This window comes from Sminthopsis crassicaudata, chromosome 2 (genome assembly GCF_048593235.1).
Source record: "Sminthopsis crassicaudata isolate SCR6 chromosome 2, ASM4859323v1, whole genome shotgun sequence".
NCBI classification, from domain to species: Eukaryota; Metazoa; Chordata; class Mammalia; order Dasyuromorphia; family Dasyuridae; genus Sminthopsis; species Sminthopsis crassicaudata.
In genome coordinates, this window is record NC_133618.1 from 30,055,073 (window position 1) to 30,127,161 (window position 72,089).

Here is a 72,089-nt window from a genome sequence, read left to right on the forward strand (position 1 = left end):
GGAAGACTCAATCCCCAGATCAAGTTTAGCTCCATATAATTACTAGTCATATAAACTTGGATGAGTCACAACTCCATTTGCTTCAGTTTCCTTATTTGTAAAATGAGCTAGATAGAGAAATGGGAAACCAGTCTCATATCTTTGTCAAGAAAACTCCAAATGGCATTACAAAGAGGTATAACTTATTAAAACAATTGAACAATAACCATAAAGTTATATTAATGATAATAATATAGAGTTTTCTAAGTGAATTTGTGGTCTCATACATTTTTGTATATTGTTTGGTGTTGAACTTTTTGTCAAAGGCCACAGTTCAAATCCTATCCTTGAAAGTTACTAGCTATGTGGTTATGGGCAAGCAATTTAACCCATATGGGCATTTATTTCCTATTTTGGAAAAAAGAGGAGAGAGTTGTGACTGCCTTGCAGAGTTGTTATTATTATTTTTTTTTTTAGCTCAAATGAGATGATGAAAATAAACCACTAGAAAAAATGATAACCAATTTTTGGGGGAGGTATCAGAATTGAAAGCAACCTACGCTGTTTTTGAGAATATGGGAAGCTTTGTAATACATTATAATTCATTATGTCTCAAGGATTTAATTTAATTTATATAAATTGTATAGTGTGGAAGTCACCTTGATGAACATTGATCTGTGAGGAGACAAAAACAAAACAACTGTTTTCCTCAAAGTGTTTATATTCTAGTGGGTGGGTTCTAGATCACAGTTTTGGGTACCTTTAAAAGCAGACTCTGGCATTATGGTACATAAAAATAGAAAATAACAGAAACATAAATAAAACAAAATAAATGACTAAAATAAGAATCACATGAACAGAATACAAATAAGTCATGTGGCGTATACTTCAAGAAGTCATCAACTTAGTCTTATTCCTTCATTTTTACAGATGGGGAAATGAGGTCAAGGAAAACATGCCTGTCATTAAAATAAATGCATGTATATACATATATATTTGTACTTAATAGTATTTCATTTTTTGCTTGCATATACAGGTAATTTTAGAAATCATTTTTGTAAAATTTTGAGTTCTAAATTTTTCTCCCTCTCCTATTTCTCCCTAATCCCCAAAACAATAAGCAGTCTAATGTAGGCTATACATGTACAACCATGTTAAATATATTTACACATTAGTCAGGTTGTGATAAAGGAATTAGAACTGAAGGGAAAAAAAACATGAGAAAAAATATTTAATGTTAATATAGTATGCTTCAATATACACTCAGACTCAATAGTTCTTTTCCTGGATGTGTATAATATTTTCCAAGGTGCATCTTTTAGAATTGTGTTAGCTCATTTTATTATTGAAAAAAGCTATATCTATTACTATCATTGAAAAATATTGTTGTTACTGAGTGCAATGTAACACTGTTCTGTACACATCCATCAGTATTAGTTTATGGAAATTTGTTCAGGTTTTTTGTGAAGTCTGCATGCTCATCATTTCTTATGCTATTATAATATTTTATTATATTCATATATCATAATTTATTGCATCTTTACTCATTTAGTGATCATCCTCTCAATTTCTAATTCTCTGCCATTACAAAAAAGAATTGCTATAAATGTTTTTGTACATGTGGGTCCTTTCTCTTTAAATGATCTCTTTGGGTTTTAAAGATCGATTTAGCAATGATGTTTATTTTTATATATTTGGTTCAGTTCTTTATATATTTTCGAAGTGATGGTTTTATCAGAAATATTGGCTATAAAAACTGTTAGTTTACTGGTTTCCTTTTAGTCTTAGTTGAATTAGTTTTGTTTATTCAAAATATTTTAATTTAATGTAATCAAAATTATCTATTTTTTTCATAATGTTACTATCTCTTGTTTAATAATTAATTCTAACCTTCTCAATAAATCTAACAGATAAACTGTTCCTTGTTCTCCTAATCTGCTTATGTTATCATCCTATAATTCTAAATCATGCACACATTTTGATCTTATCTTAGTATAAAATGTGAGATTTTGATCGATACCTAGTTTCTGTCATGCTATTTTCCCATACTCCCAGAAGTTTTTGTCAAATACAAAGTCCTTTTCACAATCCTTTTCATAGAAGGTAGAATCTTGGGTTTATTCAAACAGTAGATTACTCTAATTATTTACCACAGTGGCTTAGGTACTTAACCTTTTCTACTGATATACCACTCTATTTCGCAGCAAGTACCAAATAGTTTGAGTGATTTCCACTTTATGTTGCAGTTTTAAATCTGATATGGTTAGACCATCATCCTTTTCATTTATTTTTCATTAAATCCCTTTATATTCTTGACCTTTTGTTCTTTCAGATGAATTTTATTATTTTTTTCTTGCTCTATAAAACAATAATTTGGCAGTTTGATTGGAATGGCACTGAATAAGTAAGTTTGTGGAGGTAGAACTATCATTTTTATTTTATTAACTCTGTCTTCCCATAAGTAATTAATACTTCTCCAGTTGTTTAGATCTTTCTTTGTGGGGAAAAGTTTTCTAATTGTGTTTGTATAATTCCTGGATTTGTCTTGGTGGGTAAATTCCCAAATATTTTATATTGCATACGGTTATTTCAAATGAAATTTCTTTTTTTTCTTTTTCTTGTTGTTGGCCTTTATTGATGAGATATAGAAAGGCTGATGAATTATGTAGGTTTGTTTTCTATTCTGAAAATTTGCTCAAATTATTATCTCAAGTAGATTTTATTTTTTTTCTTGTTGAGTCTCTAAGATTCTTTAACTATACAAAAATATCTGCAAAAATAATAGTTTGTTTCCTTATTACCTATTTTAACTTCTTCCATTTCCTTATCTTATTGTAAGGCCAATTTCTAATATGGTCAATAATAACATCAGAGATAATAGATATCTTTGTTTCTTTACTGATCTTTTTGGGTTGTTGTGGCTTTTGTTCTTGTTGTTTTTAGGCCTTTGTTGTCAGAAAGGACCATGATGTCAGGGAAGTGATGTCCTGACATGCAAGTGTCTTGAACTTAAGTGAGGTAGGCTTGTGCAAGGTCATCTGCCTCACTTTTCCTTCCAGAGCCATCTGGGGTTCAGTGACAAGATATGGATTGTGATGACTGGTGATGGTCCTAGGTGAAATGGGATACCTTAGTCTTTTCAAGTTAAGGCCTTTAGCACTGCTCTACTTGACTAAGGCTGCACCCATTCAGTGATTAAGGGTAGGTAGCAATTGAGGCAATTTCTTTCACTTAAAAAAATCTAAATAAAGAAATGAATCTGGGAAGAAAAGACCCTCAGGGTTTCTGACCAAAACAGAAATGACAACTATTTACATTTAATTTCATATGGGATACAAAAAATGACCAAATGGGGTTTGGTCTATGATTTATTGGTGACCAATTAGATCTTATTTGGGATTGCTTCTAGTTTATCCCCATTATATTACTCATAATTATAGATAGATACCAGTTATCATTTTAAGGAAAACTCAAATTATCCCTGTGCTCTATCAAATTGTAAATAGAAAATGAGACTTCATTTTGTCAAAAACCTTTTTCTATATCTATTGAAATAATCATATGATTTATGTCGGGTTTTTTTATATGAACAATTATGTAACAGTTTTCCTAATATTGAACTAGCACTGCATTCCTGATACAAACCCTATTTATTATATTGTATTATTGTCATGATAAATTTCTGTAATCCCTTCTACTATTTTATATAAAGATTTTTTGTCAATGTATAAGAATGCAAGTCAAATTCCAATTGATAAAAGTTCAAATGATATAAACAGACATTTTTCATATTGAGTATTTAAAGCCTTCTAAAGTTATATTTAAAAAGTTCTTTAATTAAGTCACTAATGATTAGAGAAATTCAAATTAAAATAATTCTGAGGTCCCACTCCACACCTCTGAGATTAGCTAAAATAACACGAAAAGATAATGACAAATGTTGGACAGAATGTGGGAAAACTGGATCACTAATGTTTTGTTAGTGGAGTTCTGAATTGATTCAGCTGTTCTGGAGAACTATATCCAATGGTGTGCACACCATTTAATACAGCAGTACCAATACTGGGTCTGTATCCCAAAGAGATCATAAAAGAGTGAAAAGGGCCCACATGTGCAAAAATGTTTGTGGCAACTCTTTAAAAATCAAGGAATTGAAAATTGAGTGAATGTTCATCAACTGGTGAATAACTGAATATGTTTTGGTATATGAATATAATGGGATATTAGGCTAATTTCAGAAAAGTCTGAAAGACCTACATGAACTGATGCTGAGAAAACTGAGCAGGAGGAGAACAATGTAATCAACTATGATAGACTTAGTTCTTAGTAATACAATGATCCAAGGCTGTCTCAATAAACTTGAAATGGAAAATATCATCCACATCCAGAGAAATAACTATGGAGACTGAAAAAGGATTGAAGCTACTATTTTCACCTTTGTTGTTGTTTACTTTTTCTTTCTTACAGTTCTTCCTTTTTGTTCTGATTTTTTTTTCATATCATGACAAATATAGAAATATATTTAAAATGACTACATATGGAAAACCTATATATTTGCTTCCTGTCTTGGAAAGAGGAGAAGTAAAGGAGAGAGGGGAAATTTTTTGAATTCAAAAATCTTTTAAAAAAAGATTTTTGAAACCTATCTTTACCAGTAATTTGGAAAAAAATAAAATATTATTGAGAAAAAATTAAATATTTTTTTCTTCAATATTCATTAGAGCAAATGGTATATCATTTCATTCCTCTTTTTCAACTCTTTTTGAATTAGGTACCAGCACAATATTTGTGTTTTAAAATAGGAGGACTCTTTCTTTGCCTATATATACTATACTATAAACTATACATAGTATGATATATTATTGATACAATATTGTAATTAATTATTATTTAAATGTTTGGTAGAATCCACTTATAAATCCTTATGGTCCTGGATAATTTTTCTTAGGGTATTCATTGATAGTTTGTTCAATTTATTTTTTTTCTGAAACAGGGTTAAGTCTTTTATTTTCCCTGCTGTTATTTTAGAAGAATAGTTTTGTAAACATTAATCTATTTCACTTACATTGTCAGATTTATAGATATATAGTTGAGCAAAATAGATAGTAATTAATTCTTTAATTTCTTCTTCATTGCTTATGAATTCAACCTTTTTATTTTTAAGACTAATTTGTTTTCTTCTTTTTTCAAATTAAATCAAGCAAAATTTTGTCTATTTTATTATTTTTCTTCCTATGAAACCAAATCCTAGTTTTATTTATTAGTTCAATAGTTTAATTAAAATTAATTAACTTCCATTTTCATTTTTATAATTTCTAATTTGGTATGTAACTGGAGATTTTAAATTTATTTTATTTCTAGCTTTTTTAGCTGCATGACCAAATTACTGATCTGCTCTTTCTTTAATTTATTCATGTCAGAATTTAGAGATATAAAAATTTTACTAATAGCTGCTTTGCCTATATCCCCTGAATTTTGGTATGTTGTCTCATTATTGTCATTTTCTTGGCTGATATTGTTTCTGTGATATATTCTTTGAGTCAATCATTCTTTAGGTTTGTATCATTTAGTTTCCAGTTAATTTTGGTACATCTTCCCATGAAGCTTTATTAAATATAATTTTATTGCACCATGATCTGAAAAGATACATTTCCTATTTCTGCATTTCTGTATTTAATTGTGAAGTTTTTATGGTTGAAAACATAATCGATTTGTGTATGTGTCATGTACTGTTGAGATAAAGGTATATTCCTTTCTTTCCCTACTCAGTTTTCTGCAGAGGTCTATCATATCTAACTTTTCTAAAATTTTATTCACCTCCTTAAATTCTTTCTTCTTTATTTTGTGGTTAGATTTATTTACTTCTGAGGCTAGTTGGCAGGGGTGGGGGGAAGAGATTGAGGTTCTTTCTCCACTACTAGTTTTGCTTTCTATTCAACATCTCTAAATTTTTATATGTTATACCACTTGGTTCATGTTGTTTAATATTGATATAATGTCATTGTCTAGGTTACCTTTCAGCAATATGTAGTTTTTTTCGCTGTTTCTTTTAATTAAATCAGTTTTTTCTTTTGCTTTATCTAAAACCAAGATTGTTACTTTTTTCTACCTTTCAGTTTAAGCATAGTTTAATCTACTTCAGTCTTTTATCTTTGCATTGAGTATATATCTGCTTTAAATGTGTTTCTTGTAAATAACATATTGTAGGATTATGGTTTTTAATCCACATTTTTATCCACTGCTATCTTATGGGAGAGTTTATTCCAGCGCCATTTACAATTATGATTAGTATGTATTTTCCTCCATATTATTTTCCCATTTATACTTTTCTCTCCCTTTTCATTGTCTCTCCTCACCAGTGTTTTGCTTCTGATCACCTTTTTCCTCAATGTGTTCTCCCTTTGATTAGGCCTCTCCATCCTCTTTTGTCTCTCTTTTCCTCTCCTACTTCCCTATAAGGGAAGATAAATTTCTTTATCCAAGTGAATGTATATATTATTCCTTCTTTGAGCCAATCTGATGAGAGCAATCTTCAAACAAAACTCACCTCATCCCTTTTTTTTCCCCTCTAATAGGAATTTTGAGCCTCTTTACTTTGTGGTATTCTGTCTCCCATTTTCTTCTCCAAGGAAAATCGTTTTTTCATCCCTTATTTTTTTATCATCATATCAAAGTCAATTTGGACCCATACCCTCTGTCAATGTATAATTCTTCCAATTGTCCCAGTAGAAATTCAGTTCTTAAGGGTTACAAATTATCATCTTCCTATGAGGAATATAAGCTGTTTAATCTTATTGAACAATTTTTTTTCACTCCTTTAGTGTTTAAATTTTTATGCCTCTCTTTTTCTTTTTTAGTTATTTACTTTTAATAATAGCTTTTTATTTCCAAAATACATGTAAAGAGTTTTCAACATTCACTCTTGCAAAGCCTGGTTTTACAATTTTTTCTTTCCCTTCCTCTTCCTAGACAGCAAGTAATTTAATGTATGTTAAACGTATGCAATTCTTCTATACATGTTTTTGCATTTATTTTGCTTTGCAAGAAAAATCAAATCAAAAAAGAAAAAATAAGTTCTCCTGTGGCCATAAATTCCATCCTTCCTTCATGTAATTGAGAGGTAGACTATTTCTTGTTATCCTAATTTGCTTATGATCACCCTTTATGGTTCTTTTGAGTTTTATATTTGAAGATTAACTTTTCTGATCTATAGTTATATGAAAAAAAATTCTAAATCACTGGTGATTAATAAAATGCATATTAAAACAACTCTATGATACCACTTCATACCTCTGAAATCATCTAAGAATATAGGAAAAGATAATGGCAAATATTGGACAGAATGTGGAAAAAACAGGACACTAATTCATTGTTGATAGAATTGTGAACTGATCCAACCATTCTGTAGAGCAATTTGGAACTATGCCCAAAGGGTTATAAAACTGTGCATACCCTTTGACCCAACAATACCACTACTAGGACTGTATCCCAAGGAAATAATAAAGAAGGGGAAAAAGACCTACATGTGCAAACGTTTGTAGCAACTCATTTTGTGGAAGCAAAGAATTAAAAAATGAGTAGATGCTCATTAATTGGGTAATGCATGAACAATATGTAGTATATGAAGATAATGAAATATAATTGTTGCATAACAAATAATGAACGAGCTGATTTTAGAAAGGCCTGAACTAATGTTGAAAGAGACAAGTAGAACCAGGAACATATTGCACAAAATAACACATGAATGTGTAACGATCAATTATGAAAGACTTGGTTCTTCTCTGTCAGTAATTCAAAGCAATCCCAATAGACATTGGACAGAGAAAGCCATCTGCATCCAGAAAAAGAACTAAGAAGACTGAATATAAATCAAACACATCCTATGTTCACTTCTTTTTTCTGTTGTTTATCTCTCCCATATTTTTTTCTTTTTGTTCTGATTTGTCTCTCCCAACATGATTCATAAAGAAATGTGTATTAAAAATAAATTTACTAGGAAAAAAGTAAATAAATATTAACTTTTCTGTTCAGTTCTGCTCTTTTAATCAGGAAAGCTTGAAAGTCTTCTATTTCATTGAATATCCATCTTTCTTCATCAAAGAATAAGTTCAGTTTTGCTGAATTAATTCTACCCATGAATTTTTATACTCCATGTTCCTTTGCTTTCCAGAATATGATACTCCAGGCTCTTTGATTCTATAATGTGGAACCAACCTTTTAAGTCCTAGGTAACCTTGACTGTGGCTATTTTGATATTTCAATTATTTCCTTTGGTCTGCTTGTATTATTTACTTCTTGACTTGACTGTTCTAGAATTTGGGTACAATATTCCTTCAAATTTTCATTTTGAGATCTCTTTCAGGTGGTGATAGTGGATTCTTTCAAAGATTATTTAAACCTCTTGTTCTAGGATATATGAAAAGTTTCCTTGATTGTTTCTTTAAAAATGTTCTCCAGAGCCTTTTTTTTTTGATCATAGCTTTCATGTGGCCAATATTTTTTTCAATTCTCTCTTCTGTACCAGTTTTGCAGTTGTTTTGCTAAAGATATATGGTCCATTTTCTTCTATTTTTAATTATTTTTATTTTGGCAATGGATTCTTGATTTCTCTTGGAATCCTTAGCTTTGACTCATCCAATTCTAATTTTTAAGGAAATATTTTCTTCAGTTAGCTACTATGCTTCCTTTTCCAGATGACAAACTCTACTTTTTTTTTATTATATATATATATATATATTTTATAATATTATCCCTTGTATTCATTTTTCCAAATTACCCCCCCTCCCTCTATTCCCTCCCCCCGACGACAGGCAATACCATACATTTTACATGTGTTACAATATAGTCTAGGTACAATACATGTGTGCGAATATCATTTTCTTGTTGCACAATAAACATTAGAATCCGAAGGTACATGCAACCTGGGCAGACAGATATTAGTGCTATCAATTTTCATTCCCCTCCCAGTGTTTCTTCTCTGGGTGCAGCTACCCCTGTCCATCATTGATCAACTGGAAGTGAGTTGGATCTTCTTTATGTTGAAGATTTCCACTTCCATCAGAATACATCCCCATACAGTATTGTTGTTGAAGTGTACAGTGATCTTCTGGTTCTGCTCATGACAAACTCTACTTTTAAAAGAGTTATTTTTCAGTGAATTTTTTAATCCCTTTGATCAATTCTATTTTAAGAAGTTGTTTTCTTCAGTTATTTTTTTTTCTTTTCTAAACTGTTGATTTTTTTTTCTCCATAATTCTCCTGTACACCTCATTTCTTCCCAAATTTTATTTCTGTCTCTCTTAATTCTATCTTTTTCCTCTCTCACTTTTAAAATCTTTTTGCACCCTTCTAAGAAGACTTTTTGGATTTGAGACCAATTCATCATGCTACCACTAATCTACTGCTTCACATTTCCCTCACAGATTTGTTGTGAACTGCCTCCTACCCCAAAATTGAAATTTGTTATATACATATAGTGATATCATTTTGCCAATGCTCTCAATGGTATAGTAGATGATGTATCTGACATCAAAAACTTTTGGTTCCAATAATGGGTTTGCCCTTAATAGGATGTAGACTCATCAATCATAAAGTGGGCAATAAAAATACTTGAGAAATCACATAGTACAACTCTTTCCTTTTCTAGATGAAGAAAAGGGTAGCAGCAGGGAAAAAGTAAAGGGGAAGGGCAGTAATTATGAAGTATTTTATGTGCCTGGTACATTGATGATTCTTTACAAATATCTCATTTAGGTCTCATAACAACCCCAGAAAGTAGACTTTATTCTTATCCCATTTTACAGTTGAGAAAAATGAGGGGAAGTGACTTACTTAGGGTTATGAAACTAGGGAGTGTATGAGATTGGATCTGAACTCTTATCTTCCTCAATATCCACTTTTTGCTTATTGTTTCACTAGCCCTAAGTTACATAGGTAATATCAGAGACATAATTTTAATGTAAGTACTCTGATGCTGAACCTGTTACTTTAGACAAAGTATATGATTTATTGGTACCATATCACAGGACTATTATAAAGAAAGACCTTCATCAAGTTCAAGGCCAAAACTATTAAAATATGGGAATTATTATTGTTTCTATTGTCAAGCAATGAAATAGAATGCTGAATACTAATGGTAAAATATTTATTTAAGGTTGAAAAAGGATTTTATATGCATCTTATAATTTGATAAAATGTTGACTTAAAATAGTGAGAACTAAGTTGGAATTGCATTTAATATTCTCAATATGACCTCAATATGATGCAATATGACCAATGAAGATATCAAGTAAGATAAAAAAGAACATATTATGATGAAGAGGAGACAAATCAAGAAATGATTCTCTTTCTCTTTCTTGATTTCTTTGCGCTATAATTCTAATGGATTAGGAATCCATTGTTCCAAAGAGGAATAACTTTGGGGCATAATTTTACATTGTTCTTTGAAATGCCTGGACCAATTCACAGTAGTTCTCATTTACAGAATGATCTGTTTGAGGAAAATCCATTAATATATTTTAATTGAGTTACTTATATATGTACATTATATCCCTCTAATTTAAGAACCCAAAGTATAGCCATCATATAATAAATGCTTGTTGACTTGAATGAGGGCCCATTGGAAAATCAAAGTTGCAAATACACTTCTGCTTTCCAGAAGTATGCAATCCATTTTGGATGACAAGCATAAATACAGGAAATTGTATTGTTTTTTTTTGTAGGTTTTTAAATACCAGATGAACAGCACTGAAAATTAGTGCCTTTAGAATTCAGAAGACGAAGGCATTCTGTAACACCTATTAATGAATAACTACATAATCAGTTAGGCCACAACAATCTTTCTGAAATGTGAAAATGTCCAAAATATCAGATATGTCATCTCATCATATGATTTCTCTGCTAATTCAAAAAAAAAAAGAAATCAAGAATTCAATGTCATTGTTTCCAGCTTTCAGCTGTTATCTATAAAACACCCAGCTAAATCATTGAAATGAGAAAAGTGATATTAAGTAAATTTTTTGATAGCATGACACTAAATAGTATAGTTTTACTGATTTCCTCTAATATTGTATTAAATCCAAACTATAATAGTTGTTTCTCTAGATTCAACTTGTGCTTTTGCTGGAGTATTTTGCAATGTCTTTGTATCATTCCCCTTCAAAGAAATCTGAATTGAAATTGGTATTCTGATGATATTGACCAAAGGTGATAGAAGATTTACTTTAGAATGTCTTTGCTCCCCTATACCTTTATTGCCTTTTCCATCAAAAAAAATCTGATTACTGATATGTTTCTTTTTTCAATATTAGAGAGACAAAAGCAATGATCTTTAAATACAACATCCAATTCAATCACTTTATATCTCACACACGCACATTTACACACATACATACATACATACCCACAACTTGAAACAGAGGATTGAAGGAGAAAAAACAATGGGAAGAGAGTTCAGGAAACTATAAAGCCGACCATTTCTAAATCCAGTCATGTAAAATGCAAATAATTCAGTATTACTACCTGTCTACTCACATATTAATTAACTTTCTTTTATGAAAGAAACTTCATAGAAGCTAGTTGAGTAAAAAGTTATCCCGTTTAAACACCATTTTGAAAGTTGTGAGTGTCTCTAATCAACAGTTTAGGAAGGCCATTTATATGGTGGACCGATGGCAAGATCAGGACAACCCCCCCCCCAAAAAAAAAAAAAAAAGGCCTCAAATCCACACCATTTAAGAGTTCATTAAACAATCTGGGGATGTTTAGTGAGAAAAAAATAATAAGAAAAAATTTAAAGGGCTATTAAGTGAAAGACATATTAATTTGTTCTTTTGGGCCACAGAGGGTAGAAATAGTAATAATTATTGGAAGTTGCAGAGTGACATATTTATTTATTCTTAATACCATATCTTTCTAACAGAGCTAGTAGAAAAATTAGATGTCCTAAAGAAAAGTTTAAAATCATTTAATAGGGATAGAATAGGCATCATTTTATAGGGATAGCATATATATTTATATATATTCATATATATATATGTATATATATATATATATATATATATTCATTTATTGGGATAGAATAGAGTTTCCACCTATTGTTTTGATTTGATGTCCATTGAGGTCCTTAATTACTCCAAAGTTTTATGATATTATTATGAAAATTATTTCCTGATATTCAGCATGAATTTTCCATATATAGAAGACTTCACATAGAAAAAAAAAATTCTGGTGTAACAATATGCAAAATAATTATTAACAAAATAATAAGAAGAAATTAGTTGTCTAGCAGAGGGAGGACATTGTGTCTGATGCATATATCTTATAAATGTTGTCGTGTGTTTTAGTTGTTCAAGGCCTTCACAACCTTCTCCAAGAATTGTGACTTTTCACATCCTAGGATGAGCATGGCATTAAAACAACATGTGATTAAAAATTATTATTTGTTCTTGTGTGTGTGTGTGTGTGTGTGTGTGTGCACGAGCATCTGGGTGTGTGTCTGGGTGTGTATCTGAGTATTTTTGTGTGAGGTGAAAAGTATGCAGTAAAGAGGAGAATGTAATGAAAAAAATTTGTTCATTTTTGATAATTCATCTAAAGAAAAAAGTTAAAAGAATAATAAAGCCTTCTACCTGAAACTTTTGCGCTTTTTTTGAGCATATTTGTCAAACATGGGGATAAGAATATTTTAATTAAGCTCACTTTCTTAGATATAGGTGAAAACTGAATTTTCTTGAGGTGTCTATCCATATTCACTTATTACCTTTGTCCTTTGAATATATGTTTTTGAAGCTCATTTGATTTTGTCTTCAATGTTTTGCAGACAGAAAGTAAATAACGAACTTGCTTTCTAGGTTTCTGTCTTGTGAGCATGATTTTTCTTTGAGGAGAGTGTTAACAGCATTAGCTGAACTGAGAACAGTAACTAATTTACAAGAAGTAATGTCTTCTCTATTTTAAAAAAGAAAGAAAATATACCCAAGATCGATAAAACTTTTAGCCTATGATGGGAACTCAAAATATATTCTTCCTTCCTGTAACCCTCATTTTATTTATCTGGGTGTTATTTTGACATGACTGAACATTTTTAGATGGGCTCTGCAGAATCGAAGAAGCTTCCTGTCTACAAGTATCTGAGGAGTGTTTATATCAGTAAATCAATGAAGAGCTGCTATGAATTTTTTGGAGAAAAATATGAAATTAAGATTAGGATTTTTCCAACCAATTATGTTTTTAAAAGCCTTGGATAATAAAGGACACCTCTATACTTCCACAAATTATCTATTAACAAGAGTATTTACTTTTCATGGAAAATTATTTTCTTGTCCCAAACTGTTACTGACTACACTTACACATTTGTTAAGTGTATGTGTATGTATGTGTGTGTGTGTGTGTGTTTTCTGTCATTCAGTAATGTCCAATTCCTCATAACTTCATGGACCACAGCACACTAATATTGTCCATGAGATTTTCTTGGAAAATGTATTTTAGTGCTTTGCCATTTCCTTCTTCAGTGGATTAAGGCCAAAAAAAGTGTTGCTTTTTTTTTTTTTTTTAATTTGCTGAGGACCCCACAGTTAATTTTCTGAGTACAGATTTGAAATTGGGTCTTCCTAATTCGACACCCAAAATTCTAGCCACTGAGTCAGTTAGCTGTCTTAAAATTGTTGAATTAAGGTTATTAAGGTAATGGCTGTCTCAATTAAATTCACACAATTTGAAGATAGATACAGAGATGGAGGAAGGAAGAGACGATGAGAGTCACAGAGAGACATGCAGAGAGATACAGACAGATGTAAATTCTCTAAAATATAATGTGATCTTGGAATAAGTTTCTTAGGAGGCTTCTGGGAGCAGCCTTAGTTTCAGTTCAAAGTAATAATCACCTCAAATGCAGCCAGGAGATAAAGTTCAAATCCTTTATTGTTTCCTTCAAAGTCTTTTCTTCTTTACTGGCCTCCAGCCAGCACAAAGATGGAAATGGAATGAATCTGTCTCTGCCTCTGAAAGTGGGCTTGTCTTTTAGTGGGCTGGCTCCTCCTTATATATGCTCTCTTTAAGGTTTGAATCTTGTGGAACTCTAATAAGTACTAAGTACATTAGTGAACTAGAGAACTGATAAGTACAATGTTAAATTAGATAACTGACAGCACCTTGTAAGAATTCTAACAGACAGAAACATACATGCATACAGGAAAAAAGATAGAGAGAAAGACAGATAGAAACAAAGACAGAAATAGAAACTGAGAAAGAGAGAGGGAAAAAAGCATAAGGAGGAGCAGGAAGGGAAAGAGGAAATGGGAAAGGGGGAGAAGGGGAAAGAAGAGGAGGAGGGGAGGAGGAGGAAGAAGAGGAAGAAGAGAGGAAGGAGGAGGAAGATTTGAAGGAGGAGGAGGAGAAATGATAAAGAGAGGGAAAGGAAGAGTGTGAGAGAGGGACATCTAGAGAAAGAAAGATAGATTAGACCAAGCCAGAGAAGGTTGCTCTACTGCCAGCAAAGGAGAAGCTATCTTCTATCTAATACTTCACTTTTAGAGAGAGGCAATACAGAAAGAGTAGAAAGGTTCTATTCCTCATGTTCACTGGATAGAAAAATAAGACAAACAGACATCCAGAGCTCCCTCCCAGCAAAACTCAAAAGCTGTTTATGTTTCATGAATGAGAACCGGGAATTAAGAGAAGGTGAAATCAAAAGACCTAAACTCATATGTACTACACCTAACCTATTTAGATGATAGGTTAGAAATTCAGCCTCCTCACTTCATTCTTCTTTAGAACAGTTAGAAAGATCATCTCTACTGCCTTGTAAATTCTACCAGATTTAATGGTAAGTGGATATATTATGTATATTTCACGGAGTTATAATTATGAGAAAAGAATGCTCTTCAATTTTACACATATAATTCATTGGAAACCACCATTTTTTTCTTCAATTAAGTTATTATTGCTATGTGAAGATAAAAAGATACTTCCTCAACCCCAACAGTTAGAAAAAATGAATGGGAATCAGTTATTAATTATGTTAGTGAAAATAATAGCTAAATGATAACAAACAAAAACTCTTATTGAGGAATGTATGTAGTCATCTGAGATGCTGAACAAAACAGAAGTTCAAAGAACATTAAAATAACTATTTAAAGTGTTTCCTTTATAAGTTATCTGCATTAACTCACTAGGAAATTAACCAAAACATATTCATTTTGAACAATTGTTTCATTTCTTCATGCCCCTTCATAACATTTTGTTCTATAGAGTTTCCCAACAACAAAGTAGCCATGTCAAGTTATTAAAAATGATCAAACCAATGAATTCATAATATTAATTTTTTTAAATGAGTTCTCAAAATATTTCCCTTTTCATTATTTTACTAAATAGGAACTTTCTCTAATGTGATAAATTGAAATTAATAAAACATTGAATATACCACAGAAAATTTTATTTTTCATCAGTACTTCTCTTTGGATTATTTCATCTGATGATTTTTCTCAGGATCTGTGTATTTTGGTCAAAACAAGTGCAAATAATGTTCAGTTGTATATGTTTAAGATGCCTGTATTGTATAAATAACTGCATTATAAAGCAAAAGTGTCAGTTGCTTATTCAGATAAATTATCTCTATATGGAAACTATCCTGCTATTTTGACGTACTAGGATGATTGTTGTCATGAAGTAATTTCCTTAGAAATCCACTTAGCATCTTTTTAAATTTTCTACAACATACTACTCTATCATTTTCATCACAATTTTGTATGTGTTTTCTTAATTAATCAATCAGTGAGTCGATAAACATACGCCAAACACACAATATTGACTGGGCACCATAAGACTTCGATAAGAACTTTGTTTTTCTTTTCTTTTTTATTATATCTTTTTATTTACGAGATATATGCATGGGTAATTTTTCAGCATTGACCCTTGCAAAACCTTCTGTTCCAACTTTTCTCCTCCTTTCCCCCATCCCCTCCCCCAGAAGGCAGGTAGACCAATACATGTTAAATATGTTAAAGTATTGTTAAATACAATATATGTATACATGTCCATATAGTTCTTTTGCTGCACAAGAAGAATCAGACTTTGAAATAATGTAAAATTAACCTGTGAAGGAAATAAAAAATGCAAGCAGACCAAAACAGAGGAATTGGAAATGGCATGGAGTGGTTCACACTCATTTCCCAGAGTTCTTTCGCTGGGTGTAGCTGGTCTATTCATTATTGAACAAATGGAATTGATTTGGTTCATTCCATTGTTGAAGAGAGCCACGTCCATCAGAATTAATCATCATATAGCATTGTTGTTAAAGTATATAATGATCTCCTAGTCCTGCTCATTTCACTCAGCATCAGTTCTTGTATGTCCCTCCATACTTTTTTGAAATCCTCCTGCTGGACATTTCTTACAGAAGACTAATATTCCATAACATTCATTTACCACATTTTATTCAGCCATTATCCAATTGATGGGCATCCACTCAATTTCCAGTTTCTAGCCACTTCAAAAAGGGCTACCACTAACATTTTTGCACAAACAGGTCCCTTTCCTTTCTTTTAGATCTCTTTGGGATATAAGCCAAGTAATAACACTGCTGGATCAAAGGGTATGCACAGTTTGAAACTTTTTGAACATAGTTACAAATTGCTCTCCAGAATGGCTGTATGTATTCACAATTCCACCAACAATGTGTCCCGATTTTCCCATATCCCCTCCAACATTCAGCATTATCTTTTCCTGTCATCCTAGCCAATCTGAGAGGTGTATAATGATATCTCAGAGTTGTCTTAATTTTCATTTCTGTGATTAATAATGACTTGGAGCATCGTATCATATGGCTAGAAATTATTTAAATTTCATAATCTGAAAATTGTCTGTTCATATCCTATGACCATTTATCAATTAGAGAATGGCTTCTTGTCTTATAAAATAGAGTCAATCCTCTGTATATTTTGGAATGAGCCCTTTATCAGAACCTTTGACTGTAAAAATGTTTTCTCAGTTTATTGTTTCCCTTCTAATCTTGTCTGCATTAGTTTTATTTATACAAAAGCTTTTCAATTTGATATAATCAAAATTTTCTATTTTATGATCAATAATGATCTCTAGTTCTTCTTTTGTGACATTTTTTTCCTCCTCCACAGTTCTGAGAGGTATGTTCTTATAAATTATTTTTAATCTCATTCTTTATGCCTAGATCATGAACCCATTTTGACCTTATCTTGGTGTATGGTGTTAAGTGTGGGTCAATGCCTAGTTTCTTGCCATACTAATTTCCAATTTTCCCAGTAGTTTTGGTCAAAGCTGGGGTCTTTGGATTTGCAAACACTAGATTATTAAAGTTATTGACTAATTTTTTCCTTTGAACCTAACCTATTCCACTGATCAACTAGTCTATTTCTTATCCTATATCAAATGGTTTTGGCAACTGCTGCTTTATAATTTAGTTTTAGATCTGTTACAGCTAGGCCACCTTCATTTGATTTTTTTTTTCATTAGCTCCCTTGAAAGTCTAGACCTTTTGTTCTTCCATATGAATTTTGTTGTTATTTTTTATAAGTCATTAGAATAGTTTTTTGAGCGTCTGATTGGTATAGCACTAAATACATAGATTAGCTTAAGTAGTATTGTCATCTTTATTATATTTATTCACCCTATCCAAGGGCACTTAATATTTTTCCAATTGGTTAGATCTGACTTTATTTATATGGAAAGTGTTATGTAGTTTTGCTCACATAGTTCCTGACTTTACCTTGGCAGATAGATTCCCAAATATTTGATGCTATTGGCAGTTGCTTTAAATGGAATTTCTCTTTGTAACTCTGACTGTTGGATTTTATTAGTGATTTATAAGCATGCTGATGATTTTTGAGGGTTTATTTTGTGTCCTGCAACTTTGCTAAAGGTTTGGATTATTTCTAATAGCTTTTTAGTAGTATTTCTGGCATTCTCTATGTATACATAATATCATCTGCAAAGAATGAATATTTGGTTTCCTCATTGCCTACTCTAATTCCTTTAATCTCTTTCTCAACTCTTCTTGCTGAACCTAGCATTTCTAATACAATATTGAATAGTAATGCTGATGGTGGGCAACCTTGTTTCACTCCTGATCTTATTTGGAATGTTTTCAATTTATTATCATTACACATAAAGCTTATTGAGGGTTTTAATAGATGCTACTGATTATTTTAAGGAAAAGTTCATTTATTCCTATGCTCTCAAGTGTTTTTAATAGGAAGGGATGTAGGATTTTTTGAAATACCTTTTTTGCATCTATTGAGGTGATCATTTTTTTTTGTTAATTTGGTTATTAATATGGCCAATTATACTGATAGTTTTCCTAATATTAAACTACCCTGCATTCCTGATATAAATTCTACTTGATCATAGTGTATTATCCTGGTGATGATTTTCTGTAATCTTTTTGCTAATATTTTATTTAAGATTTTTTAGCATCCATATTCATCAGGGAAATTGGTCTATAATTTTCTTTCTCAGTTTTCGATCTACCTGGTTTAGGTATCAGTACCATTTCTGTGTCATAAAAGGAATTTGGTAGGACTCCTTCAATCCCTATTTTTTCAAATAGTTTATACAACATTGGGGTTAATTGTTTTTTTAAATATTTGGTAGAATTCACATGTAAATCCATCTGGTCCTGGGGATTTTTTCTTAGGGAGTTGATTAATAGCTTGTTCTATTTCTTTTTTCTAAAATGGGACTATTTAAGCAATTCTTATAACGTGCTACGTCACTGGAATGGGTATAATTATCTAATGGTTCAGTATGATTGATCTGATCCTACAAGGAGAGGTTATGGTCCAGAACTTGAAACAAGGTACTTATGCACTTACTTCACACCTTTAAAGGAGTTTGCTCATTGGTTCACACATTAGACTTCATAACTTTAGAGAGCATATATAAGGACAAGCACACTCTCTAAGAGAAGATTCAGAGTCAGGATTCAGTCAAGGAGGGACTTTGGGAGATTCACAAGGCAGAAACCCACAATCCCACACTCTTGGAGATTCAGAATAAAGATTCATTTCCACTTTTGTGCTGGCTGGAGACATTCAAACAGAGCTCTTGGGGAATCAGGGAGAGAGATAGGCTTCTAAGAAAGCTAACTGGGCCCAAGGAAGGAGACAAGACTTGAAGGAGAAAATAAAAGATCTGGACTTTAACTCCTGGTTGCATTTTGGGATTATTGAACTGAACTGAAACTAGGGCTGCCTCCAGACGTTCCCCAAGGGATCTGCTCACAAAGAACAATTATAATTTAGAGAAAAGAATATTACCTTTTGGTTCCTGAATGTGGGACAGACAGGATCCTTATTTCAGTGGAAAAGCCTCTGATCCTGGTCCAGTATAAAAGTCTCTCTGACCCAGAAATTAGGGTGAGTACAACAAGGAAACTTTGTCAAAGAGCTAAAGTAGAATTTCAGCAAAAGAGGGCAATTTTTTAGAAAACAGCCTTCTGTTTCTCTTCAAGGAAAATGTTTAGAAGCATTATCAAGGTTATGAAAAGCCAAGGATTGATGATAATTTTGGAGGAGATCAGTGAACTTTTAAAAACTGTGCAGTGTATGTTTATTTCCTTGGTTCTCTATGGGAAAATAATTGATACTAGAAGAGTGGAAATTAATAGGAGAACAATTGTGTCAATAGTATGACAAAAAGGGATCTGACTCAGTTTCCAAAGATACACTTAATACATACAATATAATACAACTGGCTTTAGGAAATGATATAAGTTATAGAATAAGGAAAAAGAAGAAGAAGCAAGAGGGGGAGGTGTCAACTAAATTAGGTGAAAAGGATGAAGAATCAGATAAGAATGGAGTTAAGTATAATTCTGAGAGTAGCACTTAACAGGAGCATTTCCCATCTCCTACTCCCTCACTTAACCCTTCATGGGTGAAGGAAGAAGGAGGAGGGGAAGAGGCAGAAACACAAACAGAATCACCTATGATGCAGCCATTTAAGTGTTACACTGGATAAAGTACTGGAACTAATGACAAGAAAACCTGAGTTCAAATCTTACCTCAATTTCAAAGTAGCTTTCTGAACCTGAATAAGTTATTTGATTGCTTTGTGCCTCATTTTTCTCATTTGATTATCTTTTCCAATTCACATTTCAGGAAGTTGTTTTCTTTTTTCACTTTTTAAAATTTTCTTTTAGGGAGTTATATGCCTTTTTCTGTACTCTCTTGCAGAGCTTCTCTTTCTTTTCCACATTTTTCTTCTAGCTCTCTTTTAAGATTATTTATAATTTTTTTTTTCTAGGAAAGTCTTGTGTGATGGGGACCAGGTTACATGCACTTTTGGGATTTTGTCTGGAGACTGTCTGCTATTAGTCTCCTTGGGGTTGAAAACCTGCTTTCTTTCTGTATAGAAGGTATCTATGGTTAGAGTTCTCTTGGCTTTTTTTACTCATTTTTTAAAAAGATGTTTTGGTCTGCCTTCAGGGCAAGGAGGTTTCCAGCTTCCTCTGAAGAACAGATATAGATATATGGACAGTAGCTGTCCTGCAAACAGGATGCAAAGAACAGCTGAGCTGAGGAAGTTTTAGTGCCCCAACCAGAGACCCCTCTCTCTTCCCCCTCCCTCCCACTGTGCAGATTTGTGGCTGCCCCAGGGAAAGCCCCCTGATACAGAATGAAGCTGTTCAGTTGTGCTGTAGTGCTGAGTCACTACATTGCTGGGTAGGTGTAGCTAGATCTTGTTAAATTCTGGCATTTTTACACTCCACTATTGTTGTTTGTATAACTTCTCTGCTGATCTACTGCTTTGCAACTAAAGCAGAGCAGCCAACCTATGGTAGTGTCCTCCCTGCAAATTTTCCGCCTGTGAAGACCATACCTACCCCTGGTCCACTCAGTATGCTAGCCTCTGTTTTCTCCCTCCCTGCCTGTGCTGGCCTGTTCCCACCAATCAGGACAAACCTTTTCTGGCTATTTTCCAGATTATCTTTGGTTGTTATTTGGTTGTACTCTCAATATTCACAGATTTTATCAAGCAAGCACTATTTCTGAGACTAAATTTGGTAATTAGTATTGAGAGTGGAAGAGGACCTTAGAATTATGTGTGTATCTTTTCTGCCATCTTGGCTCTTTTGTCTATTCATTTTTTTTTCTTGAAGAGAATCAATGCCATCATAAGGGTGATGTCCTGAGTTGTGCATGAATTCAATTTGTGTGGCTGAGTTGCACAAAATTATGAGCTTCAGTCTCTTCTACAGAATCCCTGAAGTTCAAAGGCAAGAGAGAAGGCAAAAATACAGATGGAAGAAATAACAAAAAAGAGAGAGAGAGAGAGAGAGAGAGAGAGCAGCTCCTGACTCTCCAAAGCTTACATTGTAATGATCAAGACAAATATATAAAAAAAAACTAGATACATACATATGTATATATACACACATATACATGTGTTTGCATATTTGCAAAATTAGTTAACACCTAGAGATATGGTTAGAATGCTAGAACTTTGAGCCGAAGATTAACTTCATATTTGTATATGAATCTCTGGTGCTAAACATATGACACATACTATATATTTAATTAATGCTTTTTAATTTATTCATCCATTCCTCTGCAAGCATCTAAGTGTTACACTGGATAAAGTACTGGAACTAATGACAAGAAAACCTGAGTTCAAATCTTACCTCAATTTCAAAGTAGCTTTCTGAACCTGAATAAGTTATTTGATTCCTTTGTGCCTCATTTTCCTCATTTGTAAATGGTTGATAATCATAGCACTGACCTCAGGATTGTTATGAGGAACAATTGATATAATATTTATAAAGTGCTTAGCTGAGTTCTTGGAATATAATAGATGATTATTTAATAAATGTTGGTCCCCTTTCCACTTATTAAAAAGTTGGTCAAAATATAGTCTCAATCACACAGTTAATGGATAGATAGTTATGATATTAGGAGAAGTATTGAAAAGTCTCCAGGATAGTAGATGGAACCCTATGGTTAAGAATTAATTAGAATGAAGGATTAGTGATGTAAACTGGAGGTCATAACTTTTGTACCTATGAACTGTATTCAAATTTTGTCTCATTCATTTATTACATATGTAACCTCAGATTTAAAAAAAAATAATCTTTATGGGCTTCAGTTTCCTCAACAATAAAATGGAAGACTTATGCAAATAATTTCAAAGGTCTCATCCATTTTAAATCTATCTTGTCATCCTATGACCTTGCTATTGGTCTGATCACTCAATTTCAAGTATATAATTGAGTTTAATGATAATCTTAGCTCATTTAAATTATACTTCTAAAAATATTTTAAATGGTAAGTGGAAAGATGTCCTTGACTGTATTTTAATTTAATTCAAATAAAATTTAAAAGACTGTAGCCTACCTTCAATGGGCAAGGCAATTCATCCAACGTATTCTTCTCATTTATATAAACTAAGGAAAAAAAATAAACATCTCCAGTCATCCTAATTTATCTTTGACTGAAAATTTTGAATTCTTGATTCCTATACTGCCAACTATGCCCCAACATAAACTCTTTGCATTTTATTTGGTTTCTTTTGTTCTTTGCAGTCTATGGCATTATTATTAGCATTCTCTGGGAATGGAAGTGATGATGTGTACTTAAAAGCCTGCAATAACAAAGAGAACATAACTCTGATTTTGGGGCTGGCAAATTCAGGGAGGCAGAGAAGATTTCAGTGAGAGCCCTGAGCAATGAAAATGAGGCAGCTATTGAGAGAGCCATATTGTCTGAGCCTCTGGGAATAGACTATATAGAATAATTCTGCCAAAAGTATCACTTTCTGATTCCTTTTTCCATCTCAAATGTTGTAGCATTTCTAATAAATGTGTTTTCTATTATTTGTTGACTTTGCTTTTGATAGAATTGAATTCATGTATTTATCTTGTCCAGACCAATACAGATTCCTTCCTTTTCTCCTGCTATATCCCTTCTTTATATGACAATAACTGAACTTTTTGATTGGTTTTTCAAACTTTTTTATTCATTTTTTGTCCCCTAAAGGAAAAAAAATGAGAAAAGCTACAATAGGTTTAATCCAACATAAGTAATGTGTATCAAATACTCAAAGTTGTCATTTACTGGATAATCTATGCCATGATTTTCCTATCTACATGAAATGAGGGTTTTTGATGAACTCTTCTAAACATAGTCAACCAGACTTCATCATTGGTTACTAATATGGAATGCTTCATGAATTTGTGTGTCATCTTTGCCCAGTATTGATGCTAATTTTATCTGTGACATTCTAATTTTTAGGATATCTGCTGCTGAAGCTATTCAATAGAATTCATTTGGATGTAACAGTGAGGAATAATCTCAAGTTTACTTCCCATCCTTCCTAGCATATACAACTTGCTCATTACCCTCACATCACATCATTTCTGTGTTGACCCAATGGTTTGACAAGAAAAAAAACAACTGAGAGTTGGTATATTCCTCAGTGTCCTGAAAAATAATACTTTATAAACATACCTGAAGAGTGACTATTCAGTAGTATTCCTAGACAGTATTTGCCCCTTGCATGATTTTTCCATCTTTGGCCCTGTTCTACTGAATACGGGTTATCTGGTCCATTTAATATTCACTTCACTCTTGCCTCAACTTATTCTGTAGTGCCCCACATTCAACAACTTTTTGCACTCCTCTCTCAATCATCCTTTCCAGTTTCACTTTGCCATCCTCATGTACTAACATTTAAGCTTCTTGAAAGTCAGAATTAATGTTTTCTTCTATTTACATGAAGTTCATATAGGTCTTGGCACATAGTAAGCAGTTGATACATAATTATCCCATATCTCTTGTCTGTGTTTCTGGTGGTCCATTTCTGCTGGAACTCTATCTTCCCAGAAATCAGCAGGAGTCAGGATCACTAAATGTCTTTATTCTAGATCTTTACCATCGCCTCCAAAGCCAGGTCACGAATGCCAGTGAGCTTGAGTTCCACCACCCAAGTTCTTCTTACTCCTCCCACACAAGTCACTTCCCCCTCTTTGTTTCACCAATCAAGTCAGCCCAGAACAAATTAATAGGGAACCGTCCAATTGGCAATTAGTCTCACATGCTTCATTATCCAAGTGCATTGCTCAGTTCTAGCCCTTTACACATTTCCCTGTCAATCTATTCTATATTTGAATGTTTGTGTTTGTTAGAAAATGTGCACCCGTCCCATTTTCCGAAGACTGAAAATTGTAAAGAACTTCTACTCACTCTTAATTCTGATGCCTTAGGTCAAGCAGAATCAGTGTATTGTTTGTTTATTTTTCTTACTGTTTATCTTAATATTGAGCTTGTGATATTAAAAAGATAATTAATACTTGAGTGAAGACAAGATAGAAGGCAGAAAAACAAATGGCTACAAGAAGAAGCTCAGGGTTTTTATTTTCAAAATTCCTATAAAAAGAATTCTCCATCTGACAAAGGACAAGGTTCAAGAATTTCTCATTGGCACTAATTCATTATCTAGTTTGAAAGAACTGGGAATTACCAAGACAACAATGATTAATGAAGATTTATTCTCCCTGTATCCACATATGAGTGGGCAGACAGTGGGTTCCACATATCCAGCTAGCAGCTGGCAGGTGCCATATGTATTGGTACAATTCTGTAGAAATGTGAATACGTATCCTTGAGTACTTGTTCTAAGCTATCAGCAGATGGATGGATATGAATTTGAAGAGGTCAAGTGCTTAACTTCACTGAATGAGCTATACAAGTTCTTAAAGTCCCAACAATCTTCAAAAAAAATATCAAAATGATTATCATATATTAGGATTGGTTAAAGGAACTGGGGATGTTTAATTTATAGAAATGATCATTTGGAGTGAACATAGTGTCTATCTTCAAGAATTTGATATGCTGTCATTCAAAAGGGGAATTAGATGTGTTATATATGGTCACCAGAGTTGAATTAGGAGCAATGGAAGGAAGCTTCAAAGAGACATTTTGTTTGATACTGGGGGGAAAACAACAAATAAAGTAAACAGCCTCTAAAGTATTTTCCAACTTGAAAATATAATGATTTTGTGATACCATAGTAATCTTAAACAATTGAATTAACATTTGGGGCACATGTTCCTTGGTTTGAGGGAGGTATGATTAAAGGAAGAATTATCTATTTGACAAGAAATGTTGGGGGAACTGGAAAGGCTCTACATACACCAAATTATTTGTACTGATTATGTTTTTAATGGCAAAGGACTGACAAAAATACAGGTACCTGTTAATTATGTAAAGCCTAACCAAATTGTGGAAAATTAATGTAATTGGGTATTATTATATACTATAAATACTAGTTATGAAGATTACTTTATAAAAGCAGTGTCTTGCCCCTCTAATTTAATCCTATTAACTTTTGTCTAAACATGAAAAAACAAACCTTCTTGAAATACCTCTTACAAAAATCAAAGAAAAAATACTTTTTTTTACCCTGAGAAGATAACAAAGGTAAAAATTTTAATAATATATTTTTTTTAAACTATGGGAATGTTTTATTTCCACTGATCTCTTTTTTCATCCAGGGGCTTTTCTCAAATATCATCATATTCTTCTAAGTTTGTTGAGTGACACTGAACATCTCCATTGAATCTTGTACTCTGGCAGATTCCAACACCTAGAAAAAGTCTTTATAAAATCCAGTAGTGTGTTATATATCTGCTGTCTAAAGCGAAGTCTAACTGACATCAAACATTTATCAACAAGTTGGCTACAGGGGGGTGAATTTTTAAACTGATGTCTTCTTGAGGACAGCTATTCTATTAAGATAGAGTGGGGCAAGCAATTCATCAATTATTGATATATGCACAAACCATGGAAATCTTAGGAAAATATATGATGTATTTTCTTTATCCCATATGCACAATACATGTACTTGGGTGAAAGTATATGCATGTGTGTAAATGCATATTCACATATTTAAATATGTATATGCATATTTGTAAGTATGTATAGTTTATTTATTTTTCTATGCAAATATAAGTTTGTACATGTATACATGGACATATATATAGAGACAGAATGAATAGTAATCTCTATTTCTCTTTTTCTTTTTGTTTCTCTTTCCCTCTCCTTCTTTCCTCTCTCCTTCTGTTTTTCTGCCTCTTTCTTCCCATTTGTGGGATATATAAAAAAAGAGTTTGATGTTTGTTTTTCATTCTTGAAGGGAACAAATGACATCAGGAGGGTAATGACTTGACTTGCATTTGAACTGAATTTAGGTGAAGCTAAGCTGTACCGAATTATCTGTCTCACTCTTTCAGAGTCTTCTGAGTTCAGTTACAAGATATAGGTTACAACTGGTGATGGCTACTGATGCAGTGGGGGATCTTGGTCTTTTTAAGCTTATGTCTTTCTTAGGTCTCAGTTTGTCTGAGATAAGATCCATTCAGTAATTAAAAGGTACATAAGAACTGAAGCAAAATATGGCCTATTTTGCCTTCATAAAAGAATAAATCTGGCAAGGGAAGACCTTTAAAGTTTCTGGTCAGAATAGAAACCATTGCTATTTACATATGCTCTCAGTCATCAAAACTCAAACAAGGAACAAGTGAGGTTTGTAATAAAGCTTATTATCCACCAATCAGTGAAAGCCAAAGTGATTTGGGTTAATGGCATAGTCAAGTATCTCTATTTGAATCATAATTCAAGAGATTATAAATGGAAAAACTCTACCCCCTCCCCCCAAAAGTGAACAAAAGTAACAAACAAACAAAAAAGATACCCCCTGAAGTATAAGTAATCAAAATTTTTATATCTTTGGACAGATCACTCACATATAAGGAAATGAATAAAATAGGAGAGAGATCATCATTTCCCAATTTCACTTAAATTTAATCATAGTAATACATGGCATAATAAATGGGAAATAGACTTTCCTTTCCTAGAAGCTCTTGACCTTTTTATCTAAATATTATGGGAATAAAGCTTATTTTACATTTTACAGTTCCATAGCAATCCACAGATCAGAATTCTCGCTTGCTAGCATGGGACTGCAGGAAGAATTTTAAAGCTTTAATTATTAAACTTAACATATTCCCACTGCCATTTAAATGGCTTCCCCATTTGGCAACACATCCCCATTTCTAGTGATAAACGTAAGTGCAGAATTAGTGTGTGGTCATTTGTACCTCATTAGATTAGTCAGTAATGTTTGTCCTTTAAACTAAATGCCACATAATTACTACTGCCATTTAATGAAGTCATGTTAGTGAATATGTAAGTTATCCAATTAATATGTATTGTAATAAAAAACCACCAGGGGTTCTGGGAAAGGCATTCCATTCCATTATCTGACTCAACCCATGGGGGTTTAATAGACAGCCACTGTGCTAGGCTACCAAGTGACCCTGCCTGGAGTCCCTGAATTATTTATTGAAATGGAGCTGAATTAGTGTAAATGACTGTTGAGTTCCATCAAGGAAGACCAGAGTAGCAAAATTTTCTTCAGTGCAATCAGATTTTCTCCCCTAACTCAAGACCAGTCAGCTTTACAAACTAATGATTAAGGCTTAAGTAGCCAAAGATTCTGTCAGTTCTGGAAAAAATACCCATGATTTGACATTAACATTATATTTTTCATCAGGTACAGTTATTTAGCCCCTAACATTGACAAATTGTACAGTATATATTTGAATCTCATCGTTCTCATCATCCAAAGACATACAGAGTTTAAACATAACAGTGCTCCTACTTTATAGTTGAGGAAGTTAAGGGTAAGAGAAACAAACTCACAGAATTATGGGGAGGAAACAAAAGATAAAATAATATGGGAGGAGAAGAGAAAGAAAGCAGAAGGAGAAGGGGAAAATCAAGAGAAAAGGGGATGAACGGAAATAGGAAGAGAAAGGAAAGGAAAGAAGAAGAAGAAAAGGGAAAGGGGAAGCTGGAAGAAAAGAAAAAGGATTGGATTATTGCAGGATCTCAGAGACATTATGGGGACTTGCAATCTCCTTAGTACTTTCAAGAGGTTTTGATCTAAGACAAAATCTGATTACTTTCTACCTGGTCTGAAGCTGTAATTCCCTAACCTAGCTTTAGGCCTATACTACCTGACTTCTGAACTTTCTCTTTTGTTTCATTTACTACTATCTAAGGTCTTTTCAGGATGTGTTTTGATCTGTTTTGCATTCTGCACTAGATCTATTATGTTATCCACTGAGTAGTGGGTAATAAAGCTTCCATAAGTCACTTGTTTCCTATTACAATACCCCAGTATGGTTCTGAGATCTCATTGGGTGCTGATATTTAGCCTCTCCCTGGTTGTTGGAGTTCTCCCCAAAGTGATGCTCTTGCCCATTTGTTGTCATTAGTGTCAGCAGAGATCTCAGTCTTATCTATTCTGATCTGAACCAGACACAGGATACTCTGTAACATTTTTCTGGATTCTTCCTTCAGAGTTTGGTCTAATTCAGTGCATAAATCTGCTGGGAGGTGTTGTTGGATGGAAGTTTCACTGAATGGCTTTCTTCGACTCTGCAGCTCCAGTGCTTTGAAATCTCAAAGACTTTCTCATGCATTGATACTTAGCCAAATTTTTTTCCCTCCTATAAATCTCGAATTTTTAAACCAAAATACAGGATTTTTCAAAGACCCATAATAAAACTTATATAATAATCTTTAGTTCACATTTCCAAGATATTTCTAGATCCTGAGACTGTCATCCAGTGAATTAATTTCCAAGGTGTCACATGTTATCTGAAAGTTTTATTTGTATACTTTGCTTTTATCAAAGTCATTCATAAAAATGCTGAGCATTTCTACTTCCTTGACAGAAGGTTTATATATTAAAATTTTTCAGAAGTACTGGGATAAAAAGAACATTTTTCATTAGGGAAAACAAATATTAACAGGATATATCTGATAAAGGTATGGAATATATGAAGAATTAATACACTTATATAAGATCAAGAGTCATTCTCAGTAGACAAGTGGTCAGAAGATATGAACAGTCAGTTTTAAAACAGACATAGAGAAAAATTTTAGCTACACCAAAAAGATAAAAACAAATCACAAATCAATTTATTATATGGTACAATGAATATTACAAGGATATCAAAGAAAGAGGTAAAGACAAATTATGAAGGAAGGAAGAGAAAGGAAGGAAGGAAGGAAGGAAGGAAGGAAGGAAGGAAGGAAGGAAGGAAGGAAGGAAGGAAGGAAGGGAGGAAGGGAGGAAGGGAGGAAGGGAGGAAGGGAGGAAGGGAGGAAGGGAGGAAGGGAGGAAGGGAGGAAGGAGGAAGGAGGAAGGAGGAAGGGAGGAAGGGAGGAAGGAGGAAGGGAGGGAGGAAGGGAGGAAGGGAGGAAGGGAGGAAGGGAGGAAGGGAGGAAGGGAGGAAGGAGGAAGGGAGGAAGGGAAGAAGGTAGGAGGAATGTTAAGGACCATGCCTAAGTGAAGAGGCAGGCCAGTTCTCACAGCCTTCACAGCTGTGAATCATAACATCTGAAGGAGTTGCAAAGCAGCCTTTTCTGACACAGATGTTGCTTGTGGACTGGGAAATAAATTGGAGGCAGAGGGAAGAGGTCATACAATGCAATTCTCTCTCAGTGGAGAGGTCAGAGAACAGCAACTTCCTCTCAGTCTCCTTGTATCACCATCATCCTCGCAAATAAAGAGATCCATTCTACAGGTCTGAGTTAGACCTCCAGCAGCCACTGGCAGGTGGGTCACTATTGCAATACAGGAAGGAAGGAAAACAGGGAGGGGGAGAGAAAGAGAGGGAGGAAGGAAGGGAAAGCCACATATTTACTATGGGACTCTAGGCAAATTGTCAACCCAGTTTACCCCAGTTTCTTTATCTGTGAAATAACCTGGAGAAAGAAAGATACTACCAATGCAGTATCTCTGTCAAGAAAAACCCAAATGGATTCAACAAGAGTCAAACACAACTAAGTGACTAAACAATAAATAAGAATAAGGTAATCAAAATCAAAGGAATAATCATATTATTACAAAACCTAATGAGAAATGAAGCAATAAAGGAAAACACTGAAATTCATCATTATCTGAGTCAATATCATGACCAATTTTGAATTCGGTGAACTAAAGGTGATATTTCTTTTTTCTCTATAGAAAAATTGAATCAGAGATGTCAAATATACCCTGCATCACTCCAAAGCCAGGGCAAACCAGATTAAAATATAATAAAGAAGTACTTAATTAGATAAATAAAAATATAATAGTATGTAGATCATGTTAATATGTGATTTTCAAAGTCAATATATGATCCATAGGGGTTATTATTATGGTTTCATGGCCCTGTTTCTACTTGAGCTTGTCACCACTAGGGTAGACTATAATAATTAGTATCAGTATATGTTATTACAGCTAGCCAATATGGTGGTTTGTTTTATACATTTTTTTATTAATTAGAAGTGAGTGTATTGCTTCTGAAATTTATTTTAATAAGGAAAGTGTGGCTGATATAATAGGAAGTTGAAAAGATTCTTTAAAAATGCAGTAGGAAGACAGTTATTTAATATTTTTTCATGTCCTATAGTTTTTATCATAAAGTTTCTGGTATAGTAGAACCTCAAGAAATCTTTTTCTTATAGATAGATGAAAGAATTAAAAAAAATAAATGAATAAATGGGTAAATTAAGAACTTTTGATTTGCTTTTGTCCTTATATATGATTTCATCAATATAGAAAGTTTCCAGTATAGCACATCTCCATATTTCAAGTTTATTGTTCATTCATTTTTTTTATAGGAACAAATTTTTTTATTAATTTTTATAATTATAACATTTTCTTTGACAATAAATATGCATAGGTAATTTTTTTTTACAACATTATCCCTCATACTCCCTTCTGTTCTGAATTTTTCCCCTCCTTCCCTCCACCCCCTCCCCTAGATGGCAGGCATTCCCATACATATTAAATATCTTATAGTATGATCTAGGTACAATATATATGTGCAGAACCGAATTTTGTTGTTGTTGCAAAGGAAGGATTGTATTCGCAAGGTAAAAATAATCTGGGAAGAAAAAACAAAACAAAACACAAAAAAACAATGTTCATAGTTTACACTCATTTCCCAGTGTTCCTTTTCTGGATGTAGCTGATTCTGTCCATCATTGATCAATTGGAATTGGATTAGCTCTTCTCTATGTTGAAGCTATCCACTTCCATCAGAATACATCCTCATACAATATCATTGTTGAAGTGTATAATGATCCCCTAGTTCTTCTCGTTTCACTCAGCATCAGTTGATGTAAGTCTCTCCAAGCCTCTCTGTATTCCTCCTGTTGGTCATTTCTTACAGAGCAATAATATTCCATAACTTTCATATACCATAATTTACCCAACCATTCTCCAATTGATGAACATCCATTCATTTTCCAGTTTCTAGCTACAACAAAAAGAGCTGCCATAAACATTTTGGCACATACAGGTCCCTTTCCCTTTTTTAGTATTTCCTTGGGATATAAGCCCAGTAGAAGCACTGCTGGGTCAAAGGGTATGCACATTTTGATAATTTTTTGGGCATAATTCCAGATTGCTCTCCAGAATGGTTGGATTCTTTCACAACTCCACCAACAATGCATCAGTGTCCCAGTTTTCCCACAGCCCCTCCAACATTCATCATTATTTGTTCCTGTCATCTTAGCCAATCTTGTTCAGTCATTTTCAATCACCTCCAACTCTTTGTGACCTCATCGGGGTTTTTTTGGTGATGATCCTGGAATACTTTGCCATTTCTTACAGTTGAGAAAACTGAGGCAAGCAAAGTTAAATAAATTGTCTGATTACCTTTACAGATGAGGAAACTGAGCCAGAGTTAAATAATTTGTCTAGGATGACACAGTGTCTGAGGCCAAATTTGTATTAAGTTAAAATGAATATTCCTGACTCCAAGCCCAGCATTCTAACCATACTACCTAGCTAACAGGTATTATAAATTGGCAACTCATATATAGTTTTTTTATCTTAGAAAATTACCTGGGGCACTAAGAGGTTAAATAAACTTCCTATTGCTTTCTTTTTGCATATTTTATCAAATAAAGTTAATATGTATTATAGGTTAGACTTGTACCATATCTTCTTTTATGGCCAATCTTCTATTACATAATAAGTCTTTTTTGACAGTTGATTGTATATTTTTAACTAGCATATAATAAAACATTCTGGGTGGCTCACGAATGTCTTACCACAAATCCAGGATAGTTTGGAATATCAAAAGTTTCATATAGAGAAAAGTGAAAATATCCTTTATCTGCCAATTATATTGCCAGAAGAAAAGATTAAAGGAACACTGAGTTTGGAACTAGATACTTAGTCATAACATTAAGATTTGGGAGAAGGAGGGGGCACTTGCTAATCATGGTCAATATTTATTCTATGTTTCTGTATTCCCTAATCCAAAAATTTGGATAAAATTCCAGTGACTTAAATAGTCAAAGCCTGGATGATAGTCTCATTTGTCTAAAAGGAGAACTGGCATGGCTTGGAGGTCTGGCACAATTGATTACAACAAAGCACAAGACAGGGGTAGGCAAAGAAAATGAAGCAAGAAAGTCTCATTTCAGTTGGGAGTAGGCACCCAGCAGTGGGGTGAATTATTCATATATTTGAAGAACTCTAATTTTCTTCTAATTATCATCATTAGTGTGGGTCACAAATTCTTCTCACATTCTGAATAATTTTTAACTATGAAATTCCAGAAATGCTCCTTGAGGAAATGTATGTATGTATGTGTGTGCATATGTATGTGTGTATATATATATAACATGTATACATATTTATACATAAAATAAACTATCTGGCTATCAATTTTAGTGCATATACATTTACATGTAAACATAAGTCAAGGAAAGGTATGTGTGTTTGAGTTTATATGCACATATATAAATAAAAAGTTAGGAAATTTCTCTATCACCCATTTTTAGTGATGAATTAGAGTATGTGGTATGTGGAGAGACAGAGGAAACCTTTGGAAACTATTCCCTAGTCTGTAGTAGAGGGTTCAAGTAAAGTATTTATCCTCTGGCTATTCCTTTCAAATCTGTTCAAGCTTTCCCTTATCCCACACATGAAACTGCCATAACAGATTGTCTTTTTTAAAATTTTAACCCGACCTGTTGAAGATATATCCTTCTTTACTTAAATTCTCTTAAATATCGTTGATATTCCTGACCGTGTTAAAATGTTTTCATATCTGAAAAGTTGTGCCTATTTTAATATGCTTCCTGATTAAATCAGAAAAAAAAGACTTAATATTTAATTTTTATGGAAATATACCTCATTTTGTTAGAATATGATCAGTATGTGGAAAGTTAACATAGACACAATGGAAAAAGTAAACAAAATTAACATTGCTCTACAATGTCCCCCTCAAAGATTGTTTTACATTTTAACCAATGGACGGAGAGGGAAATACTTATTTTTTCCTTTAAAATACCTTAATTTCAAATCATAATCCTGAACTTTAACACAAAGTGGCATTGAGTTAGAATTATGTTTGCATGTTTTACCAAACTGGAAAAAAATCCCAGATACTTGAAACTTTTTATTCCCCACATATCCTCTAATTATCCCTCAAAATTAACTTGTATTTGAATGTCATATATATATATATTGGTGTTTATTTGATTTATATTAATGCTATGCACATTAATATTTTCAATTCTTTTATCATCCATCAAAATGTATATGTTTTGTGATATGTTGTGTCCTTACAACAGTGTAGCATGCTTGCCAAAGAGTAGAAAATTGCTAAGTAATTGCTGGTTATAGAAGGGTTGATTATTCAAGCCAAAAAGAACCCCATGTCCTTACAAACATGGCTATGCACAAACATATGCAAACACAGACACGCACAAAGACACACACACACAAACACACATACACACCAAAGCATCACAGATTTCAATTAGAAGGGACCTTAGAGGCCATCTACTAACAATTCTCTCATATTTGAGATAAGACTTGAGGAAAAGAATTGACATATAGGTCACATATAGTATGTAATAGTGGCAAATTGGCTTCTATTCCAGTTTGTGCTACTCAGAAATGAGTGTTCTTTCATCTGTCTCTTAATGCTAAAATAGTTTTTGCTCTAGTTAACTTCTGAACCCTATTTCACCTCTCTTAATCGTTTTAAGAGTTCACTGTAGATGGAAAAGATTTACTGGTGAAATATCTAGAATTGGCAAGAACTTTTGCATTTTTACATACATACACACACACACATACATAAAATGATTCCTTGCTTAGGAGCATTTAGTTGATAAAATCCAAAAATTCTACTTTAAAATTCATTCAGTGGGGATTTAACATGCACAACACCTTAGCACAATTCTATATTTTGAAATGAGAAACTTAAATATTGTTCAATTATAAATGATTTTTCATGTATCTGACTAAAACATTGTAGTTATAGAATATATATGAATATATATGTGCATACACATATTTAACTGTAGAAAACAGAACTGTTTACTGGGAAAATATATGCACATAATATGTGCACATATGTATACATAAATAAAATATCTGTCAATTTTAGTGTATATACATTTACATGTAAAGATAAGTAAAACAAATGTGTATATATATATACACACACATATATATATATATATATATATATATATATGTATACAGTAATAAAAAGTTAGGAGATTGCACTCATTTTTAGCAATGATTTAGAGTTTGTGATTTAGAGTGGAAAGGCGAAAGAAACCTTTGGAAAAGGTCCCTTAATCTGTTTGTAGTGAAGGCTTTAACTTAAGTATATATCCTCTGGCTACTCCTTTCAAATCTTTCAAATCCTTTCAAGTTTCCTCTTATTCCACATAAGCAACTGTCACACAAATTATCTTTTTAATCTTCTCATATGGACATATATATATATATATATATATATATATATATATATATATATATATATATATATATACACACACACACACACACACACACACACACACACACACACACACATTTTCTCTCTTTATTTTCCCTAGAGACACGTGAATATGTTGTAGAGTTAAATACACATATACATATGAATATATTGTACAAACACTCACATATCTATATATATACATATATATACACACATATGCATATATGCAGATACATACAGTGACAGAAAAAAAGAGCCATAATCTTTAGTCATAAGTACAGATGGAAATCTGACAAGTAGTTGATACAAATGAGTACATTGATATGTAACAATCAATATGTCAATATATTTTAAAAAGGATGGAATATTTATTATATGTGTGTGTCTGTGTCATGGTGCCTTTATGGATACTGGTGCCTTTATGGATAGATAAATAGATCGACAGATAAATATAGATAGATATATAAACTCTTTTTCTGATAATCTAATTATTTAGCAAATAGTTCTTCATACTATTGCCATATTTATAAAATCACCCACAATATCAGTTACTTTGGGTTTATCTAAGATAAATTTAAAAACATTTGGGAATCCAAAGACATCACAGAAAAAGCAAAAGGATACATATATAAAGCACCAACTTTTTTGAGGTACCAAATAATTGGAAATTGAGGAAATGCTCATCAACTATGAAATGGTTGAACAAGTTATATATGAATATTGTGGAATGTTGTGTGTTGTAGAAAATGCTATAGATGGTTTCAACAAAGCCAACTATGTATGAATTAATGCAGAATAAAGTGAGCAGAACTACAAAAAATGTATAGAATAATAACACTGTACAAACTTTGAAAAGCTTGGAAACTCTGATACAAAATAACCAAACATGATTCCAGAAGATTTGTAATGAAACATAGAGAGGTAATGGCTTCAGAGTAAATTGAGGCATACTTTTTTCCCCCCTAGGTATGGACAATGTAGCAACCAGTTTTATTTTACTCTCTGTTTTTGTAATGGGGATTTTGTTTGCCTTTTTCACTGGAAATAAAGGGAGATTCAAGGGAGAGAAGTAGGCTCTTGATTGGAAAAAAAATAATTTAAAAAATAAGTGAGGAAGGGAAAGGGAGGGAGAAAAGAAGGGAGAGAGGGAGGGAGGGAGGGAGGAAGGCAGGAAGGGAAGAAGAGTACAAAAGAAATATATCGGGAGGGAGAAAAAGAAAGAGTGTTTTTGTGGATTCCATGTTGTATCTTTATCTTTCAGATCTAATCTTCAACATTAAAAAAGAAATGCTTCTTTGAATAAATTTTCACTTCACTTTGAAAGTGTTCCACATTCTTAATCAGTACTTTTTAATAATTTAGTGAAGAATGGAACTCAAGTTCAATGGCCTTTGTTTATGGTTAAGAACTCCCTCTGGGATTACTCCCAAGTTCTCACTCATTTTTATTGAATTTAATCCCCAGAGGGTAAATGACCACTTATCAGCTTGATAGCTATGAAATCCAGGAAGTCATTTTGTAATGCAATTCATAATGGAATACCACAGTATTCTCCCCAGTAATGTCTAGTTAGCACTACCTGACCTGTTATAGCTTCTATACTTTCATTTATATGTACTATGATTTAGAATAGATAACTGATCACATTCATCTCTAAATTTTAGTGTTTGGTGAATATAAGTATCAAATGAGTTGTTGATTTTCCTGGGAATAGCTTGAGGATTAGAGTAGGAGGAAGAGAAGAATATTGGCAGCAATGTATTTCAACACTTCCTTAGTTATTACCATCACTAAATCTTTCATACTTTGTTAATGTGCAAATACATTAGCAATTAACGCAAATTTGGATCATTTGGTTAATAACTTAATTTCCTTTATCAAGCCCATTAAAGATACCTAACCCAATGATTCTAAGGTTTCATATTAGAATTAGAAGACTCATTTTATGACTTCAAATATGGCATCAGATGCTTACTGGCTATGTGACCCTGGCCAAATCACTTAATACTGTTTGTCTCTGTTCCTCATCTACAAAATGAGTTGGTGAAAAAAATGGCAAATCACGCCAATATCTTTGCCAAGAAAACTACAAGTGGCATCATGCTGAGTTGGACGTGACTACAAATTACTGAACAATAACACTATATTTTGCTGTGCTTACTTTTTTATATAAGATTCTTATTGCTGTAGTTTTCCCTAGTAGATCTATTTTGTATAAACCTAATCATAATTCTCGACTCTCTTGACAATCTTTTTTGCTTCTATTCAATTTGTTACTATCACAAATTACACACTATATGCTGATAAACACGTGAATAATACAGAATACAGCACACATATCTTTATTCTCAAGAATTTCAGTTATAAGCATTGAACTACTAAATGACACCTGAAATTATGAAGTGATATCCATTTTAATATCTTTTCACCCATCCACCTCCATTTTAAATCCACTTGCTACACTACAAATGTGTTCCTTGCTGAGGATAAATATATTTTTTTCACAAGAGATCTGAGATTTGGAACTTCAGCTGTCATGCAAAATATATTTCTACAAAGGGAATGGATTTTGGGGAAAATCTAAATCCTTTCTGAGGAACTGCATTTTGTCACATGCAATGACTTATTCTGTCAAGAAAATAGATTCTATGAAGTACTGTAAGCCCCTTTGGCAAGAAAATTCATTTAGTCAAAAACTTTAATCTATCCTAGTGACAAAATTCTTTCTTTAGTTTACTGTTTAGAAATTGGGTTTTCTAACATTCATATTCTTTTGCAAAGAATGGAAAATGTTTGACCCTTCTCTTTATATTGATCTCATTTTATATAAAGACGAGTTACTAGATATCGATAGAGTGGCAGATCAGAAATGGATTAGTAGACATCTTTTTTTTTTTCAAAAAGGTAGAATTTTATTTGATACATTTAAAATTTTAGTTTGATATATGATAAGCTCTGAAAAGGGTCATATTATTTTTAGAGATGTAATAGATATCTATAATACAACTTAAAAATAACAATAACCTATTATTGCTTTATAAAATTTGTTAAGAATACAGTAGAGAAATTAGAGAAATGCAAGTTAAAACAATTCTCAGATGCCACTTCACACCTATAAGATTGACTGATAGGATGAAAAAGAAAACTGACAACTATTGGAGGAGTTGTTGGAAAATTAAAATACTAGTCTACCATGGGTGAAGTTGCATACTGATTTCACTGTTCTAGAGAACATTAGGAACTATACACAAAGGATAAAAAAGTATATTCTTTTTGAATACTAGGTCATCAGTAAGTATATATTTCGAAGAAATTTTAAAAAATGTACTATGAGTACAAAATACTTATACCACCTCTGTAAGTGGTGACAAAGAATTGGAAATTGAGGAAATGTCCCCATTGGGTAATAGTTAAACAAATGGTGAATGTGATTGTGATGCAATACCATTGTGATTTCAGAAACTATGAGCAGGGTACTCTCAGAAGATAGGGAAACTCATGAACTGATGCAAAAGAAAATTCATAGAACTTGATCATTGTTCACAGTAAGAGTAATATTGTATGATGATCTATTGTGATTACAGACAATTTTGTAGAATTTGGTATATCCTAAAATCATATCAAAGATAGTTTTTAAAGTTTTGTTTTCTTTTTTATCTGTTTTTTTTTCACAAAATGACTTCGACTGCATGACTAAACACATATAACCTTTGTCAAATTGCCTTCTCAGTGAGGAGTTGAGAAAAAAGAGAGAATTTGGAACTCCAAAAATGGGTTTTATTTTATTTATCCAATATTTTCTCCCATTTACATTCAAAACAAATTTTTACATTTGTTTCTAAATTTTTTGAGCTCTAAATATTCTTCCTATCCCCATCCACAATAAACAAACCATATATGAAGTTATGCAAAACATTTTCACAAAAGTCAAGTTGTGAAAGAAAACACAGATCTCTACCCAAATGAAAATAAAGGCCCTCAAGACATATTACTTTTTTTTTTTTTTTTAATAAAAGTGAATGCTTACATCTGCATTCAGACACAATTAATTCCTTTACTGGATGTGGATAGGATTTTTCATCATAAGTCCTTCAGAGTAGACTTGGATGATTGTAATACTGAGAATAGCAAAATCATTTACAATTGCTCATCCAAGAATATTCTTATTACTTTGCATGCAGTACATTTCACTTTTTTTAAATTCATGGAGGATTTTCCAGGTTTTTTTTTTTTTTTTGTTCTGAGATCATTCTGCTGATCATTTGCCATAGAACAATAATGTTCCATCACAGACCCATACTACAAATTAGTTAGCCATTTCCAAGTAAGGGACATCCCTTTAATTTCCTTTTTTTTTTTTTTCCTTGAGAGAGAGATGTTATGAATTATTTTTGTACACATAAATCATTTTCCTTTTTAATAAAATCTCTTTTGGTATTCATGCTAGTAAAGGTGTTGCTGTGTCAAATAATATGCATTAATTTATAGGCTTTTGATCATATCTTTTGATAATTTATCAATTGGGGTATATTTCTTATTTTTATAAATTTGACTTCAGTTCTCTTTATTTGAGAAATGAGGCCTTATCAGGGAAACTTCCTTCAAAATTATTTTTACAATTGCTATTGCTAACTGTATTGCCTCATTTATTTTCTTTTTTTCCTTTTGCCCTGACCCTTCTGAAAAGTGTTTTGGTTCTGACCACTCTTTCTCCCAATATACCCATTCATTTATCACCCTCCCCTCTTCCCACGTTCCTCTCTTCCCATCATGACTCAACCCCCTGATATTTTCTGGCAGATTAGGATAGATATCTGTACCCATATTGAATATGTGCATTATTTTCTCTTTGAGTCACTTCTGATTAAAGTAAGGTTCATTCACTTCCCCTCTACTTCCCCTTTTCCCCTCCACTGTAAACACTTTTTCTTGCCTTTTTTATGGCAGATAATTTGCAGTATTTTACTTTTCCCTTTCCCTTTCTCCAGTGCATTCCTATTTCATCCCACAAATCCATCATTTTAAAAAAAGATATCATCCCTTCATATTTAATTCACACCTGTACCGTGTGCTTATATATAGTCCTTCTAACTGACATAATGATGAAAAAAAATTCTGAGTTACAAGTATCATGTTCCCATGTAGAAATATAAACAGACAAATCTTATTAAGTCCCTTATGATATCACTTTCCTGATTAGCTCCTTTCACTTCTTTGTAGTGCTATGTTTGAAAATCAGATTTCTCATTCAGTTCTGGCTTTTCACCATGAGTGCCTAAACATCCTCCATTTAACTGAATGATAAACTTTTCCTCTGAAGGATTATGCTGTTTTGCTGGTAGGTGATTCTTGGTTATAATCTTGACTCCACTGATCTAGAATGTCACATTCCAAGCCCTCCATTCCTTTAATGTAGAAACTGCTAAATCTTATGTGATCCTGCCTGTGGCCCTACTATATTTGAATTATTTCTTTCTGGATACTTATGGTATATTGTCCTTGTCCTGGGAGTACCATAATTTATCTATAATATTCCTGAGACTCTTAATTTTGTGATTTCTTTCAGGAGATAATGGGTGGATTGTTTCAATTTCCATTTTACCCTCTGGTTTTAGAATATCAGGGTTTTATTTTCCTTTATAATTTCTTGAAAGATGATGTTTAGGCTCATTTTTTTTTATCATGACTTTCAAATAGACCAATAATTTTTAACTTATCTCTCCTGGATCTGTTCCAGGTCAGTTGGTTTTTTTTCAATGAGATATTTCACATTATTTCCTTTTTTTCATTTTTTTTTTGTTCTGCTTTATTGTATCTTGATTTCTCATAGTCATTATTTAACATTTGTTCAATTTTATTTTTTAAGGAATTATTTTCCTTAGTGAGCAATTGTACCTCCTTTCCCAAGTGGCCAATTTTGTTTCTTAAGGCATTCTTATCTTTATTTATTTATTTTTTTATTTTGTAATGTTCTCTTCTCTAAGTTGTAATCATTCTCTGGGAGCAGATTTCTTGGGGAGCTTCTGGTGGCAGCCTTGGCTTTAGTTTAGTTTCAATAAACACCTCAAATGCAGCCAGGAGTTAAAGTCCAAATCCTTTATTGTCTCTTCCAAAATTTGATCTCCTTCACTTGGGGCTTGGCTAATTTTCTGGAGGCCTTCCTCTCCTTGGTTCCCAAGAGCTCTTGTTTGAATGTCTCCATCCAGCACAAAGGTGGGAAGTTGGAAATGAATTTTGACTCTGAATCTCCTTGAGCTTCCAGTGGGCTTGTCTTTTTATATGCTCTTTTAAAGCTGTGAAAGGTGTGAACTCTGAACTAGAAAACTGTTAAGTACCATGCTAAATTAGACAACCTAGGTGCTAACACCTTGTAAGAATCCTAACAATATTTCCTTTTGCACTGCTCTCAATTCTTCTCCTAATATTCCCTCTATTTCTCTTACTTGATTTTCAAAATCTCTTTTGAGCTCTTCCATGGCCCGAGCCCACTTTTTCTTTTTCTTGGATGCTTTGGATGTAGGAGCTTTGACTTTGTTATGATCTTCTGAGTGTGTGCTTTGATCTTCCTTGTCACCATCATAACTTTCAGTGGTCAGAAACTTCTGTCATTTGTTCATTTTCAATAATTAACTGTTTGTTATATAGTAGGACTCTGTTTGCAGGGTCCTAACCTTCAGGCAGCTATTTTCAGAAATCCTTCTAGAACCTGTACACAACCACTCTTATCTGCTCTGGAATTGTTAGGAGTTTCCCTGCTGCACTATAGCTATAAGATCTAGTGTGGTAAAGCAACAAAATACTGCTTTGCTACAGCTAAAACTGAGGCTGTGCTGCTATAGCCTTTACTAGGACTGCACACTGAACTCCCACTCCATTACCACAGTTCCTTTATGTTGACTTTCCAAGTCTTCCCTACTGTCTCCAGGCCAAGAGGTGCAGAAGCCTCCAGCACTGGGACTGATTCTGGGGTTCTATCTCATTGAAGCTGGGGCCAGGCTAGGATTGGGGCTGCATTTGCTCATCCTGCACTGCTATTAAGTGCTGCTGTACTCTTACTCTGGTTCCACAGAACTTTTCTGCTGAGCTTTCAAGCCCTCTTTGGGCTGAGAAATCTGAAAGCCAGCAGGGCTTCCATGATTCAGCAGTTGGGCTGGGATCAGGGCTAAGTTGACATGGCTTTCAACCAGATTATATGCTGGACTCCCTCCTTGGTGTCACAAATCTTTGCTACTGAATTTCTAAATTGCCTTCAGCTAGAAAGTGTTCTACTCCATATTCTTGGGTGTTCTGATGCATTAAGTTTGGTTAGTTATTATTTAAAGGGATTTGGAGTGGTTTGGGCAAGAGGTTGGGTGGTCCTGCCTTTGCTCTGCCATCTTGGCTCCGCCCCCTCAGAATAATACTCAATTTGCTTTTACATATAATTTGAATAAAATATTGAGTAAGATTTAAAATCAATACTTTCATTACTGATTTTGTTATAGTTCAATCTATTGCCTTGTGACTTTGGTTCAGCTTACTCAAAACCTAGAAACAGTTTCTCCACCTATCTATCACATGGACATAACAATGTTTTCAGTGGCCATTTTGCAGAACTTTAGAAAATAAAAACCTTTGTACAATATGCTATAGAAAAAAATAAATGTATGCTTTTTGTCTTTTTACTTCAGTGGTACCCACATTCATTCAAGATGGTGTCAAAGTAACTTACCTGTATCTTATAGACACTGCACAATCTGATGTCGTTTTATATTGTCTAACCTTAATTTCTCAATTTTTCAATACTTCTCTATCCCTCCACATCAAACAGGCTTATAATTATATTATTCATTCCATTTGTTATATTAATTTGCATTTCATACCTTGCAAAACAACTGCTTACATCAAAAATATATTCCTCTTCCTATGTCTGTTTCATTTCTTGACCTCCCTAGAGACTCAATTAAATCTACATATTTCTAACAATGTTTTGTAACCAGTCTTATAGGAGGTGATCTGCTGTATGAAATTTTAAAGATAATGATTTATTCCATATTATCCAGACTTTCTCTTACATTGCCATCTTGTATTGTTTTAAAATGCTTTAGTTCCAATGGGTACAACATTGTCAATTTAGGATATGAGTGCAGTTTGACCTTAATAACTCACTAATTATATGACTCTGGGAAAGTCATTTAACTCTGTTTGTTCTCAATAGTAAAATGAACTGGAGAAGGAATTGGTAAAGCATTCCAGTATCTTTGCTAAGAACATTCTTAATGTGGTCATGGGAGAACTGGACATGACCAAGATGATTCAACAATAACAACAACAACAGAGATGACACAATTAGGTGCCTCTTTTATGCCTGTCATTGTGATAAGCATTGGAGCTAAAAAGGAAAAAAAAAAAGTAATTGGACAATCCTTTCCATCAAGACTCTTGTGTTCTTTTTTGGGGGGAAGAGGAAGTAAATAAATAAAAATAAACATTATATATACATATATGTACATGAAATATATTAGATTGTATACAATACATATATGTATACATATTTATTCACATGTATTTGTAATATAAATATCTCTTTACATATATATACACAATACTACTTTGATATTACACACTAGAAGGTGCCGCCTACCCTGTGTTTTGATACAAAATGGAACTGTTAAAAGGTAGCAATCAAGTGAAAGTGTATTCTAGATGTGGGAAATACACATATACTTTCTTCAGCCAGATTATAAAAGCCCTGCAATTATCATACTTTTTTGTTTTCATGAAATGCTTTATACATAACATTCCCTGAAGAAAAATTTCTGCAGATAAATGCTACAGACTTTGTGAATCTGTATGAAATTTTTAGCATTATTACAGTACTATGATTACTGATGCTAAGTAATATCCCACATTGTGGCAGTCTTTAAAATATGGACTATAAAGAAGTATGGAATTTTCAAAATGAATATTAGAGCTTATTTAGGCAATTGCTCTCATTTAATAGATGAGAAATCTGAAATTCAGAGTAGTTTAGTGATTGTTTTCAATTCTCACACCTTATTTGAAATAACCCCTGGTTTGCCCCACTAAAACTTGCAACTTACCATACCTAAAAATGAATTAATCAATTCCTCCATATCTGTTCTCATTCCAGTTCTCATTATTTCTGTTGATAGTACTGTCCTCCCATTCACCTAAGTTCAAAGTCTCATAGTTATATTCAATTGACTTTTCACTCTCCCCCAAAGTCTACAGTCAATCAATTGTTATATGTAGTCAAGAATAACTTCAAATATAATTTTCATGTCTCCACCCTCTACTCACAATTCATGATCCTGGTTCAGATTCTCATTTCCTGTTGCCTAGATGATTGTTATAGCCTCACTGCCCACAAGCACTTTTTTCTTTCCACAGTTCAAATGGAAATAAAAATAATTTTCCTAAGCTAGAAATTAGAAATTTATTCAAAACACAGAAACTACAACTTTCCTATAACAAACTCCAGAGTCTGGCCTTTATGGCTTCCTTGAATTGGTTCCACCTTACCTTTTCATTCATATATACATATATATATATATATATATATATATATATATATATATATATATATATATATATATATATATATATATATAATATTTCCTCTCTTTCTTACTATCACACTACTTCATCCATATGCCCAGGCTCTGGTTGGACCATTTTCTTTACTTGTTCCCACTGATTACTCATTCAAATTCAATTTTTTAAGCCTTCTCTTATTCGCAATCTCCCTAGATGGATATAAACTTCCCTTATTCTCCTTTTCCTATAAAAATTTGCATGGATTTCTACTTTGTCCCTGGGATAATCTACTTTATATCACATTTATTGTGCCCAAATTACAGATTATCCTACTGCTAATAAAATGAAACTTCCTTCCTAAATAAATCTACCTTATAAGCATGGTTAACAAGAGAGTAGCTCAGCTATTAGGCCTGTGTCCTCTCTCCATTTGTCTTTCAGGAGGAAAATTGTTTAGAATTTGGATGTTTACATATTAACTGATGAATAAGCACTTTTATTCTGAAGATAATTTGGAGAAAAATTAAAAGGCTACTATTAATATATAAATTCCACTATTAGAGATATAATCCAAGAAGGTCAAAAGAAGAAAGAAAGATTTCAGTATGTATGACAAAGTATACTTATTTGCATTTTTGAAGACAATATTGCTTTTATAAATTATTACTGAACAGGATGAGGGGCTAAGAAAAAATATAAGGAAATATAAGGTAAGTTAAGGTTCCTTCCTTCTATAATTGTATAGTCTAGTTTACTTTAAGACATATATCCATCTGAAACAATGAATAAGAATAATGCTACATGTAGTTGAACTTTAAACCAAAAAGCATCAAGGTAAAGAAAATTAAAAGGAGAAGAGATCAGAGCAGGGAACTATACTATGGAATCAAATGACCATGGATAACATCAAAGAGAAAAAAAGTGCACTTTAGTATAATCTCTATTAAACAATCCTGGAGCATTTTCCAATTGTCTGTTTGTGCCTGAAGCAGAATAGTAAAGAGAAAGGAAAATCAAAACCCAGAGCTGAGAAGTCTCCTTTATGAGAAAGTCAGAAGGAATAGGTTTATCTCTTCCCAGAATGAGAATTATAGTTGAAGAATCCAGAGTAAATCTCAAGACTCATAGACACTAAAGTAAATAAGTAAACAAACATATGAGATCAGCCCTAGACTTTAAAAAAGTGGCTTTTCTTGACTCCAAATAGTGAATATTCTTTTATTTCTGGATTGCTTTGTACACCTTAGCTAAGAAACAGCTAGGTGCTATGGTAGAGAATGTTAAACTGAACATCAGGACATTTTGAGTTCAAATCATATTTCCAAAACTTGTCAGCAGCATATATTTAGACAATATAAGAAATCACTGTATAGTTTGATTTATTTTAAGGCATGTAATTTAAAACCTAAACTCAATACTCAAAAATAGCCCTATCATACAAGGTTGTTGCTGTGAGGATCAAATTACACACATGCACACACATATTGCATATGTATATGCATGTATATGTATATATGTATGTATATAACATACAAGCACAACAATGCTGACACATTTACCTATATTTCAAATATATGTATATATATATGTTATGTGTATTGTGTACACATACATGTACACATACATGCATATATGTATTCTCAGCATATATAAAGTTTCACCAACTTTAAAATGTTATGTCGATATATAAATTCTGACTGTAATCATGTGTGAATAGGTTGTATGGCTGAGAAAACATAAGCTCTTTTAGAATGAAGATTACTATTTAAAAATATTTCCCCAGTACCCAGACCAATGTTTAGTAGTAACTTAAAGTTTAATGAATCTAAATTAAAAAAAAAATTAATGGATCAACATGAACACCTTATTCGATGAAATTTTCTTTAATAAATCATGGACATGGGAAAGATATGTAATCTGGGGAATGAAAAAATGTAAGTTTAAATCTTGAAAATATTTTAAAAAACATTTTTCCCTTTTAAATATAATTTCTTTGCAGAGGAAGTGATTGAGTGAAAGGAATATCCATGAATAAAAAAAATTAAAAAAATAAAAAACTGAACATGAACTGTTATTAGAAAAAAAAACAAAAGGGATCCAATAGAAGTAAATGGGTCAATAACATCATTTATATTGATGTGTTGACACTTTCAAGTTAATATCTACTCCTCAAAGAAGCAATGTGTGGTAAATAATACCTTGGAGTGAACATGTTAGAATGCTTATCTGGAATCACTAGTATTGAAATAGGATGACATAATGAGAGGGAATGAATTTCTACTATTATTGGGATAAAGTGATTTATTCTTTCTGGAATGTGTAAAAGGGAAGTCAAATAACACATCATAAAATCCTATATTGAGAAATGCGATTTTATTGGAGTCTTGGTATCATAGAGAATTCCATTTCCCAAACTGAAAATGAAAATTACCCTTGGAATTAGATTTTTATGCCATCCACTATAGGTCAATCAAAAATAATGTTTCTGGACAACATCCAATTGGGATAATATTATTCTTACAGTGTATGCCATTTTATGAAGTGTTCAAGCTCAGAATTATTCTAGCTTCTTCATTAATTACTTTTGGCAACAATTTATTTAACTCCAAATAACCCCATTTTATGGCGACAAAGAGATAAAAATTTTTTATTTGATCAAATGAGCCAATCTGAAAAGCCATAGAAGATAGAAGATCACTACTCCATTGTAATTGGAATAAGAAAGAACTCATAGACATATATAAATTCATGTTCAGAATAGTTGGTGATTATTAAATTCCAAAATTTCTGATAGGAAATTGTAAAGGGATAAATGTCCAAATTTCTGTGGGGAAGGTAGAGTAAGAAATCCTGTGTAAGCTCTGAAAAGTTTTAGAATTACTATTTGCTGGAAGATTTTTTAGGAAATAAAACAAATAAAACTCTTTTTTTTTCTTTTTACAATGTAAGAAGTTTTTTTTTTTTTAATGAAGTTATCTTATTTGTTTTAAATAAATTTTTATTTGTTTGTTTTTATTTGTTATCAATAACAGTGACCTTTGTGGTTACTTTCATAAGTACCTTCAATTTGAGGATATTGATGGTCTCGTTGTTTTCTGTTCCTCCTTTTGGAAGAGGACCAATGATGTCAGGGATGTTTTGCTATGACATACAAGTGAATTCAATTTAAATGAAGGACAGGTGGAAAAAAATCATCAACCTCACTTTACTTTCTAGCCTCAATTGGGTCCATAATATATACCAGGACAAGTGGAGAAGACCCTTCTTCCTTTCCTACTTGCTGAGAGGATGCAAGGAACTTCTTTAATTGATACTAAGTGGCTAAATCTTTATCATGACAACACTGACTGAGGGTCAATTGGATGTACTTTTGTTTGATGAACTCTATCTTATGTAGTTTAGATAAGTAAATTGTGATCCAGCTTGTAATGCCCGGATTATCTCTCTGGAGGATTTCAGTACCAGCCTGAGTCTTTGATCTTAGAAGAGGAGTGAAGAGACAGAACTTACATTGATTGTCAAACATAGAGTCCATTTATTCCAAATTCTCTCAGCCTTATATTTCCTAATACCCTTATATAACTATAGTACACTGCACATGTACTAATTATATTCTGTCTATGTGGAACCATATAAACAACATGCTATTATGTGTAGATGACTCTTTGTCACTTGGTATTATTCTGTTTCAATTACAACACAGGTGGTCACTGGCCCCTGAATGTTCAGGAAGGCAGAGAGCCCTTAGGGAAGATGGGGAACTGAACTAGACGCTCTCAGCAGGGTTTCTTTTACTGGACTAAAAGGTCTTATACCTTGCCCAGCATTCCCCACTATCTGTGGTCCTTTACACCAGCTAAGCATTTATCTTTTTTTTTCCTGTTTCCTATTCTTTGCCCTGTTGATTTTTAGAATGGAATACAATATTCAGGGAGAGACGGAGACACTGTGTGTCTGTGTGCACACACGTATTAGGAGGTGGGATGAATAGATCTTTCTCGTTTTTTTCTCACCCTTGTAATTCATGGTGATTTTTTTTTAGAATTATGGTAAAAAAAAAAAAACAGGTAATCTAGTAAATAAAGCATTCCATCCAGAACTGAGAATATATAAGGTTAAATTTGTCCTCAAGGGATGCTTGGCCAAGAATATAATGTATTTAGAAAAGGGTGGTACAAAGTTTTTTTTGCTATCATATTCTCTACCTGATAAATAGGGCATTAGAATGGGAAAAAAATGAAAGAAGTGGTAGTTATCCTTATAGAACTGACACACTTGGTACTCAAGAGTACTAGCTACTGCTAGTACAATATAAGATGTAGAATAGCACAACAGAACACCAATAATATTGAAGAATCTGGATCCCACAAAAAATAAGCAAAAAAAAATACTATCTTGGACTATACCATCTATATACAGAATTCAAATTAGGGATCATGCAAAATACGAATTCAAGATCTTCATTTAAGAAATGAATTTAACATTCTAGTTAAATACAATAGCTGACATTCTTAGATATCCATAAAGTTTATTATGAATTTTACAGACATTATATGATCTTATCTTCATAGCCAATCATGAGGAAATTAGTAGTATTATTATCATTTCCCTTTTTACAGATGAAACCATTGAATCTTAGCTAGAAACAATCCTTTGTACAGGAAATAATATAGGACATAGCAGAAACAGTATTTAATGTTTTCCTAAGTGCACAGTCCTAGTAATCACATTATATAGTCACTAAGACTCAGTCAGATATAAAACCATTTCTGGTTAATATATCTAGTTTAATATGATATATATTATATGTAACATATTATTAATAAAATAACATTATATATTATTATATATGATAATAATATATGATATATCTAGTTTAAAAAAAGAGAAAATACAAAATAGCTAACATAATATTGAATGTTCTAAATCAAAAGAAAGGGGGAGATGTTGGGATTACTAGGTGAGAACTGAGGTTGTCTGGATGGTGACAAGGTGAGAATTCAGGTTTTCTGGACAATTACAAGGTGAGAACTCAGGTTGACTTGATAGAGGGGGCAAGCTCATTGGCTGGGGTGGTTCTTCCCAGAAGCCCTTGCATTATCCCACGCCCATTCTCTGGGAGGATAAAAGGAGACAGCACTGGGCGCAGAGGGCAGATCGGCCTGGAGAAGGATAAGAGCTGGAGGAGATTCAGAGCCAGGATTCAAGAAGAAAGACTCTGAATTGCATCAGGCTTGACGGGGCTCTCTGCAGGAAGGGAAGTCACTTCTTTGGACAAGAGTTAACAGCAACTGCCTTCCGGCAGCTTCTAGAGACAACAGCTCGCTACAATTGGCGCCCAACGTGGGGCAAGGACATTTGCTTATCCTGACAAGAAGAGCTAGACCAGACCTTCGCATTTTGGCGCCCGAACAGGGACAGACACGGTCCTGATTCCAGTGGAAAAGCTTCCAATCTAGATCTCAGTCTCTCTGACCCAGAACCGTGAGTAACGAGGAAACTTTGTTAAAGATTAAGTGAGCGTGCTAATAGATAAATAAGGAACTTAACTTGTTAAGGGCTAAACCAGGAATCTCTTATAGCTGAAATGGGGTTAGACAAAGAATTTAAACAAGATTTTAGATTGATTTTAGATTGCATTTAGATTGCATTGTACTCTGCCATGTGTCTCTAAACAATAAGTTTTTCTAGGAAAAATATTTAGAACTACATTTAGAGAGAAGGTTTAAAATCATCAAATCCATGACCTGCAATTTACTGATTAGAATGCTAAGTCCACATACAAGTGATTTACTTTAGATCACACAGGCAAAAAGTGGAAGAACTGTGATCTGTAATCAGATTTTCTGAGTCCAAATCCTGCATTTTTCCCCTTATGTCAAGATGCCTAGTCAGCTCTCCATCACTGAATTACTGGCATAAAAGGAAATGAAAGCTAGAAATAGTCTGATAAAGATCTTAGATTTGAGGGAAAGCAGATTAAAAAACTCAAAGAAAGGATGGACAAGGTATACAAAAGACTTTTGTGATGTGTCAAATGCCACAGTTCTGAGTATAGTAAGGTAGATGTTAATGGAGGGAGCATGTTAATGCTACTGAGTGGGTGATGGAACATCTGGACTTGTCACCACTGATCTTAAGGAATCTGACAGGTAGGGAAATCTCCCTGGCCACATACATTTTCTCTTTAACAGTCACATTGCTTGAGCCTAACAGGGTTGGCTTTCTACAAATTATGTGCTACCATTCAATTAAACTCTAAGCATGCTCTACAGATAGTTACTTCTTACAGTTGATTTTCTGCCCAACTATTTTCAACATGTTTATTTCTTGGCACAAAGGAACAACTCAATAGTTAAAATGAATTAATATGGACAATTATATCTTACCTAATCTCATTCTTCAGTGATTCACATAATCCGACTTTGACATTCTCTCTATCACAATGATTCCAAACCTCTGACCTATCATTGTTCAAGGAGTTTTCTTGTTCCCCCACTGACCATTCCTTTATTCCTATCACCCTGCAATCAAACCCATCAATATCTCACTTTGATCCCATCCAGTGTATTATCTGTACTGTCTACTCCATAAGTAGCAAAGAATTTTTTTTTTTTTTTTTGAGGCTGAGGTTAAGTGACTGGCTCAGGGTCACACAGCTAGGAAGTGTTAAGTGTCTGAGACCAAATTTGAACTCTTGTCCTCCTAAACTCAAGACTGGTGCTCTATCCACTGTGCCACCTAGCTGCTGCCCCAGCAAACAATTTTCAACTTTAAAAATTTGACCTTTTTGTCCGTTTATCTCTTGTCACTCAGTGAAGATTGCCTTCTTTCTTATAAAAATGTGTAGTTTTATTCATACCATTCAAGTCACTTGTCATGATGGAGTTAGAAAAGCCCTTACTCTCTTACTCTCTTCTACCAATTTGAGATTGTCCCTCCACCATTATTATTCAATCATTTTGCTGGCTTTGAGGTCCCTTCAGTTTATATTTGCAACATGGCTCATATTCTTGCAGCTGTCATCTATAGATTTCCAGGGTTCTCTTATTTTCTCAATGAGCTCTATTACTGACTCAGTTTCTATTTTTCTACTCCTGTTCTCAAAGCACAGAATTTCCACATATATAGTGACAATTCCTCAAAATGTCCAATTTACTAATTCTTAATTTACTTATTTAATAACACAATGAACTCCACCTCAGACTGACTACATTCAGGGATGGTCATTGCCTCATTCTTGTCATTTCCTACAAATTCAACACTGGTATATTTATGTACATCAAAATCCCTATATCTGCTCACAATCTTATTTCATTCTATCTCTTTCTCTGATTTACAACATTAACCATGTTCTCTATTCTCATCACACTATAGTTCCTATACCTTCATTGGAAAGAGACATGAAGCAGTTCCACCAGGAGCTTTTGCAATAGTCCAGGCTGGAGCTGAAAAGAGTCAGAATTAGGGTGGTGTTAGTGTCAGTGGAGAGAAAAGAGATATATTCTAGAGATATTGCCAAGGTGAAATTAAAAGACCTTGGCTTGGATGTAGAGTGAAAGCCAATAAGGAATCTAGGATGATTCCTATATTGTGAGTCTGAGGGACTGAAAAAAATCATATTGCCATCAACAATAATGGAGAATAAGTTTAGGTGGAAAATATGCTGAGTTTATATTTTTCAGTCAATATAGTTCTTTGTGATTGTTTCTGAAATTTTCTGTCACTTTTTATAGCAAAATAATATTCCATTAAAATAATATACTAAAGCTTGTCTAGTCATTCCTCAATTGATGGCCATCTCTTTGATTTTCAATTCTTAGACACCAGAAAAGAAGTGCGATAAATATTTGTGTGCAAATATTGTTGGATGTCTTTGGGATATGGACATAGCAATGGTATTGCTAGATCAAAGAGTAGGCATATTTTATAGCCCTTTGAGCATAGTTCCAAATTGCTTTCCAGATTGGTTCACAATTCTATCAACAATGCATTAATGTCCCAATTTTCTCATCTCTTCCAAAATGTAACATTTTTCTGTTTTTATAAATTAGCTCCTTTTTTAGATGTGAGATGGTACCTCAGAGTAATTTTAATGTGTATTTCTCTTATCAGTGATAGTTTGGAGCATTTATTATTATTGTTTTTTTTAATTTTCAAAACATATGTGTGGATAATTTTTCAACATCAACCCTTGCAAAACCTTGTGTTCCAATTTCTCCCCTTTTCCCCACTCCTTCCCCTAGATGGCAAGTAATGAAATATATGTTAAACAATGTTTGTTAAATCCAATATATGCATACATATTTATTTCTTGCTGCACAATAAAAATCAAATTAAGTGGGGGAAAATGAGAAAAAATAAAATACAGGCAAGCAACAACAAAAAGAGTGAAAATTCTATGTTGTAAACCAAACTCTGTTCCCACAGTCCTCTCTCTGGGTATAGATAGCTCTCTTTATTACAAGATCATTGGAACTCATCTGAATCATCTCATTGTTGAAGAAAGCCATGATCATAGTAAAATCTTGTTTCCATCAATGATCTCCTGGTTTTGCTAATTTCACTTAGCATCACTTCATGTAAGTCTCTCCAGGCCTCTCTAAATTCATCCTTATGCTGAATTTGTTTAAGAATATTGTGTTTAAGACATTTATTGGACTTCCAGTTTGACATATTTGAAAGGCAATTGAAGACATGAGATCAGAGGTCAGTAGGAAGAGTGAGACAGAAAAGTTACATTTGAGAAACATCAGCAGAATGGTAATTAAATCCACAAGAACTAATAAAATTACCAAGTGAAGTAGTATAGAAGAAGAAAAGAAGAGAACTAAGATATTTGAGGTACACCTATGGTTAGAGGACATGATCTGAAGAAGGATTTAGTAAAGGAGTCAGAGAGTGAATGATCAAATAGGTAGGAGGAAAACCTAATGGAGCCTAGTGTCCTAAAAACCTAGAAAGAAGAGAAAATAAAGAATGTAAGAGGTTGCAGAAAGGCCATGGAGAATGAGGATTAAGAAAAAGCTATTGTAAGAGATTATTACTAACATTGGAGATAGCAGGATTAGTGGAATGATAAAGTTTGAATTTAGTCCATAAAAGGAGATAAAAAAGAAGAAAAAGTAGAGACATCCATTTTCAGGGGCCTTTTTGAGGAGTTCAGCTATAAAACAAATAAAAGTTAATAGAGATGGAAGGATTAAGTGAAAACATTTTTGTTCTTTTGCAGTAACTATTTTTCTAGTAAATTTATTTATTTTAATACACATTATTTTATGAATCATGTTGGCAGAGAAAAATCTGAACAAAAGGGAAAAACCATAGGAGAGATTAAAAAAAAAAAAAACAGAAAAAAAGCATCCCTAGCATGTGTTGATTTACAATAAGTCTCCTTAGTTCTTTTTCTGAATGCAGATGGCATTTCTATTCAAAGTCTTTTGAGATTGCTTGGAAAAGTGAAAGCTTTTTCAAGAAAAGAAAAAATCAACATGTTTTTAAGAAGTAGGGAATGAGCCAATAGAGTGGAAGATACTGAAAAAAAAGTAAAAATGAGGATTGGGGTGGTAGACAATCTATTGGGGGAAACAGATTGGAATGGGATTACCTTGAATAAGTAGGGATATTATTGTTGCTAAAGAATAAGGTCTATTTATCATGTGAGAGAGGGTAAAAAAAGGATAAATGAGCAGAGTTATAGGGGAAGAGAGAGAGAAAAAAGAGGAAGCTCATGGCAACTGGTTTGTTTTATTCTGGAAAAAAATATGTTCTCATCTGGGAAAGTGAAAGGGGGACCTATGAAATGTTTAAAGAGGGAAGAAAAGAGGCCAATAAGAATCACTGTCGAAAGTGAAAAAGTGAGTTTATAAGGGAAGAATAGCAAGAATTCCTAACAGTGAGGGTTCAGTTGAAGTTTTGTGACATTTGTAATAGACCCAATCAAAGCAGTTATGTTTTTACTCCATCTTTTTTCACAAGAATAAGTGTAGGCATGAGGTCAGCAAATGATGAAAATGACCCGAGGCTAAGGCTTTGCTGCCTGTAATCAATTATATTAAAAACAAAACTAGAAATTCAAAAAGCAATGACACTGTAGAATTTAATAGGTTCACCAAGGAGTCAAAATGGATTGTAAAAGAGAAAGTCACTAGTTCAGAAAAGAAATGGGAAATTAAGGGATTGGAAGGGAATGGTAGAATTATGCAAGGGAAGGCAGAGGGAAAGGAGAAAAATCAATAGATTATGGTCAAGGAGAGTTCAGACTTATTAAGCATGGTGATGGTACATTTTGGGTGATGACAAGAACAAGGACGTGATTATCTTTGTGTGTAGCTGAGGTTGGGTGGTGAAATAGTTTGTGGGAGAAGAGTAAGTTAAGGAACTGAGTGGTTAAGATATTTGAAAGATAACATATGTAGTGAAACCTCCAATCTGCATGGTAGTTTGGGAGGAGAAAAAAAAACTGTCAGGTATAAAATTAATTCATACAGGGAGTGATCTAGCAATTTATAGAGCGCTGGAATCAAGATTTGATTAGTTGTTAGATGAGAATAGCAGAAATCTCAATGGAACAGAGCTTTCTGAGTGAAGAAGGAAGGAGGGAAATGTTGAAGAAGTGATGGTTAACAAGGAGTATTCTAACTTCTCTGCCTGTCAATATGTTGAGGAAAATGAGTAAAGTTGCAACCAGTTCTGGAAAGAGTGACCAGGGAAGCTATGTCTTCGAAGAAAAGCAGGTATCAGTAAGATCTAGAATATGGAAGGAGTGGGAGAGGAATAGATTTAAGATGAAGATAATGCTGTTGGCAATGTAATAGGCATTCTATTTTCTGAATGAAAGCACTGTATATAGTTAGGATGAAAATATGGAGTGGAAGAGATGAGGGAAATAAAAAAGAAGAATCAGGTATCAAATGGGATTTTGATTGTCACTTGAGTTGAGTTGCTGGGAAATAGAACATACAGAGGAAATAAGAAATGGGAGGCCTCAAGACTAATAGAAGGTTGTTCTTTGCATTGGAAATTCTCCACATTCTAATTGGGATATCGGGATGGAAGCATGAAGTGGAAGATTCTTTGTGCTGATAAAGTTGGAATTGGTCACTTTGGTGCAGATGGAAAATGCCCAATTTGGCCACTAGCAGCTCATTCTTAGGGAATACACTATGCTGAGCAGGAAAATGGAAGAATGAGATTCCTAATATACCCCTGATCTTATATCTTTCCATTTGAAAGAGGTTAATTAACGGATGCATGATGGAAGATGGAAGATACTGACTTGCCCAAGTAGCCTTTCCTCATGGAACATGTGGCACCCTAGTGCATCTTCAAACTTCTCATTTAATGAGACTGGTTTTGAGGCAGCAGCACAAAGGTGTAGATTGTTTTCACAGATATAATCTATCTGTTCTGGCCCCAGGCAAGCTCTAATTTATTTCTAGTCTTTTTACTTATTAACTTTTTTCTTAGCACCTACAATCTCATGTCTGCTTCATCTAAAAGCAAACTCATTTTATCTTTCTGTCTTCACTAGCTATGGATGCTTACTTTTCTTGCTTAATTCAAGATAGTATCCACAATCAATAACTGTCATCTAAATCTTTTATGAATTCCCAGCAGCCTAGCTTCTGACCTCATCATATAAGTAAAATTTTGTCATCCAAAGTTAGCAATAACATACATCTATTGACCTTTTCTCAATGTTCATCCTTCTTGTCTTCTCTGCTTTCTTTGACTCTCATTCACTTTATTCTATTTTCTTTTCTTTTCGCACAATTTTTGACACTGCTGTCTTTTGATATTCCTACTTCCAGTCAGATTACTCTTTCTCAGATCACACCAGTAACAATGAATGTCCCAAGAAACACCCAACATTTCTAGTCTGATACTCTTTAACCTCTAAATATGTTATATAGTGATTTCACCAGCTTCCATAAAGTGAATCAATCAACAAACATGTATTAAGCACTTACTATATACCAAGCAGTGTGCTAAAGTGTTGAGTATACAAAGAAAGGTAAAAGACATTCCTGGGCCTCAAGGAGCCCATAATAAAATGGGAGAAGACAACATAGAAAAAGAAACAAAAAATGGCAAAGATATTTGATGAAGGAAAGCTATAATGAAGTCATGTATTCAGGTGGGAAATTATGAGACAGCTTCTCTAAGGCACCTGTTTAAATGAAAGATTCTGACATTTATCATATTTTCTCTCAGATGAGAGGGGGAAGTGTCATGGTAAGGTTTACTAAAGACATGTGAGTTTGAAAGTTGATCTCATGCAGAAAGATGTATTTCAACTATTTCTCTATAGAGAGGATTCTGAGATATGTTTGCTCAACTCTAACTCCATTCCTGGCTGCATGTATAAGTCACCAACTTTTTGATTTAGTGAGCATCTCAAATTGGTTGTTCCATAAATATATTAAACTCAATTATGTCTCTAATTACTTATTACTTTTGAAGGTAGCATTATACTCCTAGTGATGCAAAAACTGCAATCTATATGAATATTAAATAATATTGATTGAAATAATACTTAGTCTGATATCTGTCATATACTAGTCACTAAATAAATTGTATATTTTTCATCCTTCCCTTAATCCCAGACATTACTCTTAACTTTTCTTTATCTCTCACTCCCTAATAGTCAACCAGTTGCCAAGCATTTATGTTGATCTGTCTAATTTCTCTTATATATTTCTCTTTCTCTCCTCTGATATTACCAGTAGGCTGAAACAGGCACAATTGCTTCATGCTAGTACTGTTGCAAGAGGCTTGTGGTTTGTTTCATTCTCAAAAGTCTTTTCCTCCTATTCCTATGTCCTCCATTCAGTGTTTGGATTGTTCATATTATAACTGTCACTCATTTACACAATTAATTTTGGGGTCTTCGTATTGTCTTCTGAATCAAATATATACATATATACACATGTTATGTTTCATATTTGTGTATGTATATATATGTGTATACATGTATATATATGTATATCTATATACATATAGATATACATATATACATGTATACACATATATATATATAGATATAGATATATAGATATATAGAGATATAGATATAGATATAGATATAGATGTTGTTTGGCTTTGAAAGGCCTACATAACTTTTTAGAGTTTTCTTCATATCTTATTCTCTTCTCCACATTTTTTTATCACATGATTTTGGTCTCCTTATTGATTCTTGACCACAACATTCAATATCAAGACCATAAACATTGAAAATCCTCCATGCCAGAATTCTCACACTATTCATCTTTGTCTCTAGGTTTCCCTGACATTTTTCAAATCTCTTTCAAAGTCTCATGATATACAATAAATTTAAAGAAAGATACTGTGGCAGTACTAGATCTCAAGCCCTACTTCAAAATGGGCATCATCTAATTAATCTGGTACTGGATAAGAAATAGAGTAATGAGTCAATAAAAGAGATTAGGGACATATTACACAATTATGAATGACCACAGTAATCTTGTTTTGACAAATCCAAAGATGCAAGCTTTGGAGATACTATTTGACTACAACTTCTAAGAAACCTGGACAGCAGTTCAGTAGAGATTGGGTATAGACCCATATCTCACACTGTAGAAAATGATAGGGTAAATGATTTAGATATAAATGATTATAGTGTATTTCTATTAGGTTAGCATGGATTATTTTACCTATCAGATTTATGAATAAAGGAAAAAACTTATGAACAAAAGACAGAGATCATTATAGGATATAAAGTGCATGATTTTGTTTTCATTAAATTAAAAAGATTTTGCAGAAGCAAAACTAATGCAACTAAAGATTAGAAAGAAAATAGAAAATTGGGAGAAATCTTTTAAAAATGGTTTCTCTGATAAAAATCTCATTTCTCACATATGGAGTAAGGAATCAAATTTATTAGAAAACAAATCATTCCCCAGTTGATTAATGGTCAAATAATATGAACAGGCAGTTTTCAGAAGAAAATCATCAGTCACATAAAATGCCATAAATCATATTGATTAGAGTAATACAAATAAAAACAATTCTGAGGCACCATCTCATAATTATCAGATTTACTATTACAAAAGAAAAGGAAAATGAGGAATGTTGAAGAGGATAAAGGAAAATTGGAACACCGACATGTTGTAGATTGTAAACTTTAGCAACCTTTCTGGAGAATGATATGAAACTATACCCCAAAAGCCTATAGAACTATGCATACCTTTTGATTTAGAAATAACACTACTGAATCACTATCCCAACAACATAAAAAGGAAAAAAAATACATTTATACAGAAAATATTTATATTAGCTCATTTTGTGGTGACAAAAATTGGAATATTGAAGAAATGCTCATCAATTTGGAAGTGGTTAAACAATCATGGCATATGTTTGTGATGGAATACTCTTGTGCTTTAAAAAATGATTAGTGTCTTACTTTCAGAAAAACCTGGGGAAACTTACATGAACTGATACAAAGTGAGCAGAAGCAGAAAACATTGTACACAGGAATAGCAATATTGTACAATGAAATACTGCGGATGGCATCTGTTTTGAACAATACAGTGATCCAAGATAATTCTGAAGGACTTGTGTGAAATGCTATGCAACTCTAGAGAAAGAATTGCTTAAGTCTGAATGCAGATCAAAGAACATAGTTTATTCTTTTCTTTTTCTTGTTTTCTCTCTGTTTCTGGTCACATAACTAATATGGAAGTATGGCTTGTATATCTGCATATATATATATATATATATATATATATATATATATATATATATATATATATATATATATATATATATATATATATAGTAACTTATATCAAGTTCCTTTCCATCTTAGACAGGAGATGATGACAGGGAAGAGGGAAATTTGGAGCTCAATTGTTTTAGTAAATATTAAAGATTTTTACACATAATTTTAAAAATAAAATATTTAAAATTAGGAAAAAAAACTCATCCTGCAAAATCTACTCAAAAATGTATAGGAGAAGTGGGATGGGGCACACTAATTCCAATTTTAGCCACATGGATTTTATGTAGCCTTAAATGGTAGGAAGAATTTTTCTGCCTATCCCCATCTTCCACCTTCTTCCCAGTTTCAACCCTATCCTTCATAATGTAAAGCAGAATTACATGGAAGACCTTGATTGCAGTCTGACCAAAGCACATTATAAATAATTTATTTTCTCTCCTGTTTATACATTATTTCTCTCTAATATAACTAATTATGGCATTAGATTACTCTCCCACCTGCCATTACTTGCTCCAGGTCTTCATAAAAGCAAGTTGTTATGATTAACCATAAGTGTTTTTTAAGGGTCTAACCTGTAGCCTTTGTTATCTATATTCTAAATTATCTCTATTTGTGATCTTATGCGCTCTCGTGGAATCAATTATCATCTAAGGGTAAATGATTCCATGATCTTTATAATCAGCCCAATTGTTTCCCTTGAGATCAGGAATGATATCACCAAATGTTTCTTGAACATTTCAATCTGCATGTCCCATAGGCATTCTTGAACTCAACTCTTTTTCTGCAATCTCCCACCTCCAACTTCTTTCTAGTAGATAGATATCATCACCTTCAATTATCCAGTCTTATAGCCTAGATGTCTTCTTTGAATTCTCTTTTGCTCTCAATATACTTGCTAAGTTTTTAAGTCCTTTTTAAAATCTTTACAACCTTTCTTGTATTCACCCTCAATTTCTTTATACACACACTTGTCACTCTCTTACAGATAGCTCATTCTTGGGCAATTGCAAAAGTCTTTTTTGGTTTATTTCCCTGACATATCTCTTCTCACCATAGTACATTCTCCATCTAGCTTCCAAATGTTGTATACAGATTTCTGTTCTGCTCCTGGAATTGTTGGAAAATAGAAACCATATCAATTACTGCTTGATTTCTTCTTAATCCATGCTAATTCTCAGGTAGATGATTTAGGGTCATCTTATTAAAGAGGACTCTGGCAAGAATTTTGCCAATGATGATTAAGAGAGAGACTTCCCTGAAGGATAATCTATTTCCTTTACTTTTATAAAGATGGACAATGGAGGCATCCTTGAACTCCTGTGATATAATTTGTTCTTGCCATATAATCTGGAAAATTTCTGTCAGCTTTGTATGAGCAATGGATCCCCATACCTTGTAAATCTCAGCTGATATAGGATCAACACCTTGTGCTTTACCATGTGAAAATATCCCTATAACATTCAAAACCTCTTTAGTTGGACTTTTAGATAGGGTGTCCCAAAGTATTCTTAAAGCAATGCTCAAACTATGAACTCACCTCACCATAATTTAATAAACTCCATGATCTCCTTATTAACTCCATGATCAAATATTAAATAGTTTGACATTTAAAGCCCTTTAAAACTGACTACTTTTTGCCTATTCCTTCTTATATTTTATTCCTCCCTATATACTCTATGAGGCATGGGCAAAAGCCTCCTTATTTTTCCAGTGTTCTCTTACTGCCTGTCACCCAAACATGTACTATTACCTTTCCTAACCTCCTTGATTCCCTGGTTTCCACAACTCAGCTCAAATCCTTTTCTGTCTGATTCCTTTCTCATTTCCTGTTAGTGACTTAAATCTGGCAATATATTCTATCTGTCTCATATGTATAATGTATGTATGTAGTAAATTGTACAGTCCCCCTACCACCATTATAATGTAGTGCCTTTAAGGACAAGGTAATTTTGTCTTTTTTGAACCCCAAGTACTTATCACAGTGCCTATTGGCACATAGGAAGAGCTTATGAATTACTTGTTGACACCTAGCTGCTGTTAATATTATTCAATCAGTACAACTTTCTTCAGAATCCCTCAGCAACCCATGCTAGGCATGAAAAAAGAAATTTACAAAATGAGAATCTGAAAATGGAAAAAAAGTATAAGGCTTCATCCTTAGGGTGCTAGCCATGTCACAAAAGTCCAATGCATTTAGAGGTAGAAAAGTCCTTGGTGATATAATGGCATGACCCTATTATTTTATAGTAGAGAAAACTTAGATACAGAAAGGGTAATGAATTTAATCAATCAAACAAACAACAAACAAGCACGACTATTTATTAAGTACTCTCTATATAACAGGAACTGTGCTGACCTCTTAGCATTCAAAAACAATTAAAAAAGGCCTGCTCTCAAGCAAAGAAATAAATAGAGAATATGTGTAGTAATCTCAAAGGAGCAGATAGCAGTAATTTTGGACATTAAGAACAACTTCCTACAAAAAGTGACATTTGAGTAAAGCCTTGATTAAAGCCATGGAAGCTAGAAGGAGGTAGGATGAAGAGATTTTCAGACATGTAGGGTAAAAGGTCAGCAAAAAATGATAAATAAATAATTTTTATGCATATATAGGATATATCCTATATGTCCTAATAGGAAGTAGGACAGTGTAGTTGCATCATAGAATTCACAGGCTGAAATAAAGTATGAGAAGACTAGAAAGTTAGAGACACCAGATTATGAAGAATGTTAATGATGAATTCCAGATCCTTACAATAAAACTCTACTTTGCCAAGAAAAAAAAAAAAAGAATGTTAAAACATATCCAAAAACCTGCAGGTGACATAGTCAGAATTTTAATTCTCAAAACCTCAAATATGAGACTTATTCAACAGCATCAAGTTACCTCTTTCCCCCAGAACAAGATTTCATGTTTTATTTTGGTTTGGGGATTATTTTTTGTTTTTGTTTTTGTTTTTGTTTTTTGTTTTTGTTTGTTTGTTTGTTTGTTTGTTTTTGCATGCCATTAAATACCTCTGTGACATTGAAACAAGTCTAAAAGTTTCTTCTAAAAAGAAAATGTTAAAATAATTAAAGGAAATTATAAACTTCAGTTAGGAGAAATAAAGATGCATTTTTTTTCCATGTGAAAGCTCACAGACCTAATCTATCCAAGGAAAATGGAAGGGTCTAAGGGTCTTAAGTTAAAAATTATTGCCATCAAATATAATCACTGAGTATTGCAGAGATGAGAGTATTGTTGATATAAGATTCATTAGGCCTTTCAGAAGACAAAGTTGTTGAATCATTTCCTATGAGTGAGAAAATTGCTACCCCAAACTTGCCCCAGATGATAGATCTCTTTGTATAATCATAAAGTCTATATCTTGGAAGGTATCCCAGATTCCAGTTAGTTTAACAGAGATTTTGCCCACAACTCTTTCTATAGCACTCCCACACATAGTCTCTAGGATTCTATTTTTTAAAATTCAGTTCTTTCCATTTAGAATAACTGACTCATGGGATGTTTTGTCAGCTTGCCACTCATTTCATCAAACTCCTCCAGTGTAGCCAGCCTATCTTCCACACTTGGAGTCAGAAAGACTTGAGTTTTAAATGTCTTTTTGGACCCTTCTAATCATGTAAAATCAGTTAAAGAAATTACTTTAAATTCTCAGTCATTTTTCACATAAAACAATAAAATGCACACAATTGTTTCACTTAATTAATTCAGTCCTTTTGAAGCTTAAGAAACTTTAAAAAAACCTTAAAGTGCTATTGGCATTTCAAGTATATTTTGGATTATTCATGACAGTTGCCCAAAGGAATTGCAATATTTTTTAAAAAGTGATTTTTACTATTTCTCATTTTTAATAAAAGTAACCAGACCATTAATTGAAATAATACAATTAGGAGTGACTCTCAGGGTTTCCTTCTTTAAAATGTCAGACAAAATAATAACTACAAATATATCATGCTTTGGTGGCTCATATCACAAAATTTATTCTCACTAAAACTTATCTGAAATGAAATTGATTTTGCTTGAATAGCTAGAAAGCCCTGCTAACTTATCATCTTTAAAATTTGCACTGGATTCAATACCAAGGCTACACTTTGATGGTTTTCCAAACTGTACAGAATACACTTGATACTATTGTTCTAATTTTTAAATAAGATAAAAACATGTAACCAGGATTGAATATTTTTTTCCTGTAGTGTGCTTTCTAGAGCCCCCACTCTGTGGTGCCAAAATATATCATATGGACTAGCTCTCTAGAGGATCTCAGGACTAGCCTTAGTTTTTGGTCTTAGTGGAAGAGTAAAGAAGGCAAGATATCAACAAGGCTGATGGAAGATGGAGTCCATTTATTTCAAGTCCTCTTAGCCCCTAAATAACAGTATGATTACATCACTATAGCACACTGAGCATGTTCTAGCTGTAGAACCATTACATCACCACAGCATATTGCTCAAGTACTAACCATAAGCACCCTGCTATAGAAATGTAAATTTCTCTTTACAGTAAGTATCCCTTACTTCAAGTAGAGCACAGATAGTTACATCCTCCTTGACCTCTCAGGAATGGTGAGAGGCACCAAAAGGAGATGGGGAGCTAAACTAGACATTGTCAGCAGATTCCCTCTGGGCTGAAGGGATTTACACCTTACCTACACTTTCCCCACTATCTGCAGCCCTCTACATCATCGATTTTTTTTACTCAAAATGAATAAAATAATAAGGATTATTGCTCTTAGGGGGCAGGAGATTATAACTTTAAAAGATAATGAGTGGACAAAGACTTTTCCAACCCCAAAAGATGGTCTTTTGAGTCAAAATTTAGAGCCTGTGGAAACAGGAAAATCCAAAAGTTCAGTAGCAAATAATGTACAATATTTTGTTTCCTTAGTTCTCTCTCTGTCTCTTGTCTTTCTTCTTCCTCATTATCTTGTTCTTCTCTATCTCTGTGTGTGTGTGTGTGTGTGTCTCAGGGATTACAGAGGATTTGCAATAATGATCATCTTTTCAAAGAAATAACTATCATGATGGAGATAAACAACACTGACATCCAAGTGCTCTATTTAATGCATTTTTCGCCCAACTGATGCTGGGGGAATTCCATAATGCCAGATTTTCATATCACAAGTAGGAGTCAGGATGGCATACTATAAAGTTTACTAGATTGAGAACCAAGAGACCAAAAAAAAAAAAAACCAGATTCATTTCATCCACTGATTTCCCCACAAAAAGGTTTTGTCACATTATGTCTGATTTATATAAAGTGGGGCATAATTTATGCCATAGATTTTCAAAAAGACACCTAGAATACCTAAAGGAGTCTTCTCTCTGATAATTTTCTTGATAAATTCAATTCTGGTTGAGTTATGAACTGGTTGAAAGCTCTACCATTTGCCCTGGTAATCATTGCCACCTACTACTCCTTGAATGCTAACAACTCTTCATGGATATCTCTTATATAGTCCATACCTGAAGAAAGTTTTTTTGTTTGTTTGTTTTGCATTTATTTTGCTTTTATTATTTTCTCCCACAACGATTTCTTGAATGAAAAATATCAAAAGGAAAGGTTAGAAAGATGAGAATGAAAGTGAAATGTCACTTCTTGTGTTCAATATATGTTATGAAACAATAATCCCCCAAACTGTTTTCTATTAACTAAAAGTAGACAAATAGAATAATGGGAAAGACTGGGGAAGGAAATGTCAGATATAATTAAGTTTTTTAATCCGAAAGCATACATTATCGATGAAGGACCCTAATTTTGGAATCAAGATTTGTATACAAATTTCTAAATTAAAGTTCACTTTTGTTTTCATAAGTTCATGGTGATTTTGTAAATAAGAAAGGTACAAGGTTATGTACTTCGTGTATTCTTTGAGTAAGACAAGCATTGAATGTGTCCACTTTGAAGTTCTAATTTCATAGTATCTCAATAAGAATGGACTGAAGTGTATTGAAGGTCAAAATACATTTTTACATAAAAATATCTAATAAGCAAATATGATAAAATGTGACACAATTTCATTTTTCCCTTCGAGGGGATATTGATATAAGAAGAAAAAGTGCTGTGTGGTCTGAGAAAAGTAGCTTGGGACCAGTAAACATTCCTGTCTTCCCATATTTAGTCTGAGTTTTAAAATTTTATGATCATATGAGCATAGTTTTCTTTGAACCTCAGTTTGTTTTTCATTAAAAAAAAAGGAAAGGATAATGATTATAATCACCTTAAAATTGATTTAAGAAAATGCTTTATCATTCCCTTATTTCTCTCTAAGTTCTATTTCTTATTCTATGGATCTCTTTCTTCATTATAATCTTTCATCACTTTAATGTCAGAAAATCACTGTGACACAATGCCCTTCCTTTAATTAGCTAATTCATCCCTTTTATTTGAAGAGAAGTACCCAGAGTAGCTTTGATCACTCCAGTATTGCTCTCTGGGCTTTACTCTGAATCATCAAGCTTTTTTCTACACCCTACCCTGCCATGTAGATAACTTTTCATCTTTCATCCCCTATCCTGCTTTTCTGCTTTCTTTCTTTTATGTATTATAGTCCTTCATTAAGCTAAAATTTAACTGGCAAGGATCATCTTTCATGGATTAACAGAGTATCTGGTACACAGTAAGCATATTTTTGTTAACTTGCTAGAATCTATAAAAATAAATTAATCATCCGATGAATTCAATAGAAGTAAAATAATAATAATTTTAGATCATAAAATTTCAAAAATTGCCATAATCACTTTTTTCCATTTTTCTCTGTCTCTCCAGATATTTATATTTTGATTATTATAACTTAAAGTGATAGTAATGTGGAAAGCTAGTTTTGCATTTGTTAGAGGACTGAACTTAGGATCAAGAATATTCATCTTCTTACATTCGAATCTGGCCCGATACACTTTCTAGCTGTGTGACCATGGGAAGCCACTTTATCTTGTTTCCCTCAGTTTCCCTATCAATAAAATGAGTTTAAAACAAAATAGATGGTATAATAGTCAAGTACCTTTGGCAAGAAAACTTCTTGGGGTCATGAAGTGTCCAAAAAGACTTAACAACAGCTGCCATCACTTAAAGTAGAGTGTGATCAGTGATATACTCTGTACTAATTATGCACCTGAGGGCAATGTATTTCCATTCAATGGATACATTAAAGCACATGTTATACAGAAGATATTTTGCTATATGCTGAGGATGCAAAGAAAATCTCAAAATTTCTGTTCTTCCAGAGCCTATGATAAAAATACAAATAAAAACAAAATGTATTGATTAAGTAATACAAAGCAATTTTAAGAGGGAATGTGCTAAAAATTGAATGGGTATATTAGTAAATATCTTATATAAGATTTAACCCTTAAACTTTGCTCTGAAGCAACCAGGGATTCTAAAATGTGGAAATGAGGATGTTTCTCACAGACATAGGGAGTTACCTGCAAAAAAACCCGGGGGCCAGATGACATATTTTATGGCTATATATATTCTGGTTAATGTGGATAGAATATGTAGCATATGATGTGAAGTTATATGCAATAAGACTGAAAAATTAGGTGGAAACCAGACAATGGAAGATTTTATTGTCAATTTGAACATTTTGAATTTGTTTTAAAAGCAGCAAGGAGTCAATGAAATATTTTGAATAGGAAACTAACATATAAGATGTGTATTTAAGAAATATCAATTTAAAAACTAGAATTTAACATGACATTTAATAAATAGAGAAATGATGAAACTAGCAAAAGATTCTAAACCTACTTGATAGTTCTTCTTTCTAATATTCTGAGGAAACTTTGCACAAGAATTTCACAGAATGAGTTAATGTAGACATTTGAGATTTACATCATTGGAGACAGGACCCAAAGCAAAGCCACAGAAGTATTTTAATGTATGTATCAATTCCTTACTATGTAAAGAAGCTAAACCACTATGGAAAATAATTTAATTCACTTTAGAAATGTTGATGTACATAGGTTAAAGTGGGTACATTTCCCTTTGAAATGAAAAAGAAAACAACTCCTTCAAAAGATTTCATTGCTAGCTAAACATTTCAGAGTACGTCACCTTTATATCATTTATCATTCTTCTTTCTAAAGTAGAAATGGACCTAACCTTTGATGAGTCCCTTTGTATCTGCCCTTTGTTGTTAATGCCTTAGAAGTCTTTTGCCTAATTTACTGGACTCTCTAATATACAGAACTGCTCATGATTTAATTTTTAATTTACTACATTCCAACATGGAGTGAATGAATGAATGGATGGATGGATGAATGAATTTAAATGCACTTGTCAGCAATTAATTTGTCATAAAGACAGCAGTCAGGACAGAAAATATGAATAGAAAATACAATGCTTGTTCTCGAGGAAGTCACATTGTGTTTGAAGAAGACAATTCAATTTAAAATTCATAAAGAATCAACCCTGAAGTGAAGAAGACGAGTCCAAATCTACCCTCAAACACTTAACACCTATTGGCTGTGTGACCCTTGACAATTCACTTAACCCAAATGTCTCAAAACAAAACAAAAATATTTCAGATTAAGTTCAGGCCAAGAGGAATGAATCAATAGACTGCTGGTAAAATCACTGGAGTCCTTTGAAAGCCACTTTTCTTCCTGAAGAGGTAAATGTTTGGAAAGTGGGACATAGTAGTCACTCCAAAATTATTCTCTACCCTTTAAACACCTTCTCCAGGAAATTTGCAATGGACTCCAGCAATTACTTATGACAAGATAACTTGAATTGAGAATAAGGTCATAGAATTAGAGAATTTGAACACTGATTTTGACCTCAGACCAAATAATTTTGACCTATTAGACCAAATAATTTTGAAGAATATTTCCTTAACTTATATATAATCATTCAGTACTTGCCCTAACATCTCCTATGAGATGTGATCCTTTATTTTCCCAAGCAGCCAATTTTGGTTTTGCTTCTTTTTTACCCTGATATGAAGATCTTAATTAGCTCTTTACTTCTTCCATCCATCGTTTTCTATTCCTATATAGAATCCCTCTACAATAAATGATTACTCCCTTAGAGGGAAGAAAAAGTAGCAAGGAATATTCTCATTGTTTCTTTTTCTATTCCAAACTATGTGGAAGACACATTTTTTTTTTGCTGTGGTAAGATGCCCTTGTCTGTCTATCAGTTTTCTCAAAGGAATAAATCACAAAAGAGATGCAATTTGCAGGCTGCTACTGCACATTACCTGTCTTTATTTTGTATTAGTGTTCTTGCAAGATATTGTTAGTTATTATGGTTTCATAACTAATATATTAAAACTGGCTTTTCACAAGACAAATTGAAAGGAGAAAAGATGTTTTAATTATATTTTTAAATTTGTGAGCTGGAGAATGTGGATATTGAACTAGAAAGATTATAGCACAGAGTAGACAGAAAATGAGATTACAGTAGGGTCTGAAAAGAAGGAACACAACATAATAAAGTAAAAATATATAAGATTTTGGTCTATGAAAAAGGACAAGACAGGAATGAAAAGAGAAATATTGGCAATAAACTCTATCAGTATGGAAGCAAAGATAGTATAATACAGATGTACAGAGAGTAGAGTGAGATGATGGAACAAGGTGAGAGATGGAGAGTATAAAATATTTTGAATCTTTATGGTAATTGTGATTATAAAATAAAAAAGAAATATAATGGCCCATCACTCATCAAGAAGCATCTGGCATTCTGTAATTCACATCCCCACACCAACAGCAAATGGTTTAGCAATTTAGATTCCAGTGAAGCAAAATAACTTAACTATAGTCTACCTAGAAGAAAATGGAAGTGAATAAAACTCAAGAGTTGGAATTATGAGTTCAAATGGCATTTATTTATTATATAACCTTGGTAAAGCTCTATGCCCTTTCAACACTTCAGTTTTCTCATAATAAATAAGAATGAACATAATCTTCCACTACTTCATTTCAACAATCATTGTTCAATGGTCATAAGTCCTGCCACTCCTATTTAAAGGCTGCATTTGGACCTTTAGACTCCTAGATATTGTTATGTGTCCTGTTCTTGCACACTGATGACTACTAGGTATTGAAACCTACCCTACCACTTTCACCTAAGCACCACTTGACTTCTCTTTCCAACTTCAGTAGTATCTTCCTAAATATGTTTTCTAATGAGAATATAAGCTCATTCATATTTCCTACTGTACCACATTTTGATCTATATCACCAGAATAGAGTACAGTGTTTGGTTCAAAGATACTGCTTAATAAATGCCACTCTATTCTAATATCCTTTATAGTTTATGTATTGAAATTCTAGTGTAACTATATGTAGGATGCATCAAATTTGTTTTTATTATAATAGGATCCTGTTAAATAAATACGTTATTTATAATCACTATCCTCATAAAATCATTATCAACAGTCATATGGAACAATGTTTTAAAACACTAACTTTAAAAGAAATGCAAATTAAAACAACACTAAGGTTTCTCTCACATGAAAAAAATCAAAGCCCTTCAAAATGGGGGAAAAGTCATATAAAGAGAAAGTCAGAAAATAGAACATGGATACTCTCTGTTGATAGAGAGATATATTAGCTGAGCCATCATTCAAAACATGTGGTAATTTATAAAAAATAAACTGCTGAACTGTTACTATTTTTAGAATTAACAATTTCATTTTCCCCTAAAGAAGTCAATTATACAAAGAAAAATATTTTATATAAGATAATATCCACAATGTAAATATTGGGTACAGAGAAATGTGGCAAATATATAGTTGATGCCCATTAATAGACAAATGCTTAACCTTAAAATCATGATATAAGCATATAATGATATGTTAAAGTATCATAAAAATGATGTTTGGGAGAAAATAAGAGACATATTTTAATTTTTCTATGTCATAATGAAGTTTAAAGAAATATATGAGAAAATTATCATTCAATGAATAATATATACAATGACTACCATAAAATAAATAACTATAAATAAATAGCAGTTTTAAATACTCAAAATCCAGCAAGTGGTAAGATTTTATAAGATCATTGATTAATAACTAAATGAGGCTTTAGAGCTCATTGGGTAAAGTTTCCTCATCTTACAAAAGAGGAATAAGAAACATTTGATAGGTGACCTAGCCAAGGTCACACAAGTTAGGAAATGTCTGGGATATGAATTAATGTGAGGTTTTTCTGACTCTACATCTAACTCTTATCATTCATTTTAACATGCTATTTCTCTCTTCCAGACACCTACATGGCACAATGGATAGGAAACCAGAACTGGAGTTCAGAAGATGCTGAGTTTAACCATCTTCACTCATCTCCCTTTAATAATAGCTCCTTGAATATTCAACCATCTTTTGAAACAAAAGAAAATATTTACATAATTTAAACTCAACAAACTAAACTAAGATACTTACTTCCTGTGTTATCCTGGCAAGTCATTTAACCCTATTTAGTGTTTCCTTATCTGTAAAATGGGCTGGAAAATCATTTTTGCCAAGAAAACCTTGTATGTGGGTCATAAAGAGTTGGACATGGCAAAAGAGTGGCAACTTCTCTCTACCACACAAAATAGTTAAAAAAAAAAGATTCATAGTTCTACTTTTTTATTTTTAGGAAACAGAAAATAGTTAAATTAATTTATTGGTTTGATTATGTTTACTTTCTTCCTTCCTGTCTCCCCAAGGAACCAAATAAAACAACCAAACAAACACAGACACTGGTTCATCTCAGTTTTAAAGTATAGATCATGAAATACATCTTCATCAGTATCTCAGGTTTCTCAGTAGAGAAATGGGCATACAGGTTGGTATATACATTTGTATATTGCCAAAAACTGCTGAACTTAAATTTTTGTTCAGTTTAAGTTATTTAAATATTTTCTTTTGTTTCAAAAGATGGTTGAGTATTCCAGGAACTATTGTTAAAGGGAGATGAGTGAAGTATTAGAAATAAGGAAAATGACAAAATCATAAAAAAATTCTTCTTATTAAACACCACTAATAAAGATATAAATACAGTGATACTTTTGTTTTTCATACCAGAGAAATTTGCAATATTGTATTCTTTGTCTCCCCCTATTTTTCTTCCTCTTTTTTCCAGCAATGCAGTTGGAGCTAAGTGACTTGGGCAGCCTCACACACCTAGTAGGTGTATAGTGTCTAAAGCTGAATTTGAATTCAGATCCTTATTATTCAAGGGCAAGTGCTCTACTCAACTCATTGAGACATCTAGCTGTCCCCTTTCTCTCACACACACTTGCTTACACACTTGTTCTCAGTCTTGCTCTTGCTCTCTTTCTCTCATGTTCACCCAGTCTTTCCTCTGTCTTTAGAGAACCTTTGAAAATAAATAGCAAGTGTAGGGGAAAGAGTGGAGGCAAAGCAGGGAGAAAAAAACTAGAACATGAGGTTTTGCAAGGGTTAATAATGAAAACTATTTTTGCATGTATGAAAATAAGAAAGGTATTTTTTAAAGTACAAAGAAAACAAAAAAAAAAGAAAAGAAAAGAAAAGAAAATGTATAGCAAGCAAAGTATAAAGCTGTGGACAGAGCACTGGACAGAGGTAAGAAAGACCTGAGTTCAAATCAAATCCCACACACTAGTTGCATGGATCTAAGCAAGTCTTTAAATACTTCTGACTCAACTTTCTCATCTTCAAAATGACAGAAAATAAGATGTCTTTCAAGGTCTATTTAACCTCCAAAGGAGTTTTTTTTTTTTGGTTTGTTTGTCCTTTACTAGAGTTTCAAAGGCTGTCTGTGAAATGTACAAATTGTGTTGTCCAGTCATTTCATTTTGTTCAACTCTGCATGGATCCAACCCATTGGGAATTTCTTAGCAGAGATATTGGAGTGATTTGCTATTTCCTACTCCAGCTCATTTTATAGATGAGGAGCTTGAGGCAGAGTTAAATGAATTTCCGGAAGTCATGCAGCTGGTGACTGAAGTGGATTTGAACTTAGTTTTTCCTTTTTGAATTTAGTTTTTCCTTACTCTTAGTGCTCTATCCACCG

The 72,089-nt window shown here is 32.9% G+C and overlaps 1 non-coding gene across 1 annotated transcript; it reads right to left on the reverse strand.

The window, feature by feature from the left end:
* Positions 1–23,153: 23,153 nt before the first annotated feature.
* On the reverse strand, positions 23,154–23,257 carry LOC141559217 (U6 spliceosomal RNA). The gene has a single exon (XR_012487286.1). It is a non-coding gene; the product is annotated as a U6 spliceosomal RNA (small nuclear RNA).
* Positions 23,258–72,089: the final 48,832 nt, after the last annotated feature.